The following is a 71,109-nucleotide window of genomic DNA, read 5'->3' on the forward strand; positions in this document are numbered from 1 at the left end:
AAAACAACAGAAAATGTATCGTCCCACAATTCTGGGAAGGCCGCACTCCACCCAAAGCCCGTAGGGGAGAATCTCCTTTCCTGCTTCAAGCTTCCCAAGTTTTCCAGCTTTCCTGGGTATTCCTTGGCTTGTCAACACAAAATCCAGTCCCTTCCTCCTCTGCCTTCACAAGGCCTTCTCTCCAGTCTGTGTGTCTGTCTGCTCTAAGGCATCGGTCATGCTGGATTAGGTTCTGCCCTATTCCAGTTTGACCTCATTTTACATCCTCAAAGCTCGTGTTTACAAATACAGCCACATTTGGACAGGGGGTAGGCCTTGAACACATCTTTCAGGGAACACAGTTCAGCCCAGAACACCTCCTTTTCCTTTTTTTCTCCCATCAGCACTCACTGAACCCTAATTTCTCTCTAGTCTGTGAACTCTCATCTTCTCCTGGTGTTAGATGCCACACTGATTCAACTGTATTGCAAGGCTCTAGTTATAATTATACATACTTCCATTACTAATATATTTTGAACCGGTCTTAGACATGCACGAAATGCTATTTTTGCTTTCTTCTTTTAGGGAAATAAAATATGGTAGATATTTCTATTTTACAACAATTTCCAAGTGTTTACTTTTATAACTGTGGGCAAAATGAGTAGAAAAGGCAGGTCATTGCTCCCTCTGAAGCAACTAGGAATAATTTGCAAAAACCAAGCTTTGAGCTGGCAAAATACAGTGGAATTTAGAGGAGTCTTAAATCCTCAATCTTTCCCCAACAGGGTAGAGGAGGAGGGAAGGCTGAGCTAGAAATACAGTGAAAATTCATCCAATCTTCTGGTATTTAGGAGAAAGCAGGATCCTCCTAAAGATCTCAGGACAGGACCCACCCTGTGACACTTGAACCAGAAGTGGACAGAATCTAACAAAAACTGCCACATGCCCTGACTCAGCTGGACTCCTAAATGAAATGTGATCAGCGTCTCACTCTCTGTTAACAGAGGGAAGGGCAACTTGGGAAAATATTGCTAACCCTAGTCTGCATTTTTCTTAATAACAATGTCCAGCATAAAATCAAAACTTACAAGACATAGGAGGGGGGCAGGAATATGTGACAATAGTTAAGAGGAAAAAAACCATAGAAGAAAGTTTATATAATATTCAGATATTAGAGTGTGCAGACAAGGACTTTAAAATAGTAATTATAAATAGATTGAAATAATAAAAGATGGTCAAAATGAATGAAAAGTTGAGAATATTCATGGAGAATTAGAATCTATGGAAACAATCAAATGAATCTTTTAGATCTGAAAAATACAATAACTGAACTAAAGAACTCACCAGACATAGCAAGAGATAGGAACTTGCAAAAAAAATGTACAAATAGATATGGAAAGGGAAAAGCATAGAGGCAAGTGAAACACAAACTTAATTGGACCGCCAAAAAGGTATGGGGTGAGAGAATGAGATGGAGGCATATTTGAAGAGATAATTTGATAAAATTGGTGAAATACATCAACCCACAGATCTAAGAAGTTCAGCAAACTGCAAACTAGATTAATACAAAGAAAACAAATACCAAGGCCATCACAATCAAACTGCTGAAAACAAAAGAAAATGAGTGTATCTTGAAAACAGGCAGATTAAAGCAGACACATAACATTCAATAAATCTTTTAAACAAGAATCTCCCCTGAAACTCTGCTTCTAGAGAACCCAACCAAAGATACTCAGTAAATTTGAACCAATATGTGATGTGGTGTGCTTGATCAGTTATATAGTTTACAAAAGGAAGAGTCCAAAAGAGTTTCTCAAAAACCTTAAGGGTGAATGCAAATCTAATCAATTCTTATTTGAAGTATTAAAATAAGATGGACATGTCCTCAGACCAGCTCAATAGTTTTGGCATGTCAAGAATGAGCAAACACATAACACAGACAAGGAAAGCAAAATGAAAACCTCAAATGGAGCTGGAATTACTCTGTCATATGAGAAACATAAATTTGATAAATATAGATTTCAGTTAAATATATCATTAGGCAAATTGATAATTAAGCCAATTAGTTTTAGGTAATTTGACACTCAGCAAATTGGTTCCAAGCCATCTGGCTTCCTCCCAGCAGGAGGTGATCAGAGAGCCAGGGAAAGGCGTTACAGAAGACGAAAGTAGGGGGTGCTGATCTGTGGGTTCTGAAGGCCCTGCCAGTGCAGGGAGAGAGGAGCGAGGGCAGGCTCCAGTGGCCTTGTTGGGTGGCTGAGGCATCTGTAGACCGTGCAGTAACGCAGTGTAGGAAAGTCTGGAGAAGCGAGGCTGAGACAGCAGGGGCTTCTGCCTCCTTGCAGCGCCACACCCCGGGGCCCGCCTGGAGGAGCCCCAACATGGCAGATTTTCTGAACAGCAAAATCACACAGGTCCAGGCTGGAGGAGGGCAGACCACATTCACCGTGGCCCCCGCCCACTGAGGCTGCCTGTCGGAGCCCAAAGCCCGTCTTCTCCCAGGGCAGCAAAATGGGGGTGCCATCTCCTTCCGTCCTGCTCACTCGCATTTTTGTTTGAGTCTTTGGACCATCGAGACAAGTCCCACTTCCCTTCTCTTCGTCCCCATCAGTAGCTGCCCGTACCTGTTGCCTTCCTAAAGGAAACCTGGGACCCTTTCACCAGCCAGCTCCCAGCTCCAGTCCTGGCAAACGTGCCTAAGGAAGGACAGACTGGCCAAGGGTGACCCTTAAAAAGGGAAAGGAAAACCTAATTGAAATGTACAAAACTCAGCATCTTGTGTATCTCTCACAGCACACTGGCAAGCCATTTTCAACTGTGTTTTCTAAAATAAAAACCATCGTTTGGAATGGCTCTCAACTGCCAATTTAATGTAAAATGAACACTGACAACTTGTCTGGTGAGGTAGACTTGGTTGTGTTGACTCCAGTGGCTGCTGCTCCTGCTTTCGTCCCTTTCCGACACCCTCCTCCCGAACATGACACTTCTCTGAACTTTGCTCTCCTGTCTACTAAGAGCGTTGGAAGTTGAATGACGTGGATTTAATTTACCAGTTTTAATTTGCTTGTCAGTTTTACGCTACCCTGTCAGTAAGAAAAAAACACGATGTTACTAAAATAAAAGTCACTGAAACTACTGTCTGCCTGAATCAGATAATAAATTAAAGCCTTTGGGTTTTGCGATCCAGTCAACTCATCCGTGCAGAGCTGTGAGTGTTTGTCTGCTGGTGCCCCGGGAGAAGCAGGGAGCACATCCCGGGCTGCTCTGAGCCAGGCCCCTGATCTCAGCTATCCACAAACCCGAGCGAGAGCCGCCTGCTTTATTTGGGGGTGTTGGTGAGGAGGCCGCTGTTCACCGCAGCCAAGTGAGAGCAGCGAGAAGCCGCAGTGGATAAACAGAGATGGTCCCCTGGTCTCCTGGGTGCCCTCAGTCCTGCTGCTTCCCACTCGAATCAGTCGGGGGCCGTCTGCAAAGGGCCATGGGTGCCTCACACCTCATCTGGTGGGATGAGGAGCTTCCCATGGGCCTCTGGTGGGCCATGGGAATTCTAACTCTTTTGAGTGTGCAAACACCATCCGTGGACATCGTGTAAGTAACCGGCACGTGTCCTGCGGAAGCACACGCTGGTCCCCAGGCTGCCTCCACTCAGCCAGGCCCAGAAATACGGTCCGGGGAAACGAGCCCCAAGCCGGCCCGGGTGGTGACAGAATCAGAAACTGAACCGAGGGAAGCCAGCTGGCGGCGGGCGGCTCCTGGTGATGCCCGGAGGAGCCGGGTCCCAGGCTCAGACCCAGGGAGGAGGTGGAATGGGGGCTTCTGGGAGCCTCCGGCCAGAGGGGCAGCAGGGTGCTGGCTCTTCTGTGCACATCGTGCGAGAAGCTGCTCACCCAGAAGCAGGCCCTGCGGGGCCGGGCCAGGTTGGTGCTCGGCATGCTGCGCTCGTCACTGAAGGAATGCGTTCCTCTCTGTGGCAAACTCAGAAATCTGAGAAAGTGCACTGAAGAGAGCCATCCTCTCCTCTCCCGAGCAAAGTGGAGCTGAGGATGCTGAGGCCGGCTCCAGGGACAGAGGCCTGATTCCAACCGGCCACTCTTAGCTCTGCACCCCGGGCCTCTCCAGGTCTCTGTCCCCTGTGGTCTGTCTGGATCTGTCCAGGTCTCTGTCCCCTGTGACCCATCTGTCCAGCCCTCTTCATGTCTCTGTACCCCATGGTCCATGTGTTTAGGTCTGTCCCTCCGTGGTCCATAGTCCGGGTCTCTCTGTGTCTCTGCCCCCTTGGACTGTCTGTCCGTGTCTCTCCTGGTCTCTGTTCCGCGTGGCCCACCCCTTCCAAGCACTTGTGCAGCAGTCATGCTGTCCCCGAACACTGGGGTGCAGACCCCTCCTCTCCAAGCACTGGGTTAGCAACTCTCTCCCTGAAAATGGGGAGCACAGCCCACCCCCTCCAACCAATGGGGCCGACGGTCTGTCCCTCCAAGTGTGGCGGACCTGCCCTTTCCACATGTGGGTGGCCCACTCCCTCGGCCCAAGGAGAGCTCTTCTGTCCAGACCTTGGCTTCCCCGGCTCTGCCCTAGGAGCCATTCCTCCTTCAGGTCCTTCCTCCTCTGTCCCTTTCAGTCCAGGCTGGAGTTGTTCTGCTCATACTCACTTCTTGAAAACCTTGTTGGTTTTGCGTGCAGTTCAACTGGGTCTGATTCATCAGATAGTAGAACTTTCCGCAGATCCTTTCTGGATAACTCTGTTTCCAATACCAACTTCGATTGAAATGGCTGAGGGGGTCCCTGCTCAGGGCTGCCCAAACCAACCCTCACGGGGAGCCCTGTCCTCTGGGGTTCAGGGCGGGGAAGGGTCCCTGGTTGAGCCTCTTCTGGCCCTTGGCTCAGTGCGCACCACCTGGATAGGCTGAGAATTTTCCAAATCACCAATTGCTGGTTTCTTTGTGCTTAACAATTCAATTCTCAGTTCACCCCTTTCATCTCTTATTTCACTGTGAGCTGCAAGGAGAAGCCAGGCTACACCTTCCATACTTAGCTTGGACATTTCCTCAGCTAAATATCCAAGCTAATTGCTCTCAAGTTCTGCCTTCCATCCGACATCAGAACTCTGTTTCACCAAGTTCTCTGCCGTTTATAACAAGGCTCGCCTTCCCTCCAGTTTAAAATGACACATTCACTGTTTCCTTCCAAGGCCTCACCAGAAGCATCTTAGCATCCGCATTTCCACCAACAGTCTCTTCAGAGCAACCCAGGCTTTTTTCTGTGAAGCACCTCACAATTCTTCCAGCTCTATCCTTTACCCAATTCCAGAGCCATTTCCACATTTTTAGGCATTTGTCATGGCAGCACCCCACTCTCGGTACCAAAAACTGCCTTAGTTTCCCAGCTACTAAAACAAGTATCATACAATAGATTGCCTTAACAGTGGCAATTTATCAGCTCACACTATGAGGCCAGGAGAAGTCCAAAATCAAGATGTCATCAAGGCGATGCTTTCTCCCCAAAGACCGTGGCGTTCTGGGGCTGGCTGCTGGCGATCCTGGGTCCTGGGCTTTTCTGTCTCATGGGCGTGCATGGGCAGCATCTTCTCCTTTCTCTTCTGGGTTCCGTTGATGTCTTACTTCTTTCTTCTCATGACTTTCTCTCTTTGGCCTTTTATATAATCCAGTCAGAGGGTTAAGACTCATCCTGATTCAGCTGACTCCACCTTAACTAAAAGTAACACCTTCTAAAGGTCCTATTTGCCTTGGTTCACACCACAGGGATGGGTTAGGGTTAAGAACCCATTGTTCTGGGCCCACAGCTCCATCACGGCACACGTGCAGCATTTCTGGGCAACTTAGAAACAGCACTGGGCAGCGACACCATGAGGACTCCTTGGGCAGTGCTCCTTCATGGCCACACCTGCCATGTGAGAGCCGGGCTGGCGGGAGACGCTGGCCGGGCGCTGTTAGGATTTTAGCTTTGCTTATGTAATTACATGATTCCTTTTCTATAACTATGCTCCAACATTTTTTTCTCCAGAAAATTCTCCATTTTCATTTTACTTAAGATGAGTATTCAATACCTGCAGTAAAGATAACTTTTAAGGATCAAATCAGACCTTGTGTCATCAGACGTAAGGAGCTCAGGCCTTGGCAAACACCACATCTTTGGCACACAGCTGGCAGCCTCGCTGTAGCAAGACCTTAAGTTGGCAGACCTCACCCTCAAGAGCGATGCGATGTAGGAGAGGAAAAGGCAGGGGAAAACAAGTAATCGCTGCTTTAGGAAAGAAAACACCAAGGTAATTGTATGTCACTCAGGGAAGCTGATGACTAAAACCAAAACAAAACACGGGTTCAGCAATGACACAGCTACCTCAAAATTTCATCAGCTCTCCACCCAAGACAAATAAGGCAAAAACTGGGTCCTGTCAGAAGGAAGCTGGATCAGGTGAGCCTATCTATTAGGAGGCTTAAGCCAAGAAGTATCACACAAAAAAAAAAAAAAAAAAAAAAAACTCTAACATCATGGCCTAAATAATAATGAGAGTGTGTCAGTTAGCGACTGCCATGTAACAAACCATCCCAAAATCTAGTCGCTTAAAAGAGCCACAATGAAGTATTTCTCAGGGATCTACGTGTTTGCTGCGTGCACCTTCTGCTGATCTTCCTCGGACTCACGTCAATGGCTGCATGCAGCTGCTGGTGGGTCAAGAATGGTGTCTTTCACCCTCGGGAGGCTGCACCCGACTTCCTCTCGTGGCAGCCTTCCCTGAGGGGAATAGCAGAAGCCGCGAGCTCCCGAAGGCCGAGACTTGGAGGCCGTGCAGCGCTGCTTCCGCGGCCTCTGGGGTCAGAGCACGTCACGGCAAGAGCTGCACAGAACGTGCACCATGTTTAGTCCACACAGAAACTTAGCCTCTCACAAACCAGGGCATCCGGAGGTGAGCACCCGGCAGCTGGTTCAGGAGCTCAGGGAAGCCAGCAAAGATCCAGGTCCTTTCCTTCATTTTGCTCTGCATCCTCCACATGGGTTTCGGCCTCAGATGGTAGAAAGATGACGGCAGCAGCTCTGGGCATCACGTCAGATGCAGAAGCTTCCGGAGTATAAGGAAGGATGGCCTCCCCTTGCCACCATCTCCCGGGAGCGAGGGAAGTTACCCTAACCCCGATGGTAGGCTCCCCTCGTAGCTCACTGGTCAGAGCTGGGCCACATACCCGTTCCCAGCAGCCCCCCGCCTGGGGAAATGGGGTTGCTTCACTGCAGCGGGGGGAGACGAGCTTCCCCTGACACTCACAAACACAGCGGGGGGCTGCTGGGAAGGCGGGTCGGGGACGGGCAGCTCCGGGGAGGGTGGCCGACCGTGTCCCCTCGGAGAACCCCGGCTGGAAGCTCAGGGTTAGACTGTTTGCTTTTCAGGGAGGAGACAAAGTCCACGGGGATCCTGAGAATTCAGTGGGCGTTGCGGAGTCCCACATAAACGCTGCACGTACATGAGAGCGAAAGGTTCTACTTCTGCTTCACACTTCCCCCGTTTAGCTGCGAGAGTTGTAAAGCTTAATTTAATTTGACAGCCCCCGCCATCCCCAGCCCAGAGGAGGGCCCCGAGCCGTGCCTGCCTCCCGGGGTTCCCGTGGCTGCAGCCGGGCGCATTGTCTCCCGAGTCACGTTTACACAATCGAGCAGGAAGTATGTGCAGTGCAGAGGCCGATGTTCCTTTGGCTCACACTGTGGTGCGTTGGAGATTTATCATCAAAGTGGTTGCAGTTATGGGTCTGAGACATACAGCTCAGTCACCACAGGAAGTTACCTTTCTGCTAGCAAGAAAGTAGATTTCAATGATGGTGCCAACAAGATTTAATTTCAGACTTTGGGGGTCAGTCAACCTGGGGATGTGTTGCAGCAAGGTTCATGTGCAAGCACCACTATAGCTGCACACCAGCCGGGGTGAGATCCCGCTCTCAGGTGCCCCAGGGCAGATGCCACCCACCACGGTGCCCTGGGAACTCGCCCCCAGTCAGCCCAGGCTCAGCTCTGAGGGCCAGCGGCCCCTGGGGACAGTCGACCACATCCACTGTTGGCGAATCTTGGTCTCCGCGTCCCCTCAGCACACCAGCTGCAGTGCCCAGAAGGTCTCCGGGCACCCTGGCCTCCCGGTGTCTCCAGGGCCCTCCCCGTGGCCCCCACAGAGCCAGACTCTTCCGGGGAGTAGACGGGGTCCTTGGGAGTGGACCAGCCCGGGAGCCTTCCCGCGTGCACTTGAGCAGCCCCCACTTTTGGAGGCCCTTGAGGGGTCAGAGGGAGGAGTCGCGGGCAGCATGGCAGGAGCGCGGCCGGACGCAACCCTGGGGACTGGGCTGGTCTCGGTGTGTGCCCTCGTCGCACAGAACTGCAGGACGCCTCACCAGGAGCCCTGAGTGTCCCTGTGCCCGGCGGACGGACCCCACAGTCACGCCTCTGAGGCCAGGAGGGGCCTGTGAAGGGGGGACGCACGTGACTGCCGGGTGCGGGTGTGCGGTTACGGGGCCCAGAGAGCTGGGCTTCGCTCTCCCCCTTCTTCACCCCCCCACTCCATCTTTCCCTCTCTCCCTCCTCTCCCTCGCTCCCCCCCCCCACACACACACACTCGATGCGGCCCCTCTGCCTGCTCTTCCTCTCATATCTCAACAGTTAGGGGCCGAGGGGAGCCGTGGAGGAGGCAGGGTCTCCTTGGCAGGCGCCGGCTCTGGGTCCGGTGCCCCCAGCTGCCGCCATGTGCTTTTCACCGTGAAGTCCTTGGAGCTCGCCCTTCTTACAGGTGGGGGGGTCTGGGCCCCAGGGTGGGCACTCGCTCCTCAGGTCTCAGAGGGGACGGCCGAGCCGATTGGAAGCTGTCGCCACTGCCTCGCGTCTGCATCCACCTCACTCATGCCCCGGGGAGCCCTGGCCAGACGCCCCGGATGGACGCTGGGGACGGAGGTGTGAGGGGCTGTCTCCGGGCTGTGAGGGCCTCAGGGAGGGGACCCTTCACTCGAGGAGCAAGGTGGGCTAGTGGGGCCCCCATGCACCTTGTCTGGCCTCATCCTGCTGATTCCACATCAGTGATGGGGTGCAGCCCTAGGGCGGGCTCGCAGGGGCTCCGCTGACCCCCGGGTGGTCACCTCCAAGGCTCTCGCTCTGACGTGTGTCCCCCCCCACCCCACGGATCCGTGTGAACCCTGCAGGGTGTGAATTTAATGTGGCTCCTCACCATTAGGTCCGAAATAACTGCACGGATGCCGCAGGCGAGCAGGAGAGCAGGTGACGGGGTCCTGAGGGGGCAACCTCAGCCTGGCAGGCAGTGCCTTCTAATTACAGCCGCCAACTGGGAGCCAGTGGAGGGAAGGGGGGCTCGGCAGCTGCCCCCCAATCCTGGAAAGAGTCACTTAAAGCAGAAGGGAAGTCCGTCAAGTCAAGCTCCGCGGCCAGCAAAGCCCCACCTGCAGGAGGCGGGAGGGAGGGAAGGACATGTCCAGAGCCTGTGCCAAGGACACCCCGTCGGCCAGTGGGCCCAGCCCTCCCCCACCTCCTCAGCCGTCTGCTCCGTGGCAGGCCGAGAGCCAGCACCTTCGTGCCCAGGCCAGGAAGCTCCCGGCACGGTGGAGACGACAGACATGCAGAACAGTGACCTCACGTCGGCCCACCTGGGGGCAGGATGGGGAAGGCAGGCGCTATGGGCACCAAAAGGGCTTCTGGGAGGAGCAGAGACTGAGCCAGGTCCCGGAGGATGGGGAGCAGGTGGTCACCCAAGGAGGCCGCGGGAAGGGTGTGTGCAAATGGGCCGTGGCACCGAGCCGTGCAGCCACGAGACCGTGACCCGGCGGGCTGCCCCTTCTGTCTGGGTCCTGTTCTCTGTAGTGCTCAGGACAGCACTGCTGCCTGCTCTTCCTCTCGTCCCTTCCTCGGTCCCCCTCATCACGACCCCAGGCTCCAGCTGCTCCTCTCCGAGACCTCTAAATGTCAGCACACGCAGCCCTCAGCTCTGCTCTTGCTCTAGACGATCCCCACACGTGTACCAGACTTCCAGAGGCTCACAGCGTCCTTGGTGACGCGTCCACCTCATACATGAAGGGCTTCTCCAGTTTAGCTGCACATGACCCCTCCTGCCCCATGGCCCGTCTGCTCCTGCCCGAGCCCGTCTCATGGGACAGCTCCGCCGTGTGCACCATGCTCCGGCCACACGTCGCTTCTCTCCTTCCCTCACACTCCACTTCCACACTCATTCCTTCTTGGTCCTTTGACACTTGCTTTTCACTTTGCTGGGAACTTCCCCCCCATCCTCCTTCCCATCCTGCAGGGATCTGCCTCAGTCTCCTCCTCAGAGACGCCTCCCCTGACTCCTCAGCCAAAGCAGCGTTCTCCCGACTCACGAGCCGTTGCACAACTTCCTATGGCACCCGTATCTGTTAGCTATCGCTGCATAACAAACAGCTCTAAAACCAAGCAGCTTAGCACAATGACTTGGAGCTCCGAGGCTTGACAAGCTAAGCTGGGATAAGCAGGTGGCTCCTCTGCCCCTGGCCAGACTCTCTCTGGCTGTGCTGACCCCGGCTGGCCTCTCGCATCTCCAGGGGCTCCCATGGACACCTGGGCAGACACAGCACATGGCAGAGGCAGGACGTGAGCTCCCGAGGCCTCCTGGGCCTGAGCTCCGAGTCCACCATGGCCCCGATGTCCTCTTGGCCAAAGTGACCAACAGAGCAGCCTGATCCAGGGCGTGGATGCAGAGATGGCAACACCTACTTCACAGACAGCTCTCCACCAGCACTGGGACCTCTTGGTGTGACTGTTCCCCGTCATCTCCCTGTGTCCTCTCCTTAGAATGTAAGGTCCCAAGGCCCAGAGCTCAAGCTCTGTCTTCTCCTGTGCCCTCGGCGCAAAGCAGATGCCACAGTGTTTATGAGCCATAGCGTCGGACTGACAGCCCCGAGGATACAGCGACGCTGCCGGGCCTGGTCAGCGGAAAGGTCCTCGCCAGCGGTCTAAGGACAGAGCTGCATGAATCCACCGGAAAGGATGAGGAGACAAGGCAGCCCCTTCCTCACAGGGTCCTGAATGTGGACGGGGCAGAAGGGGGGCCCTCGGCCTGAAGCTGCAGCTGCAGAGAGGCCTCGGGGGGGACAGGCCGGCACCACGGGCTGTGTCAGCTCTGGTCAGCTCTAAGCTTCGCCGCGTAACACCCACGCCCCCCGGCCGTTACAGAGGACCAGGCCAACAAGCTGCAGAGCATTTGTGCCCAGTTGATGTGGTTTGAAGTTCTTGTTAGTAATGTGAACAGTTGCAAGGTTGTGATAAAATTGTGAATCATTTAAAAAGAAAGGAAGAGGTTGCACAGTAAGCTGGGGGGCTGGGGAAGTCTTTCCGTTCCTACCCCAGCTGTCTGCTCCTGGGGTTCATTTTATTCTCCCCTGGTTGAAATCCCGGAGAGAACGGGCTGTCGCTCCACATCTCAGAACGTCCAACCACACTGGCCAGACAGAGTCACAGCCATGAGCCTCTCCTTGGTGAAACCAGCACTGAGCAGGGAACCATCCCCAGAAACAGAGTGGGGGAGGCACCAACCCCACGCCCAGGGGAGGCCAGAGGCTGTGAGAAGCAAGTGGGTTCGGTGGGCTGCAGAGCCCCAGCTGGCTGCCCAGGAGTGGGGGCCGGGCAGTGCCCTCTCCTACCCACCCGGCTGCACGGGGCACATTTAACCAGCCTTCCCGAAGGCCACGGGCTTTGGAGGCACAAGGCGTGTTTGCAATGCTCTGCTACTCACAATGCTTCACAGAATTTAGCTTATGTTGAAAAGATAAAGCCTTCGTTTTTACCTTGTTAAGGGGCAAGTCTCGGCTCCTGCTTGCCCACGGCAAGGCCAGGGCCTGGCCTTTTCCACCTGAGCAGGCAGCAGAGCAGGCACCTTCACACTCGGAGAACTCACCGGATCCTGCAACTGCTGCCTCCTGGCAGCCCTGCTGACCCCCGAGCCAGCCGAGCCGGGGCAGGGGGCCGCCTCCCCAAGGAAGGCACAGCACAGTTAGTTGGTGGAACTGGCTCCCCGTGACACCACAGACCCCCAGAGAGTGGCAGGTGAATGAAAGCCACCGGGGAGAGGAGGAGGAGCGCAGGGCTCCACGTCCACACATGACCCTGGGGTCACAGCTGGCCCTGATGGGGCGACGGCATCTGTGAAATGCAGCACGCATCTCCTGCCTCTGTTTGGTTAGTTCTCTGCTGAAGAACCAGTTTGTGCAGAATTCATGGTGCACTAAGCCGGGTGAGAGAAAGGGGCTGGGAACAGCTGCCTCGGTTTTGACACACAGATTTGGCCCCAGGGCCCTGGAAGTTGCCACAGAGAAGCAGCTCCGCTCGGCAGCCCCTCCAGGAGCACACCCCCCAGTGCCCCTGGCAGCCAGTGTGGGTGCAAACAGCAGGAAGATGTCGAGGAGGTGCTCAGACCCCAGCAGGGTGGCCGGGACAGGAGAGCGGCCCGCCACCCACCCACCCACCACCCGCAGGCCGCCCGGGCGCAGGGAGGACGGACAGCGCTGCCGCGACACCTGGGGCTGGAGCTGCAGCCCGGGGAGAAGGGACGATGGCTCCAAGACAGAGCAGCGTGGGGCCTGCCTCAGGGTCGCCCGTGTCCCCGGCCACCGTTCTCTCTCACGGTGACTTGGACGCAGGGGCTGCCCTCGGGAAATGTCTTCATTGGTAAAAGGGCTGTGGGCAGGAACTCAGTGCAGGCGAGCATTGCCAGAGGCCACGACACGTCAGTGGATTGACAGAGGGACAGTGACCGACAGCCTGGCAGGGATGTTCCGCTCCCCATGACACCCAGGGGCCCCCAAGGACCTCCCGTTAATGGGGGCCGGGGAGGACCCTCCCTGACATAGGGGACACGCAGCTCTTCTTTCCAGCGCAGGGAGGCTGGGACACAGGGGTGACCCGGGACGGAGAGGAGGGTCCTGGCAACCACGGCCATTGTGCCACAGGCTGTGCCCCCAGCAGCCCCCAGCACCCCGTCCTGATTCCACATCTGTGGAAATCGACAGGAAGGAGCAGATCCCAGGGATGAGATTCCAGCCACAACCAAGGCTCTGTGTCCGCCCTTGCCGCTGGGTCAGGCCGGGTGGGCGAGGAACTGCCGCGGGCAGCATTTGGGGGAGCGCGCCCCACGGCTCATCGCCCCGGGTAGCCTCCGCAAGTCCTGGCCCAGGTGTCAGCAGGAAAAGGGGTCCTGCCTGGCTCAGCAGGGACCCTCCAGGGCCCCGGCTGCAGGTGCTTCTGATCCGGAACCATCCACAGTGTTCTGTGAGGCCGTGGGTCTCGCTGCAAGCTGGCTGCTGCCCGGGAGTCCTCACCCGGCCGGCCTGGGCCCGGCACAGGGCTCTGCAGCCCCTCGGGGCTTCCTCCGTCCACCCGGCCCCACGTCCGAGGGTCCCCGAGCGTCCCAGCCCTGCCTCGTGCAGGGAGAGTGACTGCAGAGGACACTCCGCCCGCAGACACAGCCTCTCTGAGGAAGGAGGGCACAGCGCACAGAGCCCCAGGCTGGACGGGCCTGGACGGGTGGACCGAGAGGGATGGGGGGTGGCAGGGCCTTGGCAGTGGGCACAAGGGTCCCAGAGGGTGGACAGAGGCTGCACAGGCTAAGGAGAGGCCCTGGGTGGGGAAGCAGCAGGACGACGACCTCGGGGACAGCAAGGAGGGGTGGGACGTGGCAGGGACTCCGAGGGCTGAGTGCAGAGGGCGCAGGCACCCAGGAAGCCTGGGGGTGGGCTGCGGTGGGCTTTGGTCAGTGGGCAGGACGGCAGTCAGGAGGGTGGAGAGGGGCCTGCAGCCCCGGACAGGGCAGCGGTGGGTGGGCAGGCAGGGACGGTGGACATAGAGGTTTTCCGGGGAAGGCACGGGAGCATCTGTAGCTCCAGGAGGACCCGGGAGGAGCCGAATCCCAGCATCACCTGGAAACGGAGGCAGGGAAGGTGCAGGGAGGGGTGCCACGAACCCCAGAAGGTAGCAGTGCTCCTTTGCAGGAAGAGGAGGCCTGGGGGTGAGCTGGTGGCAGGAGGGGCTGAGAAGATCTGAACCTCCCAGAATTGCCCTGCCCAGGTGCTGCCGCCTTCTCCAGGGCAGCCAAGCCCGGCCTGGTGCTGACCGGACAGCGCCCGCCCCGTCCACCCTCCATCCATCCCCACAGCGTGAAAAGAGCGAGCACAGCCAGCAGGTCCCTGGGCAGAGGGGCGCACGGGCGACAGGGCCACGTGCCCGGCAGCGGAGGCAGCTCACCGAGGCCTGGGGCCCGGCCCTGGGGACACTCAGCATCCTGAAGCATCGCGGCGCGATTCTTGGTCTCATCTGTGTCCCTTTCCAGGCGGGTGGATGAGTCCAAACTCCAAACCGCACATGCAGCCGTCACCCTAAGAAGTCACTTAAACACACCTCTGTCCCACGGCAGCTCACCTAAAACCCACACACGGCCCTGCCGTCCACTCCCTCTCCCCTCCATCCAACCCCAAACCTGACACACCAGCTTTACACACGTCAAGCCTTTTCCTTGCTGCATGCACCACCCAGAACCTCAGGAGAACGTGGAAGACACGGGGGGAGCAGCAACCCGGGCTCTGCCCCAGCCTCAGGGGGGTGTGCTCAGCACGTCACTTGATCAGGGGGGTGGCCGGGGCCGTCCCCCATGTCCTTATTCGACTGAGAAAGCCCCCGCCTCTCCCCGCCTTCCGAGAGCTTTTATCACGAACAGGTGTCCAATTTCGTCAAATGCTTTTTCCGTGTCTATTGAGGTTAGCCTGTTCTTTTTTCTGTCTTTATTCTGCTGACCTGGCCAATGGCACTGACTGGTTTTGAGGTTGAAACAAGCGCGCGTTCCTGAGTGAAAGCCCTCTCAGTCATCGTTCAATGTTTCACGTATTGCTGGAATTGGATTTGATCCATTGCTATTTTTGTTAGTCATGTCGGCATCTGTGTTCATAAGAGATACTGTTCTGTAATTTGCTTTTCTTGTAAAGTCCCCATCAGGTTTTGGTATCGAGGTTATAATGGCCCCATACAATGAGTTGGCAAGTGTTCACTTCTTTATTTTGTGAAAGAGGGTTCAGGGGATATATGGCTCTGCCTTAAATATTTGATAGATTTTTGCCTGCAAAGCCACCTGGGACTGGATTTTTCTTTGTGGGTGATTTTTTTAAAAGTTATTACAAACTATTTCTTTCATTGCTATAGGGCTATTTAGAGTTACTATTGTTTTCTTGTTGCGGTTTTAGTTTTACGTGTTTTTGAAAAATCTGCCCATTTCATCTAAGTTGTAGAATTCATCAGGATGAAGCTGGTCACGATGTTCCTTTTAAGGTAGGGATACCATCCCTTAATTGTGGTATTGGAATTCTTCTGATTTTTTCCTTAACCAGTCTTACCTGGAATTTATACAATGCGTTAATCTTTTTAAAGAAATCTTTGACACTTAATTTCTTTTATTATGTGTCTGCTTTTTATTTTATTAATTTCTGTTCTTTATTATCTCCTTTTTTCTACTTTCTTTGGTTTAATTGCTCTCTTTTGCTAGCTCTTGCAATGGAAGCACAGGTCACTTATTTTGCATGCTGCTTTTCTTCTAACACAGGCATTTAAAGCTATTCATTTCCCTCCAGACACTGTTTCAGGGGCACATCATAAATACTGATTTGTTGTCTTTTCATTATCATTCAGTACAAAGTTTGTTCTAATTCCCCTTGATAATTCTACCTTCACCCACAGGTTATTTAGAAGTATGTTCATTAATTTGCAAATAGTTGTTGATTTCTTGATAGCTTATTATTGATAACTAATTCAGGGGCACCGTCCCTGGAAATGTGTTGAGATTCCTTTAATGGCCTTCCCCACAGAGTCTATAGTAGTCTGTATTCCATGAGCACTGGAAACCGTGTTTATTCCACATTCTCAACTCCAGAGAACTCATCAATCAAGTTGGTTGACAGTGTTGTTCAAATCTTTTACAGTTGATCCTCATTATTTGCAGATTCTGTATTTGCAAATTCACCTACTCACTAAAGTTGGATTTGTAATCCCAAAATCAATACTCACAGCACTTTCAGTCATTCACAGATGTGTGCAGAGCGGGAAAAAAAATTGAGTCACTTGATGTGCACATTCCCAGACAAGGTCAAACAAGACAATATTGTGCATTCCTTTGTCAGTTCTCATACCACAAGCAAGTGTCTTTTTGAGTATATTTAATGCCACATTTTTAAAATTTTTGTGTATCTGGGTATTTCGGTGTTAACAATGCCCCTCAAGCATGCTGCTGAAATGCTGTCTAATGTTCCTAAGCAAAGAAGGCTGTAATGTCCCTTATGCAGTAAACACATGTGATAGACACAAGCTTCATTAGGCATGTGCTGTGGTGTTGTTGGCCATGAATTCAATGTTAATGAATCAATAATATAGATTAAATAAGTTATCTTTAAACAGAAATGCATAGAACATGGTTGTGTTCTAACTGGTTGATGAAAATGTGATCAGAGATGTGCAGAAACCTAACCTTAGGAGCAATGGATGAATATTTTCTAATTCAGTGCTCACAGAGACTTTATAGTATATGACTACCATGAATAACAAGAAGTGATTGTGCATCCTTACTGTTTTTTTAATCCGCATGGTCTATTAACTACTGAAAGAGGGGTGTTAAAATCTTCAACTCTGATTGTGGATTTGTCTATTTTATAACTATCACGAATAACAACAACTGATTGTGTATTCTTACTGTTTTTTTTAATCTGCGTGGTCTATTAATTACTGAAAGAGGGGTGTTAAAATCAACTATGATTGTGGATTTGTCTATTTCTCCATTTAGTTCTGTCAATTTTTGCTTCATGTATTTTGAAGTTCTATTATTAGGTGCATATACCTATTTTGTCTTCTTGGTTAATTGACCAATTCATTATTAATGAAACATTAATCTTTAACTCTGGCAATACTCCATGTCCTAAGGTCTATTTTGTCTGGTATTATACAGTTGCTTCAGCTTTCTCATGCTGTGTGTGTTTTTGGCCATCCCTTTACCTTCAATTACCAATGTCTTTAGTGTAAAAGTACATCACCTGAGAACACTATATAGTCATCTTGCTTTGTTTTCCAACCTGGCAATCTTTGCCTTTTATATGTTTAGTTCATTTACATTTCGTGTAATTGTTGATACAGTTGAGTTTAAGTCTATCATTTAGTATTTGTTTTCTATTTGTTTTATCTGTACTTTTTTCTTTTTTTCTACTTGTCTTTTTGGGGTTAATCTGATACATTTAATATTCCATTTTATTTCCTCTATTGATATTTTAGTTAATCCTCTTTGCATTATTTGTAGTGGTTGCTTTAGAGAATTCTCTCCAATAAATCTTTCTGTGATAATTATGCTGTTCAATACAGTAGCCACTAGCCACTTATGGTTATTGAGCATTTGACATGTGACTAGAGCAACTGAGGAATGGAGTTTTAAATACCACTTAATATTAACTGATTTAAATATAAATAGCAACATGTGCCTTTGGACTAATGGCAGCCATATTACATAGCATAGTCTTAGAGATTACAACATGTATCTTTAACTTATCAGAATCTACCTTCATATAACTTTGTACTACTTCATAAACAATGTAAAAACCTTACAAAATTATAATTCCATCTACCCTTTCCATGTATTAGTACTCATTTGGCCATATATTTTTAACTCAACAAATATTGTAAATCCTACAAGCCATTTTGCTTTAAATAGCCACATTTCTGTTAGAGGGGTGTGTGTGTGCATGATAATTCCAAATAGGTTTTTTTTGTTGTTGTTGTTCTTCCTTTTTTTTTTTAATTAATTTTATTGAGATATATTCACATACCACGCAGTCATACACAACAAATCGTACATTCGATTGTTCACAGTACCATTACATAGTTGTACATTCATCACCAAAATCAATCCCTGGCACCTTCATTAGCACACACACAAAAATAACAAGAATAATAATTAAAGTGAAAAAGAGCAACTAAAGTAAAAAAGAACACTGGGCGCCCTTGTCTGTTTGTTTGTTTGTTTCCTTCCCCCACCTTTCCACTCATCCATCCACAAACTAGACAAAGGGGAGTGTGATCCCCATGGCCCCCCCTAATCCCACTGGCCCCCCTCATAAGCCACATTTTTATACAACTGTCTTTGAGATTCATGGGTTCTGGGTTGTAGTTTGATAGTTCCAGGTATCCACCACCAGCTACCCCAATTCATTAGAACCTAAAAAGGGTTGTCTATATTGTGCATAAGAGTGCCCACCAGAGTGACCTCTCGGCTCCTTTTGGAATCTCTCTGCCACTGACGTTTATTTCATTTCCTTTCACATCCCCCTTTTGGTCAAGAAGATGTTCTCCATCCCACGATGCCGGGTCTACATTCCTCCCCAGGAGCCACATTCCATGTTGCCAGGGAGATTCACTGCCCTGGGTGTCTGATCCCACGTAGTGGGGAGGGCAGTGATTTCACCTTTCAAGTTGGCTTAGCTAGAGAGAGAGGGCCACATCTGAGCAACAAAGAGGCATTCGGGAGGAGGCTCTTAGGCACAACCACAGGGAGGCCTAGACTCTCCTTTGCTGCAACCGTCTTCCCAAGGGTAAAACTTATGGTAGAGGGCTCAACCCACCAAACCACCAGTCCCCTATGTCTGTGGTCATGTTAGCAACCATGGAGGTGGGGTAGGCGAATACCCCTGCATTCTCCACAGGCTCCTCAAGGGGGCTCTGCATATTTTTTTCCTTTTTTTTAAAACTCTTTTTTTTTCTAAATCAACTGTATGAAAAATAAAAAAAAAAAAATTTAATAAAAAAAAATTTTAATAAAAAAAAAACATACAATAAAAGAACCTTTCAAAGAGACCATAACAAGGGAGTAAGAAGAAGACAACTAACCTAAGATAACTACTTTACTTCCAACGTGTTCTTACTCTACCCCAAGAAAGTAACCTAATATAGCAACATTTCTGTGAACTTGTTCCTACTATACCCATCAGAAATTAACAGACCATAGTCATTCCTGGGCATTCCCTGAACATTAAATTTACCCACGATAGCTTATCTGTTCTTCTTGGATTATTGTTCTCCCTTCCTTAATTGCTCTCTATCACTAGTTCCCCTACATTCTACATTATAAACCATTTGTTTTACATTTTTCAAAGTTCACATTAGTGGTAGCATATAATATTTCTCTTTTTGTGCCTGGCTTATTTCGCTCAGCATTACGTCTTCAAGGTTCATCCATGTTGTCATATGTTTCACGAGATCGTTCCTTCTTACTGCCGTGTAGTATTCCACCGTGTGTATATACCACATTTTATTTATCCACTCATCTGTTGAAGCCAAATAGGTTTTTATATATACATGTGTTTACCCTTTATTTTGCTCTTCATTCGCTCCTACACATTCAATATTCTGTATTGCATCATTTCTTCAACATGGAGAACTTCTACATGGTGCAAATTAGGAAGATCCAGGTGGCCAACATATGACTTAACAGAATTTCAAAGAAACCACAATAAGAAAAGGATCATTGGCTGTAACCAAAGATATCATAAGTGAAAGTTTTCTCTGACACTACAATTAAAGGGATTTACTCTGTTCTGGGTAAAATTAATAAAAGAGGACAATATCCAGACGTAAATCATTTATTCCTTTTATTCCAAGAATATAAATAATATTGTAATCACACAGAGAAGAATGAAATAAGATGTTACTCTCAGAAAAGAAAAATCTCACGGGCCTGAAATAATTTCTCTGTGTCATTTGACTATGGAGCTACAACTAATGAGTTTTGAGGGTTGTATTTGTAGCCTTTAAATTCTTAGCCCTCCCAATGGACTATTGTGAAGGAAATCCACAGACTATGAGGGTTCAGCAGATACTCCACTCACAAATCTTCTTAGAAGAATACACTCAAAGACATATTTCTATTGACTTTTATATCAAGCATTGGAGAAATCTCATGATAGGACAAGAGGTGGAATAAAGCAAATGTTTGCAAACACCAATATTAAAAGTAGGATTGGTTTACAGATTATTAAAACCTAGCAAGGCAAATGTCAAACAATTCTAAGAAAAGATAATGTTTAAACCGTAAATGTAAAATAAAGGGATATAAGCCTGAGCCCTGCCCAGGAGTTCAGAGATGACCGTGCTCTTTAGTGTCCTGTGAGAAACACCTGCTGAGCAGCCAGGACGCTCAGGGTCAATGAGAAGGACGCCTGGAAAGGGCTTGTGACCAGAGGGTGATCCTGGACTTAGAGCAACAAGGCTTCTGGGCCCTCACTCCCTGCCCACTCACTGCCAACGGTGTGTGCCGTGGCGGTCGCTGAGCCGGCAACTCGTGGAGCCGGGCACCGGGAGGAGATGGTGCCAAGCGGTCACCCCCGACAGTCAGTCATTGAACAGATGTGCGTGGGTAACCCCACATCAGGGGCTCCATCCCTGGGGACGCAGGGCCCTAGCTCCATGAGGAAGGTGATTTCAAAGCCAAGTGAAAAGCAATCAAACACACTTGGCCTCACTAGAGAGAGAAATTGGGTGAGGGAGGGACTGACAAGACAGGAGGGGTTGTGGTTTCCTGGGGCTGCTGCAACAAAGCATGAGAAAACTGATGGCCCAAAGCAGCGACATCATTCCTTCGCAGTTCTGGAGGCAGGAGTCCGGCGTCGGGGTGGGGAGGGCTGCGTGCCCTCGGGGACTCCAGGGGTGGCCCTGCCTGGCTTTTCTGTCTCCTGGTGGCTCCAGCTGTCTTGGAGCTTCTCAGCTTGTGGCTGCCTCTCTCCGGTCCCCACTCCGTCACCATGGGGTGCCCCATCTTCTTACAATGAACCCTGGTAATCAGGAGGCTCTCATCCGTGGTCCTCAACTTAAATGCGTCTTCAGGGATCCTTTTTCCAAGTAAGGGCAGGTTCACAGGTCCTGGGAGGATGTCATTTTGGGGATGGTGGGGTCATTCAGCCCCCCAAGGCTGGGGAGGATGGCTCTATTTCTGGAGCTTAGGGGAGGCCTCGTGGGGATGGTGGCCTGAGAGGCAGCGGCCATGGGGAAAGCAGGCGATCAGCAGGGCGAAGGCCCCGGGGCAGCGGTCAGCGAGGAAGGCCAGCTCGGCTGGACGTGGCGAGCCAGATGGAGGACAGTATCAGCGGCATCGGAGGAGGAGGCAGGATGGGGCGTTTCTAAAGGGGCAGGAGACATGAGCAGGGGGTGGGGTCTGCAAGGGAAATGCAGATATCAGGATGAAAGTGACACTTAGCATGGTTTGAAATTTCTTAATTTAGATATCAGCGAGTTTGGGAACAGAAAGATGTGCAGTTGCTGAAAATATATATCTTGATATTAATTCTCTAGTTATAACTTAAAGCAGGAGACATGAATTGAAAGGCTGTAACATTATTAGCTCCTGGGCTGACACTTTGATCCGTGACATTTTAGCCGGGAGCAGAATTTTATTGCCACATTATAAAGTCTTAAAACATAGTGTTTCTCATAGCTGTACTTGGCAGTAGCTACAAAATGTGTGCAAGCATAATTATGCTCTCAGAGACTCATGGTGAGGGTATTTTAAAGTCTAAAAGCAGTTATTTTCTATGTTGCCATTTCCATTTGTCTTTAAATAAATGTTTAAATGTTCATAAAGCCAGTTCACATGCAAATGCTCATGTTTTCAGCTGCAGCAAATACGCCCTCAGAAAGCAGGGTGCAGCAATGGGGGCTGGGTTGTTGCCGGGTGGTGCTCTCACCCATTGCTAAGCCTGAAATCTGCCTGCTATTAGCACCCAGGGGTGGTGTCGGTGGGCATTGCTGAGGCCAGGAAAGCCAGACTTGGGGTGATATGTCCATGGTGGGGGAGCGAGACATTAAGGACTGTGCTTGGACAAAGTGAGGGGAGCTAGAGCTCCCCACAGTGCCCAGTGTGACGGTTCGGTTCACGTGCCAACTTGGCCAGGTGACGGTGCCCAGGTTAGGCACTGGCTAACCGTTACTGCACGGACATTTTGTGGCTGGTTAATAAACCAGAAGGCTGGTTCATTAAATCATTAGTTAACTGATTGCATCTGTGGCTGATTACATCTCTGATCAACTAAGGGAGTGACTTCCGCATTGAGAGAATCCAATCAGTTGGGTTTAATCCAATCAGATGAAGACTTTTAAGGGAGAAGAGAGAACTTTCACTTCTTGAGCCAGCCTCTCCTGGGGAGTTCATAGAGGACCTTCACTGGAGTTGTCAGCTCATGACCTGCCCTACAGAATTTGGACCTGTGCATCCCCTCAGTTGCATGAGACACTTCTATAAATCTCATATTTACTGATATCTCCTGTTGGTTCTGTTTCCCTAGAGAATCCTAACACACCCAGTGAGAGCTGAAATTACTTTGGTCTGGTCACAAATGGCATTTAACCTTTCTTAGGTATTTCATCAAGGTGGATATTGAGAAACCATAATTGCTGGTGGTGTTGAGAGGCATTTATGTCTGCCCTCTGCATCCCAGACAGGTCTACAGACTCCTTAAGGAGATCTATTTCCTAGTTCCCATAATATAGGTTCCTGTCACCACTGGCATCATCACCATCGTCATCATCCTTATTGTTGTCATCACCATCAACACCATCTTCACCACCTTCAGCATCTTCACCATCATCACAACATCACCATTTTCATCATCACCATCACCATCACCTCAGCATCATCTCCATCTCGATTATCATCACCATCACCACCACCACCATTATCATCATCATTGCTATTATCTTCTTCATCATGCCCATCACCACCATCACCATCACCATCATCACCATCATCACCATCACCACCACCACCATAATCATCATCATTGCTATCATCTTCTTCATCATGCCCATCACCACCATCACCATCACCATCATCACCATTTTCATCATCACCATGATTTCCATCACCCTCATCATCATCTCCTTATTCACCACCATCTTCATCATCACCATGACAATAATAGCAATAGCAGCTCACCTAACTGGGGATCTTGCTAAGAAACTTCTCACATAAGGTGATTTGACCTAAACACAGGGCATGGTTATGATGGTGGAGAATGAGGTATCTGGCACCTAATAGGATCCATCATAAAAGCTTTTGAGAGTCAATCTTTCAAGGCTGGGACCCATGGAAGCTAAAATTATGAACAAAATCAAGTTTGCCTTTGGCAGGCTTCCTCCCTCATCTAAAACACTCCCCATTCCCTTGACTGCCCACCTATATATTCACCAAACACTGGCTGAGCAGTTGCTGAGTTCCAGGAATGTTGTAGACATGAGGGGCATCCAGTTTTCCCCAGTCCCTCTGCCCACCCAGCCAGGAGCTCCTGACACCAAGAGGCTTCAAGCTGGAGGTGGTCTTAAGACCCAACTCCCCCAACTCAGTGTGCCAAAGCTGAGAAGCAGGAGCCTGTAGGATGGGGGGATGAAAGCCACGTCTCCCAGGTTTAGATCCACCCACAGGACAACCAGCTCACCCCGTTGCAGGCGTCCTCACCCTGGTGCAGAGCCACACCCCTGCGGAGCTCCCACGGGGTCTCAGTAACCTTCCAAGGGCTTCTCCATCCGCGTCTCTTCAATTCCGTTCCACAGATGTACTGAGCCCTCCCGAGAGCAGAGAGCAAGCCAGGTTCTGTCAGAGATCGAGGGGAAAATGCAAAGTACAGTCCTGCTCTAAGGGGTTTTATGATTTGGTTGCTGAAACAAGACATCCCTGCATGAAAATTTAAACACCACAAGACAACAGCACAAAAGAAACCGTGGGGCGGGCCATGAGTTACTACCAACATTGATGGGGCTCTGCGGCATACCAGTTGCTTCCACGCGAGCTCCCGACCTGGCCAAGGAGCCACCATCTCGCTCCTTCTAACCCAGCAACTTCCCCTAGAGGCTCACCCCCACCCGGTGCCACCCTCACCACGCTGGCCACATGCAGCTCTCCCGACACTCAACACTCGGGACCCGCGGTCCCTCCCCTACACCCGGTGGCTTAGCCATCAGCACAGGAGCGGACTAATGCCAGCAGCCCCCCCCCCCCCCAGAGCACTGGGCAGCCACCAGGGTGCCCCACCCGTGGGCACCCTTAAATTAAATAATTTAAGAGTGAGGCACCGGGTGCTTGGGGCGGCAGCATGCAGGGGCCGCGGCTCCACCTCCCCTTTCCCTCGTGCCTTGTCCGTGGCTGGGAAGACCACCCGTTGGGAAGGAGAAAACGCACCAGAGGAAGGACGGGGCTGGAAGGGCCCCCAACCCACAGCAGACGTTCTGAGTGAGAAGACGGCATGCAGGTGTCCATCTACGGAGGCCCAGGGGCACTTGCACCCCGGTTCCCTCACTACCTCAGCCCTGGTGGGCTCCCTGGCTGGCAGGACCCCAGCAGCTGCTGCCCTGGGCAGGGTCCCCAAAGGAGTCCTGGGGGCAGGACGAAGCCCAGACAGACGAGCCCCTGGGCTGTACTCCAGGCTTCTAGGGCCATTTCTCTGTGCAGAGCCTCCCAGGTGGGACACGTCCAAGGAGACCCCACACCTTTACAGCCTCCCAAAGACACCTGTGTGAGAAGATGAGTCGGAGTCACCCATGACCCCTCCAACTCAGGCTGGGCGGCCGGACAGGTGCTACGTGCTCCGAGAGGGGCCTCATGGTCCCGTGGGGAAAACAGGAAAACCGACCCACAGAAAGATGCTGATGCACTGGTCCTCAAGGGGCTCCCTGTGTGGCCAAGGCCAGGTGGGGAAGCCCGTCTCCTTGCCGCCCCCAACACTGGCTGTGCTGAGACGTGTCTGGGAGAAGCCTCTGCACGGCCAGGCTGTGGGCGCCCAGGGCTGGGCCTTGCAGGGGGCAGGAGGGTGCACGAGGCTGGGGAGGGAGCCATGCGCTCCAGCCAGGACTTCCTGGGCCCATGGTCCTTCTGCAGCCAACAGTGGTGGTTTCCTCACGTGCCCCAGCCCCAGACTCCTACCTCCTGGTGCCTTCAGCCAAGGAGAAGGCAGAGCCACGAAGGACAGGAGGGAGGCCCAGCCAGCGTGGGGTCCAGCACCCGGCACCTGCAGACATCGGTGCAGCCGCCCTCGGGACACCTTCCCAGCGTCTGCATCCGCCCGGACGGGCCTTGGCCCAAACTGAGTTTTGAGCTTGAAATACACTTCGGCGTGGGGAGTGGGAAGAGTGAAACCGATCGTTGCTCCATTTGTCCGCTGCTTTCCCTGATCTAACCCAGCAGACACTTATCAGGCACCGGCTGTATGCCTGGCACCGCCCCCAGCACTGAGGCCCGGGGTGCAGGGCACAGGATGCTGCCCCAACAAGCCGATGCCCTGGAGGTGATGAGGTCAGGTCGGGTCTTCAGGTCATCTCAGCAGAGGAACGTGGGGGTTGGGGGGTCAGGGACCCCAGGAAGGCAGCAGTGGGGTGCCCAGCGCAGGCCTCGCCTCGCCGTACAGGGGTGCTGACGTGAGCAGGAAGCAGTCATCGTGCCCCCGGATTCACAGGCCACCAAACCACCCCCCAACTGCCAGAGGCCACCGGGAGCAGCTGAGCCGGTGTGGACGCAAACGGGAACAGTGCCAGGCAGTGGATGCACGTCTCCCTTAAATTTTATGGACTACATTCCCCTTTGATTTAAGCACTAAGAAATTATTTAAAGTTTCAATAAAAAAATAAAAAACCTCCTCAGGTCAAAAGCAGGGAATGACGGGCTAATAAATTGGAATTGCAAAAAGTGCTCTCGAGTTCCTCTACCGCGGGGAGCAAATGGCCTGGCGCAGCTGGAATTTGTTACAGTAAAATCCCCTCTGTGAGAGGCCGGAAGGCGCGTGGCTGACCCGTGAGGCCGCCACAGGGTTGTGGCCGCTGCCATGTGTCCGTGGCCTCCTGAGGAGCTGCCCGCTGTGCGGTGGGCCCTGTGGGGTGCGGCTGGTGGCCACGGCCGCCCCGGGCAGAGGCAGGAGGGTCAGCTCCGTGGGCCTCTCAGTGTCAAGAGAGGCCTCGCTCTGTGGCAGAGGCTCTCTGGCCTCTCTGTCCTGCAAGAACGAGCACAAGGATCTTGCCCAAATCCTGTTTCTTTCCCTTCGGTGCAAGCCCAGGCCCGTAGGCAGCACCCACCAGGCTCGCGTCCTTTAGAGCCACCTGCCAGCTGCCTACACTCGCTGGGCCCACCGAGTACTCGTGGGCACCAGGCAGATGGCCGAGATGCCCCCTAAACCCTGGAGCCAGGTGTTTGGGAAACATGTGGACAAATTAAGCAGGTTTTGCAGAAGTAAAAATGCAATTTGGCAGCTATGCGTTCTCAAACCTCAATGAGGGCGTTGTACCACCCACGTCCAGCGGGCAGCATGCCCAGGTGAGTGTTGCTGTGGGGGGTGACGCAGAGTCCCCGGGCCACACCGGGTGGGTGGAGAGGCCCGGCAGCACAGGTCCCCGCACCCACTCTGGGTCCAGCCCCAGGCTCGGGGGCCCTGAGAGCCGGGCGTGTTGTCCTGCTGCCCTGTGTCTGTTTACCAATCAGTAAACCCCAGGTAACCATCGCGTCCACTTCACAGAGCTGTTGCCTCCTAAGGCACAAGAAGCACTTAGACTTGCCCCCCAGGTAGCCCAGCATCTGCCAGGTCCTGTTATGGGGGATAAAAGAATTGGGGCCTGGCTCCGACTTCAACGGGCTAGCAATGGAATAAGAGCAAAGAAACTTAGGTTTGTTGGTGAGCCCTTTTATTTCATTTGCTTTTTTCTTAATTTGTTTTTGCAAGGAAGTTAGTGCACGTCTCCCTGGGGCTTGTCACTGGTGAGAATAGTAGACACCACCTGCCCCTGCAATCCCACGCGAGCCCATCTGCATCTGCCTTCCCCCCACTTCCCCTCCAGAAATCGGCTGGGACACCCCGAGGGGCTTCCAACCAGCCTCGTGCACATCAACGCCACAGTTACCAGACGCTCGGCCTCCACAGCGCAACGCAGTCCCTCGGCGCCACTGGCCATCACCAATATGAGGTTAGCTCAGGAAGATGTATTACAGTTTTAAAACAAATACTGAAATGTGTTTTAAAGTATATTTAAAGTTAATCATAATACCAACACTGATCTTTCCAGAGCTTATACCTTTCTCCAGAGATGCCTAAATCCAAGCAGAAGAGGAGTGATTCAGGCTGTAGGTAAGACTTGGCAGCACTTCCCTTTCTTCTTTATTTCAACTCAGTGAGACAACCCAACCCCGGTAGTGAGGGTGCTCAGAAAAGGCAGCAGGGGCTGCACAGACCCGCCAGGTTATTCCGCACGTTTGGATTTAACACACCCGGAAGTGACGGAGAATTCACCCACTAAGACCACATGCAAGTTCTGCTTCCACCCAGAATACGCCACCTGGAAGAACCTCACTCCCAACACGGCAATGACAAAAAGCCAGGGAAACTACAGAATCATAGCTTCGGGGTCCGCCAGAATACTGAGTTCTCAGGGCAACCAAGTAGCCCAGAATCCGAAAAGAGCCAGGCTCCTCCAGGGGCACAGGTACAAGTTGTCACCTGGCGGGAAGGGGCGGCCACCATAGCGACAGGTAAGGAGGAATCAGCTAAAAGTTTCCGTGTGTCATAGTGGCCAGGTGTGGCCCAAGTGGCAGTAGGGCGCCCTGGGAGCCCCAGGCCAAGGAGAGCTCACCTGCTCATGCTTGTACCTGCACCAGCTGAGCATGAGAAGGTGGTCAGGGCCCAAGAACAGACAGAGCCTCCCCAGGTGACGTGGCAAAAAGCTCCATCCCCAGCCTGCACCTTCTGTCATTTGGGGCAAAAGCCTTCAGCCATCAACAGGGAAGAGAAAGTTTTCACCTCCAGAGCGTAGGTGGGTCCCATCGCAGCTGGTGGGGAGGCAGCCCTCGGCTCAAGGTCACATATGAATAATTCAGACATGTCCTACCACTAGCGGAGGGGCTACATCCCTGCACAAAATCCACCTCAGGGAGAAGGCAGACCCTAGAAAGTCCTACCCCTGAGGCCAAGAACCAAGAGGCATGCCTAAGACTTCTGCTTGACAAGGGAACAGAAAACCACCCTGCTGTCCACCAGTCTGGCAAACGCTGAGCAGTGGGCGACGGCCATCTACTCTGGAGGAAGCGGCAAGCACAGAGAGAGGCCCCCACTTTGGTGATGATGTGTGCAAATCAGCTAAAGAGCAGGAACTCTGAAATAGTTGCCCAGGGACCCCAGTCCTCACCTAAGGACAAAGCCAGTGCAGCCCAAGGCTACAAGAATTTGAATCCCAGTGTGCACTGGAGGCAACAATCCAAAATCCACTTATGCTCTTGAGTACCTGGACTCTACGCCCAACACTAAAGACCTGACAGAGGACAAAGTGAGCCCATTTCCAGGCATAAACACTAGCTGTGGTCTTAACAGTCCTGCACAGGATGCCCAGCATGCAATCAAAAATGATGAGACACACAGTAAAGCAAATAGAATAACCCATTTTCAAGAGCCACACAGTCAATAGAACCAGACTTGGAGATGACCATCAGAAAAGGAACTTAAAATACTCATGGTGTTTAAGTTAATATGTTCAAGGATCTAGTGGAAAGGTGGGAAACATGCAGAAACTAGTGGGGAAATCCATTAGAGAGAAGGAAACTATAAGAAAGTAAAATGGAAATGGTAGAAACGAAAACACAATTTCAGCGATGAAGAAAAAGTTCCTTTGACTGTCTTATGAGTAGACTCAACACAACTCAGGAAGGAACCAGTGAACTTGAAGACAGGTCAATAAAAATTATGTAAACTGAAGCAAAGATATTTCTAAGTGTGGAAAAAAAGGACTGTGAGATATTATCAAACCAACTAACATATGTGTAATTGGAGACCTAGAGGGAAAAAGAGAAAGGGAAATGGAGAGAAGCAGTATTTTTGGAGAAAGGGACCAGGGATTGCCACAGATCTAAGAATCTCAGAGAACCACAAGAAGCATAGAAATGCACGCATACGCACATACATGCACACAAGAAGCAGGTGCAACACACGTGCCCACACATGCACACACATGCACACGCACAGTCCTACCTGGACATGCCATATTCAGACTATTGAAGACCAAAGAGTGGCTTTTTAAAATATAAACCAGATCAAGTCATAACCCTGTTGAAATTCCTCTCATAACTTCTTATCACATAAAAGAATCTTCAACCCTCAGCATGATTAACAAAACCCTACCTGAGCTGGCCCTGGCATCCTCGTTTCTCACCATCCTTCCCTTTGGGGTTCACAAGCCTGATGGTCAGCCTGTGATCCCTGATGTGCACAGGACACTCCCATCTCAGGGGATTTCCCTTGGAATTCCCTCAGATATCCACATGGATTTATCCCTCACTCCCTTCAGGCCTCTGCTTGTCAACTAGGCAGAGATGCCTTCCTTTACCCCTGTCTAAAACCAAAAGTTTGTCACAACTTATGCCCTTACCTTGCTCTATCAGCACCTGTTAGGTTATGCATTTATTCTTGTTGCCCATCTCCCCTCCTAGAACACAACACCCGGGGGGCAGGTCCTCTGCTGTCATGTTCTCTGTTGTGTCCCCAGTGTCTGGAAGGTCCAGGTGCATACACGGAGCTCAACACCTGGTTACGGAAGGTGGGTGAGGGTGGAGACCAAAGGAGCAGAACTCTGGACCCCCCAGCAAAATCAGTCAAATCAGCTCTGCCCTTGTCTTTTCACACTGGGCTCACAAGCAGTATTTTCTTTAATGAAGAGGTTCCATTGTAAATTTTTTTAAAAAGTTGGAAACCATGGATATGCTGCTCACCAAGCCTTACTGATTTAGGCTCCACGATGTTCCTCAAATGAGTCCTTCCCCCCGTTCGGACAGTGTTTGCTCTGCTGAGACTCAGGACTGCGTCCCTCATGGGCCTCACAGCTGCCTGGCTGGCTCCGGCCCCCCAGCTCCTCTCCCGGGCAATTCACGACCAGACGCGCCCCAGTGCCATCCTCCCAGCCAGTGCTCAGACCAAAACACAACCAAGGAAGAAGCTTCAACGGCTTCTCATCGTACATAATTTAATCTCAAAACTTTTTTTAAAATGTTTTGTATGTTTTGTTTTTAAATGTTTTCAAACTTACAGGACAGTTGCAAAAATAATACAAACCCCATACAGAGAACTCTAACATTCTCCCACCCACCCCAGATACCCAGATCCACCAATTTTAACATTTAGCCCCCTTTGCTGTATCATTCTCTGTCATCTGTCTATCCATCCAGCCAGCCAGCCAGCCAGCTAACTATCCATCCATCCATCCACCCACCCATCTATCTATCCATCCACATTTATATTTACCTATTTTCTTAACATTTGAGGACAAGTTGCACACATCACATTCCTTGAACGCGTAATTCCACATGCATTTCCTACAAACAAGGATATTAACTTATGTAATCTCAACTGCAGTTTTTACTTAATCACTTAATATCAAGAAATTTAACATTGATATAAAGCTTACATCCTACATCCCAATTTTTTTCATGTCCCAATAATGTCCTCTTGAGCCTTTTATCCTCCATTCTTACATCCCATCCAGTATTGTGTATTGCATTTAATTGTCATTAGTGTTTTGGTTTACTGTTTTTTCTTTTCCAATTGTGGATACATATATATAACAAGTCTTCCCATCCCAACCCCTCCCAACATAACGCTCCAGTGGGATTAATCACATTCACAATGTAGCTGTACCTCCACCACCATCCATCACCGGAACTTTCCTTCCACCAGGAACAGAAACCCCACAAGGTGTGGTGTCCGAGACCCTGAGGAAACTGATTCCTGGGAAAAAGGGACATTGGGGTCCTTGTAAATGGGGAAAGTCCCAGACAAGGTGCCAGAGCCGAGAGGATGAGGGAGGTCCCTGCGCATTGGCCTGGAGCTGTTCTCTAAACTCATCGTATGGATGGGCTCTGGAGGAGAGCATGTGCCCTCAGGAGCCACCAGACAGATGGCACCAGGCACACCTGCTCCCAGCACGTGCAGGAGGGTCACTCTGTCCCTCTGGAACCAGGACCTGGGTCTGCACTGGAGCGTGGGCTGGGGCCGTGCTGAGGGGAGGTGGGGGGCAGCCAGCGCCACAAGATCCTACCACTTTTAAGTGGCCTTTTCTTGATCCAGCACTTTCCCATTACTACAGTCCTTTCATTGTCTTCTGGAGCTTTGAAAAAGATGTTTCTGCCAATTCTTGCTGGTTGTTCAAAGTTTCTGTGGGAGGACAGAGCCCTGAGACATCTCACTCCACCACCTTGATTGGGAGGACTAATGTCCAAACTTTCTTATCACAGGCAGTGTGACCTTCTCCAATTTAAATCTCCAGATTTATCTTCCATTTCCCCTGATGCTGTCCTCTGCTCCCAGCTCAGTGCCCCACCCATTATTCTGCAAACACAGCAGGTGTAGCTGCAGCAGGTGTAGCTGCAGCTGGGAACGGCGGCTCTCCTCTTGGCTCTCTCTGCCTAAATCCACCTGAACTCCCAGGCCTCAGCCAGGTGTCACCTCCATGAAGCCTTTCCTGGCTCCCTCGGCCCTCAGGTGCATCCTGGTCTGACTCCGTGCTTCTTCATGGCTCAGCTTTTTAAGTTGAGCCTTTCCCAACAGATGGTAAACAATTTGAAGGAAGAAAATCCCTCCTTACTAATTTAGCACTTTTTATGTTCTTAATCTTCAGTGTCCTGTACACACTCCCTTTCCTTCTTTGGGCCTCGTGATGTTCAGGTCAGAAAGGACTCACGTGCTTGTCTCTAGATCGGGCTGGTCTGTGGAGCTCCCGGCCCACACGTCTAAATCTACCCACATGTGCATGGGAATCTCAAGGAACGACAAACTGTGGACGCCAACAAGTAAACTCACACCGCACCTGATTCTTGTCTGGTAGCCAGGAACAGAGACTAGCAATGAAGATGGGAAGACCTCACTGCTGGAGCAGGGCTGCAAGCTCATGAGCCGTCTCCTCACGTCCCTTCCGGCTGGTCACATCCGGCCTCCACGTCCGGACACCCCTGCTCCACACACACTTGTCCACTTCTGCGAGCTCCAGCCACGAACCCGCATGGGCTGCCCCAACACTTCCCTATTTCCTGCAGCTCCCTGCCCCCCTGGTTAATCTCAGATGGCCCCCATTGCCCTTTGCCAGGACAGAAGCACAGTCCATGACCCACAGAGCAAGCCCAGGTGCCCTCCTCCGCAGAGCCCCGAACCGTCAGGCGAGCTGGGGTCCGCAGCCCTCCACATCAGAAGCCCCTGGCCTGCTTCCACCTGGCGCCCATCAGAGTGGTCCTGAGCTGCTCCAAGACCTCATCGACATTGCAGTGGACGATAACCGCAAAGGACCAAGAACTCTCAGAGCCCAGAAGAGATTCCCAATGCCCGTGAGCTCTTTGAACAGAGTGACTCTCAGCTCTTCTGACCTTTGCCCTTCTCTGGGGTTCTTCCCCAGTGGCACTGGCTGGATGTTGCAGACCTGTCTCCAGGGCACAGGCTCAGTGGGATTTTACTTAACAACGGCAGCTCCGCAGCCTCACCTGTCTGCACCCTCACCTGCACGTGGAGGTGTGCCAGGACCACCTGTTGACTGCTGAAAGCGCAACACTTGGAGCATGCCCCATCCTTTCCTGAGCAAGGTTCAGGGTGCCCGGCTGCTTCACCAAAGCTGGGTGGCGTCTTTGGGAAGGCGAGGGTGGGAGGAAAGGTGTGGAGACAGGGGCCAGCCCGCTCAGGGCTCCACCCTGCTCGACAAGGTCTGCGGAGGTGAGTGGGAGCAGCGGCCCCTGGGAGTCACAGCCTGGCACACCCTCGGCTCCACAGCTCACCCGACGTGGCCACCAGGGAGCTGAGCAAGGTGCTCCCGTCCCCTGAGCCCGGTTTCCTCCGAGTAATCTGTGCTGTGTCTGCATCTCGGTCTCACTGTGAAACACAGGAGAAGACAGTGGATGTGCACCATTAATGGGCAAAGGACTTGAATAAACATTATACTCTGAATATATATTCCATACATTGAAATATTCTAAGTTCTATATGTATTACAACATACACTCTATGTATCAAACATATATATCAAATATCATGACCAATAAGCACAAGAAAACTTGCTCCACAGCATCAGCCATTAGGGAAATGCAGATCAGAACCACATTCAGATGCCACGTCGTGCCCTAGGACGCTAGGATCAAACAAAACACATGGAAGGAAGTGTTGGCGAGGGTGCGGAGAAATTGGAGCCCTTGTCCACTGTGGTGGGAACGGAAGGCCGTGCAGCCACCGTGGCTCAACAAGTGAAACAAAACTACCAAAGGACCCGGCAGCTCCACTCCTAGGAATGTGCCCCCGAAGGACTGAAAGCAGGGACTCGGGCAGAGATCTGCACACCAGTGTTCATCGCAGGAGTATCCACAGACAGAAAGGGAAGGACCCCGATTTCATAGGAAAAGAGGGGTGACAGGCAAGTGAGCACAGTCAGGGGTAATTTCCAATGAGGACAAGTGCCAGAGACAACCGATGGGCTGCTGGGATGGCGAAGACAGGGAGGGAGCTTTAGGTGGGTGAGGACGGGCACCTGCCGCTGGGCTGGGAATGATGAGGAAGACCCGGGCCCTCCTGGGAGCCGTGAAGCAGGAGGTGAGCTGTGAGCAGCTGCCACCGCTGTGCAGAGAGTGGGGGACTGGGAGCCCCAGGGCCTGGAGGCAGCCGTCCCACCCTGCAGGGCTCATCCTGGGGGACAGGAGGGCAGGAAGAGCGGAGCAGGACCCAGCCTGGGAGAAGGGGAGAGGACGGAGCCTGCAGAGGCTGATTCTGCTGGCCTGTGCCCCACACCCCACAGACCTACGGCTCCGAGGCCCACGTTGGGGCTCCAGACAGTTTACAGAACACAAACGAAACATGGGAAGTCCACCGCAGGTGCCCCTCTGAAGCCAAGGTTTTAAGTAGCTCGAGACAGCAGCTCGGGGGCCAAGCCTGGGCCCAGCCGGACAGGCCAATGGGGAGTGATGGGTGGGCTGGGGGCCGGGGACACCTCCCCAGAGACTTGCTGCCATGTGCAGGCAACCAGGGGGCGGGGGCAGGGGCGGGGGCGGGGGCGGGGGCAGGGGCGGGGGCGGGGGCGGGGGCAGGGGCAGGGGCAGGGGCGGGGACCAGCCCAAACACCGACGACACGCCAGCCCCTGGCCACGCACCTGTCCCGGCGGCCTTCCTCGCGCCCATCAGACCCCCTGGACAGTTGCCCATCCTAGACCCCAGATCCCACTCTGCAGTTCTGGAAAGGGGGTTCCCCAGTGCCTCCACCTCTCCCCTAATTAAACGGATTTCTCCCCAATCCTTGTCCAAAAGGCTGACACACGAATTCCTATTCTTCGTGACCGCATGTTGAAATCTTTACATCACTGAACCCTGACGAGAAGAAGAGTCTCCCGCCAGTGGACAGGAAGCCCGGCGGGGACGGGCAATAAGCTGGGGGCTGTGGATGTGGAGGGCAGGGGTCCAGCTGCTGGGGCCGAGCTGGGGAGATGCACCAAGTCCTGGGGGCTCCCCAGGGCCAGGACAGAAGCCCGGGGCTCAGGGCCTCCACCCTCAGTCTGTGCCATCACAGGTCTGGGGGAGCTGCTTGGGCCAGCCGGAGAGCAACAAGGGCCCCTCACAGTGGGGAGCAGTCCTGGGGTGCAGCTCGGGCAGGTTTGTCTTGACCACCAGACCATCCAGGAGATCCTGTCGGGGCGGCTCCCTCTGGGTGATGGAGAAGTAGTTCACAGCCTTTTACTCACGGCAGGGGTCTCTGCTCCCCACCAGCCACCGCTCCCCCACCCTCCCAGACAACAGAGTCCAATGTTGGGTGCGGAGGTGCCCAGCTCCGAGGGGTGACGCTAAGTCGCAGCCAGCCCTGAGCCAGGGGTGGTGACCCCACTCCCCTTTGGGGGAGGCGTGGAGGAGCTCCACTGAAAGGAAAGCTCAGGAAAAGTTTCCTTTCCAACAAAGTGTCAGCCAAAAGCAGTTCTGCCACCCACCGTGGTCCAGCCTGCTGAGTCTCTGCCCTGCACGGCGCCGTTGTCAATGAGCCGTGAGTGACGCGTCTGTGACCCCTGCTGGGACCTCCTGACATCCGCGTGGAAACAGAACGTCCTGGTGGCACAAGTCACTGGAAGCCAAACTCCACCAATTACAGCTGAAAGCAGGCACTAATTTTCTGCAATTTCTCTTATTTTCCTTAATAGATCTTGTTGGATGGAAGTAATTTTAAGATGTTAATTTTGAAAGCCTAATAATAATGTTACTCCCAGTGAAAATGGGAAAAGAATATGAATAGGTAACAAAGTAAAGAAATACAGAAAAAAAATGAAGACACTCAGCCTTGCTATAATTAAAGAACTAAACAGAAAAAGTATTGCCGTTCTATGGAATCCATTTTTTTGGCCAAGGAAAGCATTTCCACGAACACGTACTCTTTTCAAAAGAGCTGCCACGCAAAGAACATCTGTAAACACACCAGGGACTGTTCTGGGGAGGGGCGTGGAGTTCTGGGGGTTTATCCCAACCTGGAAACACACAGTTCACGATGCACAACGAAAAGCGTCTCCTTCCCTTCCCCTGCAAGAGCAGGGAGAGATTTCCGCAGGCCCCGGAGCCGGGCACCATCCGGCCCGAACACCTCCAGCTCCAGCCCACAGGGCGCGTCCACCGACCAGGGCTGTCAGCCTGCCTGATGGCGTGTGGGGGGTGGCCGGAGAAACCCTCGGGCAGGGGGAGCCGGGGTCGCGGTACCAAGCGAAGTCCAAGGCAGCTGCCTGGGGTCTGCTCCAGCTGAGGCGCCGAGTCAGCCGTGCCCACCAGGAGCAGCGCATGCCCGACAACCGTGTACCCTGTGACGGCGTGACTGGTGATCACATGCCCAGTGATGGCGTGCCCGGCCACTGTGTGCCTGAGGACTATTTACCCAGCCACTGCGTGCCCGATGACCGTGTGCCCAGGCCCTGAGCTCAGGGCTGGTGATGGTGTACACACCTTCATCCTTAAATCTCCTGGGTCCCAGGACTGCTCGGAGCAGGCTCCTCAGTGCAGTTGGTCAGATGTAATTAAAATACCATTTACTGTAGAATGCCAAGACCCCTTTGGCATGTGAATAAGGGTTAAAGTTGGCAAAGGAAACAGGGTTGACCTGATGCGTGAACTAGACAAAGACTAATTGATTACAGGCTGCGTATCTGCCAGGCTCAGCCATCAAGGCCTTTCCACCCTGGGATAGGCCTGATCCTCTCTCATCCAGAGGGGGAAACTGAGGCAGATTGCCTGCACTCCCAGCAATGCAGGGGAAAGGTCTTCACGAAGCCCCTGCCCGCCTTGCCACCCCTCCCGGTCAGCAGTCCCCAAGCGATGCAGCCTCCCCCCAGGCCTCCCACCTCCGGGACCCTCTAGGTCCCACAGCCCCCCAGCCCCATCTCAAGGAATCCACCCCCCAACTGCAAAGCCAGAGGGGTCGCTCTGCCTGAGGCCTGGCCCTGCCTGCATTACCCGTCTCATCTCCTGCAGGACAAAGTCCACCTCCATGGCCAACAGCCAAGGCCCTGCGGGGCCAGCCCCAGCCCTCCTCTCCCGTCCAGAACTCTGTACCCCACACGTGCTCCCCTGAAGAAACAGGGCCCCCTGCTTCCCTCCAGCCCCTGCTGCCCACTCGCCCGGCCACCACTCCCCAGGAGGACCCTGTCCCCGGAGCTGGCCGCTGCCCGTCCCCACACGCCCCAGCACCCCGGCCGGCGGCCCCTGGAGACTCCATTGGGCTGACTCAGGAGAGCGTCCCCGAGCTGCAGCCACGTCGCGTCAGCCCAGGCGCCCCTGCCGTCGGGGCCGGAATGGGTGGGGAAGCACCCCAGCTCCTGACCTGTGAAGAGGGTTTTTGGTCACACCAGGCACAGGCACTGGAGCCCGGCGTTCCCCGGAGACACAGGGCTCCGACCCCCACAGCTGCTCCCTGACGCCCCGAGCGGGCGAGCCGACACCCCCCGGGCCCCGAGCTCCCGCGGAGCCCCGTCACGGTCCGGACAACACTTCCATACAATGACCGTTTCCCACCAAAGCTCGCTAAGTTAATGCTCTGACAGGGGTTTTAGCAGCCACCTCCCCAGTGTTCTCAGTGACGCGTCCACGCGGGCAGCACCACGAGGGACTCACGCCAAGTCCGCGACGTGCTCGGATGACCCTGGGCCGAGGCCGGCAGCCCGCAGGAGCTGGTGAAGCGGCGGGAGCCGTGTCTCTCAGAGCCTCCTCTGTCTGAGCTCTCGTTTCATTTCTAATGCAGTTTAAATCAGGATGACCAAGAGCCCCTGAGGGTTAACGAAGTGCTGGAAAAGCCCAGCACACACAAGTCATGGCCGAGCCTCCGAGCCTCTTTCCTGGAGCTGAAGCTCCGTCCCGTCACGTCTCACACACAAACGGCATTTATTCACTTTGCATCACTGTCTATGAGAAAGATAAACTTGGTTTGGTTGTTCAACGAGTATATTTTTTATCTATGAAAGTTGCTTTGATGCTTTGGGTTGAAGCGAAATGCATCATGCTTTTTCCCATTAAAATTAATGGAAACCTCTTATTTCATGTTTTTTTTGTTTGTTTGTTTTGTTTTTTACCTTAGGGGCAGGTGGTGGATGTAAAGGCACAGACAGTCTTGCCCTGCCCAGGTGGAGACAGAAGGTTACTGTAGCCAAGAGCTTGGAGGTGCCCCAGTGAGGGCTGAGCTCACACCTGGGCTGCAGCCTGCCTCGGTTTACCCAAGGATTGTGCTCAGGAAGTGCTGGAGCTGGGACAGTGCCCTTGGATGGAATCATGAGTCCAGGAGAGGAAGTGAGGGAGACATCTGCAGACCCCCAGAAGGCCTGCCCAGGAGGCTCTGACCTCGCCGTGGCCCAGCACGCGCAGCTCAGCTCTGCCCTGCCCCAGGCCGGCCCCATCCACCAGGAACCTGTTCTTCTGCAAACCTCGAGCTCCTGCAATCTCCAGTCTAAGAGGCTGAATCTGGGGAAACTGAGAAACAAGAATGCACCCCATCTCCTAGGGGCACCCCATCTCTACGGGGGCACTTTGTCTCTCCTGGGGTATCCCATGTCCCTAGGGACAGCTTATCATCCCTGGGGCACCCTGTCTGCCTTCAGGCACCCCTCTCCCCTGGGGCACTCCATCTCCCCTGGAACATTGTCTCCCTGGGACATTCCATCTCTCTGGGGCACCTTGTAGTCTGGAGGCCCTGGGGGTCTGTCAGGGCTGTTGGTTCAAGCAGATGGCAGGGTCCAGCCCAGAGCAGGGCACGTCCCCAGCCGTGAAGCCCCTCTGCACCCCTGCAGCAGCCCGAGTCTGAGGGAGGGTCCCCAACCCCATCCCTCTGGGGGAGACCTGAGCATCCTGGCTGCCAGCCCCTCACCCACCAGCCCAGGAGACTTCAGGGGCAGCCTGACCTCCAGGGTCCCCAGGCTTGTGACTACTGGGTGCCGAGATGAATGTGACATGCTGCGGAGCAGGCAGAAGGGGAGATGCGTGGGCACCCACGGTGGCATTTCCTAGAAGCGGCACTAGCCCCGGGGGAGCCGAAGCAGAAAGCCACCAAAGGAAAGCGCCTTGTGGCCACCTGCGGCACCTCAGGGCCTCGGGGTCACCACACTGGGGGCGGCTCCGAGCCCCTGGAGGGAAGAGCCGAGGGTCGTTCTGGCTCACCCGGTCCCGAGGCAGGAAGCAGCGCCGCGCAGACCCTGACGTGCATCGCGGGCCATACACTTGCTTTAGGGGCACATCGGCCAACAGCACAGCTCACAGGCATTTCCCTGTCCATCGGTTACGGGACGGCGCTTTAGGGGAGTGGACTCGGTGGCCCAAGACGGTGCTGGCTGCTGCGGGGGTGCGTCAAGAGGGAAGGAGGTGGGAGAAGAGACTCACAACCTGTGTGGAGACAGCCAAGGGAGGTTCCAAAAGCCAGAGAGAGGCAGTTGTACTCTGGCACAGTGGAAAGCCGTAGAAGCTTCCAGAACACAGAGGTGGGACAAGAGACGGCAGGGCCAAGACCTCCTCAGGGTCCGGTGTGGGGTCCAGGCTGCCGCAGTAGCCCGGGAGGGGACTTCTCTTGAAACTGCATGGGAATTGCACTGATGCAACTGAAAGTTGCATCCAAAAGGTTTCTTTAAAAACCACCCTCTTGGCTTCAGAAGAAGCTGATTGTTTTCTCAGAATTGACTCAAGGTGGGAAGGGACCAGAACACAAACATTTCAAAATCCTTTGTGCAGGTAAAGGAAAACAGCCCCTTCCGGAACTCAAAGGTGGGTCTCATCATGCACCTGTCGAAGGAAAACAAACCTGCAGTTGGCGGTGACTTTACCAGGAGGGTTGTTGCCACAGAGGGAGAGGCCCCGCGCCGGGCACGGAGGGCGTCTGACACAGAGCGGCGACCCCTGCAGCAGCTGGGACGAGAGGGCGCCGTCAGCAGAGAGCGGATCTGAGAAGCTTTGGGGCTGACGCAGCTGCTTTTCCGGGAGGCACTGAAATCTCGGGGTCCCGGGGAAGGAACGCAGCTTCACCATTCTGATCAACAAGCATTTGGCTCCGACTGGTCGGCGGGACAGACGGTTCAGCTGATCATTTACGAGGCAAAGAGTGAGGACTTGGGGTCTGCTCCCGGCCTCCTCTGGCAAACTAATAGAGGGGGGCTCCTGGCCGGGGGCTGTTCCCCAGAACGCAGTGGCCGGGACGCTGCTTCACCCTTGCTCGTTTCCGAGACCGACTCTCAAGTAAAATTAAACACTGTCAGAGCTGTACAGAGTGAATTGAGGGGAGACAGCTGCTGGGGGCTGGAATATTCCACGAGAGCAGAGGAAATGAGAGCCCAGCTTTACAGGGCAGCGCCTGGGGGAGGAGCTGCTCCGGAGAAACGCCGTCGCTGGCATCTGACCCCGGCAGTGCCCACCTGCTCTCTGCCCTGTGGGAGAGGATGGAGGAACCCGGAGCTGCAGGGAGCTGGGAGCCTGCGGAGCCCACGCCAGGCCTCAGGGCCTCTGTCCCCATGAGCGTGTGGCTGCACAGTCCGTGGAGACACTCAGAACCCACACCAGGCCCTTCTGCGGGGACTTCATCCGGAAACCCGGCAGGTGACCGGGAAAGCGCCTCCTCCCCAGGCCCTGGGGCCCGAGCCCGATGGGTGCCCCTGCCCAGCACAGGTGGGCATCGGCTCCGGGCCGTGGTGCCTGTCAGTTCTCACCCGCTCGTGCATCGGAAACATGCCCACGGCCCAGGAGTGAAGGGAGCCCCAGGCCCGGGAGAGTTATGAAAAATCCGAACTAATTTTCCATTAACGTTTCCTATTTTGGCATCTTAAAGAGAGTCGAAGTTGATTTCAGTTCAACATCCTGTGGGGAAATTAGTGCATTTTGCTAAAGTAGCTTAATAATTGCAGTGACATGAAGGTTAATTGCTTAATCTGGATTGGCACGGAGCAGCCCCCCGCGGTCCCGGTGCAATCTGTGCTGTAATTAGTGCCGGCACTCTCGCTGCGATGCAGAGCCCGGCAAGGTGATCACGGACGTTGCTGCGAGCGCGCTTTGTGCTCTGTGCAGGTTGCCGGACAGGGGTCCGAGGCACCTCACGAGGGGCCAGCCCTTCCTCCCTGCACCTGCTGCCTATGAAAGACCCCGGGAATGCAGTGTTCCAGCACATTCCATCTGCACCTGCAAGTCCCCTCAGCCCTGGGCAGCAGCTACCTGCAAAGAGCCTGGGGACACCTGGGGACAGGCCAGTAGTCCTCGGCTGCAGATGCGGTGACGCGAGCCAAGGTGTCCCTTTGCACCCAGCAGCCCATGCCTCAGATGCACCATCAAGTGTCGTCACAGGAAGGGCGTGACGGAGGGGGGCGGCCCACCCTGGGCACACAAAGACTGGCTCCCAGCCGGCAGCGGAGCTCCCTGGGGTGGGTGGTCTTGCAAGCCCCTGTGGGCCAGCAGCTCGGTCCCACGCTCCGAGGCAGAGATGCAAACACAGCTGAGCGGCTCAGACCCCGGGAAGGCAGCCCCGTGCCACATCGCAGGACGCCTGCAATGTCACCACCAGTGGGTGCACGTCACGTGCGTCCGACTCCGTCACTTCTCAGCAGCTGAACTGAACTTGCTCCTGAGCCCCACTAGGGACATCCCAACTGGCAGGAAAGGCGCAGGGTGTGGTGCGTTCACCACCAGGAAGCACCTAACAGTCCCAGAAAGGGGAACGGAGCCCTAAAGAGAAAAGCAAGTGAGTCCATAGTAAATGAGCAAATCACACTTCGCCCTCACCCGTTCCCCCACATCCGGCTTCAGAAACGACGCCCACGAAGCCCCCGCCACAGCCGCCCCCACCCCACGCTCCTCCCCCAGCACTAGCCCCAGCGCCGAGTCGCAGGTGAGTCATGAACGCGGGGTCAGAGGCTCGTTAGATGGCTCCCCACGGCCCGCTGCCCTCTGGTCACCAAGCAGGTGATCACCCTGCTGACGCGTGCGCTGCCTCACCTCCCGCTGTGCTCCGCCCCCACACTGCGCTGCACCTGCTCATCTCCGCTCCGCCGCCCCCAGGGCGCCGCTGGGCGCAGTTTCACGTGTGTCTCCGGGGCATAGAGGCGAGTTTCTCCAGTCGTGGATCTAGGCCACGGGGTGTTGCATCTTCAAGTTCTCTAGGTAACATCAGCCTGCCTCGCAATGCGGCAGCACCGATTTACAGCCCACGGCACCGTGTGCGCGTCTCCTGGCTGTGCTGTGTCACGTCGGTTGACAATCAACAGGGAGACGAGGGTCTCTTCAAATGTAGGCCACCCATATTGCTGACAGGGCAACGCAGGAATGAGACACGCACACAAAGCTAAGAGTTAAGGGAGCAGGGGGCCCGCTGCCTCCAGGGCGAGTGGACGCCAATGCATTTTTGCTCCAGCTATTTATTAGAGCAGATCACGTGCATATGCTAAAGATCCTCGGGCTCAGGAGAGCCCACCAGATACCTACGTTTACATCAGATGCATTCACATCAGGTGTGTACATCTTGTTTACATCAGGAACGTCAGGCACAAGACTTACATCAGGTGTACATCGTCATAGTCACAAGACTTACATCAGGTGTTTACATTCATCATCATAGTTACAAGTTAGTTACAAGTTACACATCTTTACAGGGCGGGCCTGCATGGCATTCTATGCAGGCCTGCAGCTCAGCATTCTCAGCCACCACCCTAGATATGCCTCAGGCAGCATGGAAAATTCAGTTTCCCACACACCCACGTTTCCTACTCTTTCAAACTCTCTGCATAGCATTTTCTAGCATTTAATATAAATGAGGTCATACTGTACCTAGTCTCTGTGGCTACATTCTTAAACTCCAAATTAATTTTTCTGGTTTTGAGGTTGTTGCCTATTGCACCATTACCTTCTTCACTTCTGTACAGTAATTCATACAAATATGCAAAATTGTCCTTATCTGCGGTCGCGGTTACTGCTTCTAGGGGGAGGGGCGGCCGGTAGCTGAGCCCTCAGCTCTCGGAGCTGCTTAAAGGGTACCGGCGGCGGGGGCTCTTTCCCGGAGGCGAGGGCGAGGCGGAGGACGTGGCCGGGGTCCTCGGCGGGAGGCGTGCAAGGTATGGAGGGCGGCGATAGGGACAAGACACTCTTCATCCAGTAGGAGTATGCGCCAAAGAGATTTATTCAGGGGTGATTACAGGTTATATAGGCTGGTAAGAGGGGCAGGGCTGGAAAGGAGGTGAAGTAGCCTAAAATGGCAATGCTGAAGGGAGAGGGGCTAGGATTGGTTCTGAGAGGATTCAGGAGCCGTAGCAGCGGGGCGGGGGTTGTTCTGGCCACGGTGCATGCGCGCTGGCGGTGGCAGGAGTGGCCTTGGCACCAGGGAGTGAGTGGGTAAGATAAGGAAGTGGGGAAAGGGCAGTTGGGAGAAAGGCGGTTTCCTCCGGCAAGCCTCCCCTGCCAGTGGCATTTTGGGTGAGGAAAAGGGAGCTGCCTTGACCTCGCTCCCCAGGCTCGGGGGGGCTGCAGAGGGCACTCACGCCCGTACCTACTACCCTCCCCAGGGGGTGATATCAGGTCCCCTGGCCCAGGCCTGGTAAGTCGAGGTACAAGCTCAGTCACCCGCACTTATCCACTCCAGCACTGGTGGACACCGGGCTGTTATCAGTCTGGGGCTATTGAAATGATGGCGTTATGGCTTTGGAGCCTCCTCACTGGGTACATGCATGGGATAGATGTGCTGGGTCGGACGTATGTATGAGCAGAGCTTTAGTGGACTTTGCCAACAGTTCCCCAGTCTGGCCGTATCTATTTACTCCTGTACCCGAAGAGAGTTCTAGATGCCACGAACACTCACCAACACTTGGGATTGTCAGTCTTTTCAATTTTTGGCAATTTGGCAGACCAGTGTAATTTTAATTTGTGTGCTCTGGAGAACTCCTGAGATCAAGAACTTTTTCCTGGGCTTATTGCCCATTTGGATGCCAACTTGTTTGCGGGGCCTTTTCGTGTCCTCTGCCCTTATTTCTGTTATTAGATAGACAGAGATTTTCTTATTGCTTGTTGGTTTCACATATTGCAAATAATCCTCTCCTGCTCTGTGACTTTGTTTGTCACCCTCTTGAAGATGTCCTTTTCTAGACAGAAGTTCCTAATTTTCATGAAGATCAATGAATCAATCTCTTTATTTCCTTGTCTGGTATTGCACTGGCTTGGATTCCAGGAGTGTGTTGGAGACCTGGTGAGAGACAGCGTCCTAGTCTTGTTTCCCGTCTTTAAGGGAAGATGTTAGTCTTTCACTGTTAGCTATGATGGCAACTGGAGGTTTTTAATGCTTTCTATCAGTTTAAGGAATCCCCTTTCTATCGTCATTTTGCTGAGTTTTTGTTTGTTTTTTAATCATGGGTGTTGAATTTTGTCAACTTTGAGTGTATGGGTTGAGATGATCGTATGTTTTCTGGCATGGTGAATTAGATCGTTGGTTTTTTTAACATTGAACTGGACCCTGAGTTCCCAGGGAAGCCCCCTGAGACGTGGTGATGTATCACCCTTTCTAAATTTCCCCCCAGATCCTCAGTCCTAGCTGGGAGATTTTCACACACACACACACACACACACACACACACACACACAGAACGCCTTCTTGACCAGGAGCAGCTGCACGCGGTCTGGTCCCCCCACTCGCCCATCACCCCCTCCCTCCACGCGTAGAGCTCAGCCCTGCCTTGTCCTCCGCATCCAGCTCCTCTGGGTAGGCCACACTGGTTCTGACATTCTAAGAAACATTTTCCTAGAGTCAAAAAGAATTCCTCTCCTCTCTCAGATGCGTGGCTGTGGCAAATCAAAGCCATCTTGGTTTTTAGGCCATTGTCCCGGCTTCGACACACACACTTGGTGCCGAGCATCAGTGCCGACTCCAGGGCTGGCTCTGCCCCCTCCTTCCCGGGGACGGCCCTAGAAGTGGCCGCGTGCCGCCCGGAGGGGCTGGGGCAGGGGAGGACCAGGAAGGGACAACGCTCGAGGACCGTCCGGGTGCACATGGTTCCACCTGCCTGACGGTGAGGGCTGCTGACCACCCCAAAGCCACCTTCAGGACCAGGCCTTTCCCCTTGCTCCCTCATTAATTCACTCATTCATTCAGCAAATGCCTACAGAGTGCACCTGACAAAGCCCGGCAGTGAGCACGAGGCAGGGGCTTGGCTCCGGAGCTGCCCCCAGGCTCCCCCCTGGTGGATGTAACCTCATTCAGGCAACGTCCACTTTTGCCTGGATTCAAGCACAAATCCTGTGTGAACACATTCCACGGAGCATCCTGTGTCTGGAAAAGCCAGAGAAAGGAGGCGGTAGGACGCTGCCGGCCTGCAGACCCACCGCCGCCTGGGAATCGGCAGCAGCGCTCTCTATAATGGAGATGGACACGCGGCCGTGGGGTCCCTGGAGCTTCTCCGGGCTGTATCCATGGCAACAGGGAAGAGCACACGGGGTACCACCCACAGCAAATGGAGCGCTAATTTATGAAAGTCACCACTGTCTCTCAGAGGTCTAGGGGTTTCTGGAGTCCCTAAAGCCTGCTCTTGCCTTAGTGCCCAGAGAAATTAAGAACGTTTAGAGACGGCCTTCACCACTCTCCTTTCCCATGCAGGGCAAAGCCAGTGAGAAGCTAAAATAAAATCAAGTGGGAGTCTGTAGCCTCAGATATCGAGAGTTGAGCTGCTTTCTCTGCCAGCTCCTCGGCCTCGCACTTTTCCTGCAATGCCGAGATAAAGCGGCCGGGAGCGGCTCTTTCCCAGGCGATGTTGAGAAGAGATCTTCATTTCCGATTAGGAAAGCAATTGGTCTTTCTGTCTTCATTTAAGAATAAGCAATATGCCAGGCTGTGTATAAACCCACGGCCATCCCTCTGCCTAGATATACACCCACAAACCCTCAGACACACGGCTCACCACCTGCAGGATGCAAATTCTCCAGTGAAGACGTAAATGGGGAGAAAGCTGTCTCCAGCCAGGGAGTGGCGAGCCAGGCGGGGCCTCGGCCTGCTGGGCAGTTTGCTTCACTTGGTGCCACATTTTCCTCAGGCCCTGGTGCCCTGGCAGCTGCGAGAAGGGAGTGAGAGCAACTCAGGGGCTGCTGGCACAGAGCACTGCACAGGCTGGGGCCTGTACCTGGGACGCCTGGAACGCTGGGGCATCTGGAAACCGAAACCGGCTTTCAACCTGCTCACTGCACGAGACCAGCTCGAGAGCTCGCTCCCCCATCACTCACCACCTAACTCCCCGCTCCAGCAAATGAAAGTGGGAGAACATTTACACGTTTCCTTCTCCCCCTTGCTTTGACTGCCCAGCTGGAGCCCACATCCATCTCCAATCCTGGAATACAGTGATCTCCCTCCACGGAGAAGGACAGACCAACTTCCAAAACCAAAGACTGAGGACTTCAGGCAGAAAGTGTCATGAGGTATTAGTGGAAAACTATCAGAAGTCTCAAACTTAGGGAATAATCATCTCAGGAAGGTAAAACATACTTGACAATTTTTTAAACATAGTGAAGAAAATGGCATATATTGAATGATGCAAAAAAAGTTGCTATTTTAGAAGTTAAGCAAAATAAACAAAATTGTCTTAGATTTCAAAAGAAGAGATAAAGCAACAAAGAAGGTGAATTCAGAGAATAGAGGTACGAGCAACCAGGAGACAAAATGTCCAGAAGGGGAGGCTGAGCAGAGGCTGAAACAGGGGCCCCGGCTCTCCGCACATCCTTAAAGTCAGAGAGGGGCCCAGTAGCTCCTGGTGTCAGCCCCACACGGAGGAAGAAGCACGAAGGCTAACGAGCACGTGTCCTCTTTCTCAAGGATGATTCTCCATCTTCAGGCAACTGTTGCTGGCAAGGAGAAGTCTGCTGTCAGTCTAATTGTTCAAGTTTTAGAATTGATCTTTTTTGAAGCAAATGCATCAAATGCAATATTTGAGAATAATTTGGGGTTGATACTCCACGTAAGTTAAATAAATTCCTTCTATTCAGAGAGAGAAAAGTGTGTATGTGTAAGTGTATGTTTGTGCATATACATGTATATATGTACATGTGCATGTGATGTAGATACATATACACACATATACATCTATAATTACTTATGAACACAAAAACCAGCTGTGACAAAAGACAATTCTGTATCGTCAATAATTAGAATTTATGCTGACAATCTGATATTAGTAAATTAAAGGGAAAATATTATTTCAATGATGCCTTTTATTGATACTGTTTACACTTGATGTAAATGTAATATTAGCATCATAAAATTCAGATTTTTATCTTTCTCTATCCACTAAAATAGGTTTTTCTTGGACTTGAATCCCACAGCTTTGATTTGAGCTGAGTTTCTGGGCTCCCTAGTGCTGACAAGTCCTTCCTTTTCCCGTGAACATGACCTTGTGCTCCTCGTCAACTGAGATGGTTTCTTTTTATTCCAATGGCAATAGGTTTTATTTGCAGTATTTCTAATTGGTTCTTTTTCATTTCAACCAGATGGACAGAGATTTTTACAGCCCTTTTCCACATGGTTCTACTAACTTTATTTTTCTTGGAGTGAAGGCATCTCCTGAGGATTGAGTTCATGGTTTTCTTTTGTGTGTCATTTTCCCTAATGCACTTTGGAGTGGTTTGCAGAGGCATCATGAGTGGAGCTTGGGGGTGCCTTCTCTTCCTCTCCCCCTTCGCCCCTCCTGACTCGTGTTTTGGGGTTGCTGCCGGCTGTGTCCCCAGAGAGCCGAGGACCCCAGATTAACACCTGCCTTCCGGGCCATGTCAGGGCCGCTGCAGTTTGTGGGAATGGGGGGTGTTGACCCTGGCCCTGTCCGTGAGCCTGACCTTCTCTCCCGCCCTCGGTGAGCAGACTCGGGGAGCAAAGCCCCAGGCCAGGGTCTGCCTCTCCTCTCTCTGGCTGTTACTGCAAACAGCAAGCTGCTTGGACCCCTCTTCTGGGGAGCACTTGTTAGGCCCTTCCCTCCCGGAACGCCAAGTCCTGGCAGCTCGCACCCACCTCCAGATTCGGGGCACCAGCCCCCCAACTTCAGCCTGCACTGCCCTCCAGTATGAGTTCTGCTTTGGTCCACAAAGACATCTATCTTGCTTTCGTGTGTTGCTTGTTGCTGATTTTTGCAGCATTCTTATACTTCTTATTTTCACTTTTTGCACATTATTAGCCCTGCTGTGTGTTTGGAGCAGAGGATGCACTCAAAGCAAGCATGGCTTGCAGCACCGTCTTGAACACAGGCTGGTTTATAATTGAAGATAACAAAAGGTAAATTATCAGTAATGTTTCAAAGTGACAAATAGCACAAAAGGCAAGTGACTCTTGAGGACTATAATGAAAGATAGAGAAGAAACAGGAAACGTAAAACAGAAAGCACAGAAAAGGGTGATAAAGCCAAAACCCAGCATTTCTGTAATCGCAGTAGTCCTAAAGGGGGTGAAGTCGCCCACTTAGAGAGGAAATGAGCAGGTGGAGGAAAAACTGACAGACCAAGGGGCCCGGCTCCGTGCCGCAGAGTCAGAGACCAGAGGCCGACTCGCTGCACCTGCTCAGGCCACCTGTGGGCCAGCCCATCCGCAAGGCCTTGTCCTCCGCGCCTCGGTCCCCTACATAAACCAGGAGGAGCAGCCATTATCCTCACGTATAGTTTTACACTTTCACCATCTCAGGAACCACCCAGATCCCACGAGTTCACGGGCCCCAGTGCCTGGACCAGGCTGGGCCACATGTGTCGTCGATACTGCTATTCTCAGGGTGCCGGTTTGAATGTATTGTGTCCCCCAAATGCCATTATCTTTGATGCGATCTTGTGTGGGCAGACCTATCAGTGTTGATTAGACTGTAATTCTTTGAGTGTTTCCATGGAGATGCGCCCCACCCAACTGTGGGTGATGACTCTGATTGGATAATTTCCATGGAGGTGTGGCTCCGCCCATTCAGGGTGGATCTAAATTAAATCACTGGAGCCATACAAATGAGCTGACAAACAGAAGGAACTCAGTGCAGCTGAGAGTGACATTTTGAAGAGGAGCTACAGCCAAAAGGGACACTTTGAAGAATGCACTGGAACTGAGAGAGGAGCTTCAGCTTACAGAGACATTTTGGATACGGCCTTTGAAAGCAGACTTTTGCTCCACAGAGCTAAGACAAACACCCCAAGAGCAACTGAGAGTGACGTTTTGGAGAGAAGCTGAAGCCTAGAGAGGAACGTCCTGGGAGAAAGCCATTTTGCAACCAGAACTCCGGAGCAGATACCAGCCACGTGCCTTCCCAGCTAACAGAGGTTTTCTGGACACCATTGGCCATCCTCCAGTGAAGGTACCCAGTTGTTGGTGACTTACCTTGGACACTTGTGGCCTTAAGACTGTAACTGTGTAACCAAATAAACCCCCTTTCATAAAAGCCAATCCATTTCTGGTGTTTTGCATTCTGGCAGCATTAGCAGACGAGAACACTCAGCAACAGGATCAATCACTCCAGCTGCCCCGGAGACGGCAGAGATGAGCGACAAGTGTGGCTGGAGGTGAGTGCACAGCTGCAATGCGGGGACTGGGAACGCTGCCGCAAGGGCGGCCGGCCACCTCGCCACGGAGGATGCGGCAGCGAGGAGAAACTCAGTGACATCAGCCCAGGGCTCGACACGGAGCCAGGGGCAGCCACGATGGGCCCCGGGGCCCCAGGACAGAGCAAGGAGACGGAGCAGAATGAGGCAGAGGGAAACCACTCTGGGGGAGCAGATGTGCCCCAGCAGGCTGAGCAGGCAGAAGGCAGACAGGGGAAAGCATCAGATGAGTGCACTGTCCATGGCCACCGGATGGAACGTTATGCTAATAAACAGCAAGGACAGCGCACTGCCTCTGAAATAGCCCTGGGACACTTAGAAACATTGATCCCCCCCCCCCCCATGACATGAGAAAACATCAGCAAACACCTGCAGATTTGAAATCGAGCAGGCAGCTTCTGAACACAATTTAGTAGCGTGAAGTTAAACTGCCCAGAGCTTCTCTTTTAAGACTTTTATTATGTAATGAGGCTAATTCAAGTGTTTCCTAAAGTGGGTTCCCTGGAGCACCCCAAATCTGCCAGGGATGAGAAAGGTAAGATGGCCTGAGAGTTATCCCTATTTGGGGTCAGACCAAGCGGAATTGAAATTCTGACTCTGAAGTTTCTGCTAACAAGTGTCTCATCTGGAAATGGGGTGGCAAGGGTGTCAGCCTTGCAGAGTGATGCAAACCAAATGCAATCGTGTGCGTGCACCGGTACCTGGCCGTGTTCATGGTTATGACTTTTTCCTCATCCCAGAACATTGCAATTTTTGGGCTTGTTTGTTTTCACTTAAACGTATAACTGAGCTTTGTCGTCATCCATTCTTAACCCACCTGGCTGTGGAGGAAACCAGGCTAATGGTTTGTATCTAATAGGAAAGGAGAGCCAGGTGTCCACCCCCCTGCCGCGATCACCCAGAGCCAACACCTGCTGGAAACTCGGGCACAGAAGCTGGGTTTGGATTTCTGCTCATGTCTCCGAGGGGGAAGCCTGTTGGGGGGCTGTATTCCAGGGTCCGTGGGCTCTGGGCCCCTGAGTGGCTGGGATGGCTGTGACCCCGTGGTGCTGGCGCTGGGCAAATGGGCTGCTGAGGGGGGTCCTCAGCTGCCTCCCACCTGCCCGCTCACACTCAGCTGCACGACTGCCATCCTCGGGCCCTTGCATCCTCAGGGGACGCATCTTGGCTTATTTAAGGTAAACACTGTATCGAATCGTCTCCTCCAAGCCAGCTCCTTGCACCCTGCGGTTAAAGTGCAGTTTCCCTCCAGCACCCCAGGACCCCCGCAGTGTCCTTCCCCAAAAGGGGCCACGCCAGCCACACCTCCAGCTCCCTGCCACTCCCTCCCCCTCCTCACGGGTGCCTCAGGCCAACGCAGCCTCCTGCGCAGCCGGGGGGACCCCAGCCTCTGCCGGAGCCAGATGAGAGCAGAGTCCGGGGGTGGGGGGCTCCGGCTCTGAGCTCCCCCCACCCGGTGCACACGTCACTCCTGCTCCCGGACGCTTGGCGGACCTGACGTGTGTCCCACACCTGCCTCCAGGAGGTGGGCACGTCAGGGGCACAGGGAATGCCCGGGGGGCAGAGACCCTCAGAGCACAGGTGAGAAAGCAAAAAACAACAGCACCTGCCCCACATGGACGGGAGTCCTGACAACAGGAAGAGAACTGTGAGAGATTTAGGATAAAATTTAAGAAAGTATCTTAATAACATTATATTAAGGAAATGTTTCTTGAAGATACATGCACAGCCTATAAAGCAAAATACTGATATGAATTTAACATTAAACTTTTAAATTCCCATATAAAGTGGACACCATAAACAAAGTGAGAAGGCAAGACACAGGCTGGGAGAAGTGCAACTCCAACCTTTATGCACTTTGTTTGGGAACAACCAACACATGGAAGGAGGGTTTCTGTCAGGGCCTGGGACAGTCGGGGGTCCCCCACCCGCAGAGGCTCAGGCCCCAGGGGCCAGCGGCCATGGAGCGGAGCTGAGAAGCAGCGGGGCCTGCAGCTCTGTGGGGAGCCCGGGACCCCGAGCGGCAGGCTGAGCAGGGCGTCCTCCCCAGGCTCGCTGTCCTCCCCGGCCACCCCCCTGCGTGGATGCCGTCTACTCACCCGGGCCGAGCCGGCCAGGCCCAGGGCCCTTTCCCCACAGCAGGATGGAGGCCCCAGCACCCCAAGAAGAGGCACCCGGGGGCCAAGGGAAACCATCCAAAGAGAATAGTTATTTCCAAAGGAAAAAGCAAACCAGATTACAAGTTCCCTCCAGAGCAGGGCTCGGGAGCAGACAACCACGATTTCAATTAATCAGAGCAGATTCTAGTGAAGCAGAAAGAATGAGAGACTATAAATGGAGACCCAAAAGGAAATATTGGGTAAGAAAAATGTTTCACGGACATGAAGAAGAAACTGCTCGGGTTCATAGGAGAGCGGACAGACAGCCGAGGGACAGGCAGGCAAATCAGAAGGTCGGTTGAGAACCTCCTGGAAGCAGTAAAAGAAAATAGAAACACTGGGAGCAATAAAGACAGAAACAGGGGTGACCACATCTGGAAAACAGGAGTTCTGGAAAGAGGCAGGATAAAAAACAGACGGGAAGTGACGTCTAGAGATGTAATAGGATGACCCTCGGGATTCAGGGGGGATGGAAAATCTGACCCTGGGACCTGCAGGCTCTAAGGAGGACACTGGGGACAGCATCTAAAACTCAGGCTGAGACTGAGCGCCCTGAGCAGGCGAAGGTGTTCTGATCACAAACCGACTCCCAGACAGTGGCCCCTCTCCAGAGGACGGCGAGGACAGTGGCGGGAGCGAGTGGGGGCCGTGGGAATTTCAGGGTTTTTCCTAGGATGAGAGAGGAAGCCAAGAGTCAGGACGCTGCACTTGTCACATCTGGTGGCGGGTGTACACATGTCCGTTATGATATTTTCTGTTTCTACAAGGGACAAGGCTTCGAGTGCGGACAAGAAGCTCCACCAAGCTCCTCCCTGATAAACCCCTGATCCCGGGAGTCCAGGGAGCGTCAGGGGGCTCGGGAGCAACCAGGCCCTGGCCGAGGACTTGAGGGTGCAGAGGTGGGGGTGGGAGCATCTGGGCAGGCCCAGCACAGAGGCAGCTGGGTGGGCCGTGGCCGGCAGCAGGAGGACTGCCGGGTTGAGGGGCGCAGGTGTGGGTGGGCAGGGCCGGGCAGGTGAGGGGGGATGATGGGGTCACCCCTCTGCTAACAGCACAGCCTGGCCGGGGCTCGGCCCTCCAGGTCCAGGGCGGCAGCTCAGGCAGTGCCTGCCCGTGGTCAGTGGAGACCCGCAGTGCCCTTCCTGGAGGGGTGGGGTGGACACAGGAGGGGGGACAGCCCAGGCCACGTGCCAGAAACAGCAAGTGAGCATCTGTCAGCTGTCGGCTCTGTAAGTCGTACTCTCAGCACCCACGGTGCGCCCGGCCTGGGACCAGGCACAGGGGCGCAGGGAACTCAGAACCCTCTGCACTCCCCAACCCCACACGGCCCTCCGTTATCCACCCATCCACCCATTCATCTGTCTGTCCATTCATCTATCTATCCATCCATCCATCCACCCACCCATCCATCTGTTCATGTCTGTCCATTAATTTGTCCATCAGTCCACCTACCCATTCATCCGTCTATCCATTCATCCATCTGTCCATCTATCCATCCATCTATCCATTCGCTCACCAATCCATCCACCACCCCACTCCCACCCATCTATCCACCCATCCACGCACCCATCCATCTATCTATCCATCTTTCCATCCATCCATCCATCCGTCTTTCCATTCATCCACCCACCCACCCACCCATCTATCCACCCATCCACACACCCATCCATGCACTCATTCATTAATTTTTCAAGGTTGACATTTGCTAAGGTCTTGCGTGTACCCGGCACTGAAAGAACACGGATGGAGGTAACATTCTTTCTCCATCTTAATTACCTGTTCCTGCAAGGACCCTTCTTTCTGCAACATTCCCTTCTTTCCACCCGCTCATTGGCACCAGCATACAACTGTGCTGTGAAACCTGCTGGCCTTTAAGGACCCACCCTGACCGCACCTGCCCCCCGCTACAGCTCCTTTTCCGTGCCCTTCGCCTTGAGCTGGAGCCCCTTCCCCTCCCTCCCCTCCCCTCTCTGTGCCCCACCCCTGAGCTGCTCCGGCCCACCCAGCCCTGCAACGTCTCTGACCTGCCAGGCCCTCCGCCCGCCCCTCCTTGGGCCGGCCTCTCCTCGGGGCCCCGCGTCAGCTGCCCCTCTAGCCCCCCGGAGCTTCTCAACTGGTTTCCCCACAGCCCCCACCACTTGGCGATGGCGCCACCTCATTTATTCGGGGTTTCCTTGTCGTTCTCTTCCCACAGCGCGTGACCTCTGAGCGGGCAGGCCCCGTGCTGGTCCGCTCGACGCTGATGGGACCCGGCACTGCCAGGTTCTCAGGGCACTTTTGCTAAGTGAAGAGCAGGGGGTGGGCCGACATCAGAAGGACCCACTCCCCGCTCCTGGAGATGGGGTCGGAGCCCAGAGGACATGAGGTGGGCAGGGCAGGACGGGCGCTGTCGGGTGTGCATGAGCCCGAGCAGGATAGCACCGCAGGAGGGACGGAGGTGGGAAAGGCCCCGAGCAGGCAGGGGATGGGGCGGGCGGCCCAGAGTGTGGCGGAAGAGGCTGCAGGAAACAGGAGGCGGCCCCACTCCTGGAGGCCCATGAAGAGGCCCCAACCCCTTCATCAGAGGCGCCCCCATCCCCATCACCCAGGGCCTGGAGCACCTGCTCTCCTGGTGCAGCAGCAGCCCAGAGCCTCCTTCTCGGCTCACAGCCTTGAGGCGTCCCTGTGCTCGGCGGGGAGCCTTCTGGAGCCCCCCACATCGACAGAGGGAGGAGACTGCCTGCCGGGACCCAGGAGCCCAGGCCCACAAGTCACGACTTCAGGGCAGAGACAGGGCACGGGGAGAAGGGAGAGCCCCACGGGCAGCTCTGGGGTCACCAGCCACATCTGAGACTCAGGGTGCCCCTGTGGGAGTGGGCGGCCCCTCCACACACCCCCTCCCACAGGCAGCAGGACCCCAGATGCAGGATACGGAACATTCTAAAAACCCTCCCTTCTGGGTCAAGCAGCATTTCCCAACGGGATGAGGAAGCCAGAGCTGGGACCAGCGCGGGGAAGGCCAGAAGGTGCCCAGAAGCCCCCACGCGGAGTGACGGAGCAATGGGGTGGGGGGGGGCTGACGCCAGAGGCTTCACGGGCACGCGCCGCCCGTCCCCTGCCTGCGAGGAGCCAGGTCTCTCCCCGCTCCTGCTGAGTGAGCCCCTGCGCCCCCTCCTCACAGCGGGGTCCCTTCCTCCCCTGCCCCTGCCCCCCAGTCGCATGAGCCGACTCCTTATGATGAGTGCACACGGGTCTCCCATTGGCTGCCCCTCTGCAGACCCCAACTCAGCACTGACACCCAAGCAGAGCAGGAGCCACCGCAAGCCCCTGCTGGTGCTCACTTCCCTGACCCCCCAGAGTCCTGGGAAACAGGTGGCGTCTCCCCTTTCCACAGAGGGGGCTGTGAGACCCTGAGACCCACAGATCCCAAAGCCAGATGTCCCCAGCCCCCAGCCCCTTCAGCCAGACGGTGAAGCGGGGGCCTCTCGAGCAGGAAGGTGATGACAACCAGGGGTCTTGGCTGCTGAGACGCAGCGTGTCCCACGGGGGTAAGTTAGCGAACAGCACCCACTGAAAGAGGGAAGGCAATCATTCTTCCTAAGAAGCATAATTAATCGCACACCAAAATAGGAAGCACCTAGAGTTTTGAATAAATGCAGAGACACAGTTATAAAAGCAAAATATTATCATTTGTCTAACATAATTATTTTCTCAGAAACAGTCGGTGATTAACAAGGCACTATAAATAGGCTCCTGCACATCCAGCTCCATCTCTGCAGCCTAATTAACGTGCCAGGGGACCGCCCTGGGGTGGGTGAAGACAAGGAAAATATATATTTCATGGAATCCAAGTTATTTGTCATAACCTCCAAGAAGAAAAAGTAAAATATGAAGAATGCTGCAGTCATTTAGGTGCTTTATTGCAGGGCTGCAATCAGACAAATCAGCTCTTCCAGCTCTGCCTGGGTGGCCGGACGTCACCGGGCGGGTCCTGGGGGCCGGGTGGGCTCCTGCTCCGCTGTCCGGGAGCCTCCCTCCCCCGGGCGGCACCTCCTCATCCCCGGGGCCAGAAAACAGGCCGAGCATTTCCAGCCCAGTAAACCCAAATGCCCCCTTCCAGGGTGGCTCCTCACTCGTTTCCATTTATGTCGCGTTGACTGGCACATTGAGCCCGACTGGGTGGGGCTTCGTTAACCCCACTTCACAGGTGAGAAAACCGAGGCAGCAGGTGCACGTGTAGCTGCTCGGAGAGAGGCAGCTTGGAGCCGCTCTCCAGGTGACACGGCCTTGGCGCAGACACACGCAGACGACAGGCCAGGTGGAGACCAAGGTTGTCTGAGGTCATGAAAAGAAGGTGGGTTTTAGGATGTGTCTGGGGCTAATGGCTGGGTGTGTGCGTGTTTGCACGCACGGCTGTGGGTGTGGGCTGTGTGGGGCGCGAGGGGCGTGTGTGCGCTGAGGCTGGGTGGACGGCGCTGGGTCGGGCGTGGGAAGACACGTGTGCTCCACCCTTTGTGCGCCACGATTCAAGAGCCCGGGCCAAAGTCCATCATCTTAAGCACCTTCCGCTCACACCTGTCGGCCGGGGGCCACCCACTCTGCTGAGCCACACGGCCAGGTGCTGGGACACACGGGCGACCCAGGCCTTGCCTCCGTGAACCTTACCAACTTGAAGGGAGGCAGCTAAAAATGCAACAGGAGGTGGGTGTCATCAGGGCGAGATGTGTCAAAGCCTGGCATCCTGGTAGAAGGGGGAACCCGAGATGGGGGTGAAGGGAAAGATGGAGACGCCTCTTAGGTGCGGAGCCGGCAAGCTCGGCATCAACTGGGTGTGGTGGAGGGGACAGGCCGGTAAGAATCCGGAAGAGCCCTGGGACTGGCGGCAGGGGAGGAATAAAAGGGCACAGCAGCTGAAGCTAAACCTCGGTGGGAGCAGGGGCTGCCGGCCGGGGTCTGCGTGAGCTGGGAGGCCCCGGTGCAGCCCCCTCCTTGGGTGAACAGGGACCTCCAGGCCTGCCGTGTGCCCTTGGAGCTCGTCCTGCTGCTGCCCTGGCCATCGGGGGCTCCAGGAGGGGGTGCCCACACCTCAGCGTCCTGCCATACACTGAGTGACTCGGTGGCCTGGCCCAGCCCCTTCTCAGCAAGCCCCAGGAACCCAGCCAGCAGCAGGGATGGCCCCTTCCCATCCAAGGGACACACCTGTGGGACAGGTTTCCAGTGGCCGTGGGGATGGAGTGGGTGGGAGCTTGTGTCCGGGATCTCGAGACTGAGGCCGGGTCAGGTGCCTGGGGACAGGCTCCATGGCTCTGGGGCTGGGGCCACCCTTCCCGTGGTGCAGGGTGTGGGAGACCCCGTGCCCACTGCTCATCCACGGCCCCCACTGGCCTACAGGTGTCCGTGGACACACCAGGGTGGGACAGGAGCCCAGGAACCAGGCCAGGGGACCCTCTCCCAAGAGGCGGTACAGCTGCTCTCTGCAGCCCCCCATGTGCCCTCTGCAGCCCCCCACAGCCCATCTGTTCCTGCTGATGGGGTTCATCGGGGGCTTCCAGGCCACTCAGAGCCTGGCAGCGTCCTCCCCACCCACCCCGGGATCCCTGCCACCCTCTGCTCAGACCCTGAGTCCATCCCCAAGCCTCAGACCGACCCTCCCCTGCTTGACGTTTGGGGTGCTCGCTCCCGCTCCCCCTCAGCCCCCCACTCCAGCCCTCTCTGGGCACCACGCCTCGGGGGCCCACCAGGCCAGGCCCAGCAGCCCTCACTCACCTCGACATCGGGGCCATTTGTCCTCCCCCATTAGGGACAAATCACAGGAGGTGGAAACTGGATTCTGCCCAGAAACCGAGGACAAGTCTCCAGCAGGCCACGGCTGGGCCACCGGGGCTTGACCGAGGCAAGCAGATGAAGGGGGCCCAGAGGACAGGCCTTCCTCCCCGGGGCGGGGGCCGCCGGCGGGGGCTGGTGGAAGTCGCAGCCGGTCCACCGACCCCCAGGGGCTGCATGGACGGCGCCTTCCGCTCCCTGGGACCCATCGACGGGAAGAGGCACAAGCAACCAACAGCCCAGGCTGGGGAGCCAGGTTGTTCTGGGGAGACGGGATGGCTCCAGATGGGGTGACCCTGGCCGAGCTCTTCCTCCAAATCCTCTGGAACCCGTCGCCTTCCTCGAATTGTGGGGGAGAAATGAGCGTCTTGTCCAGAACCTTCAGACCGCACAGCTGCAGACCTGCTTCCTGTCTCGTTTTGCGGCTTTGCCCACCCCTCCCACCCCCTGCCACCCTCTCCCACCCCCGGGCAAAGCAGGATTTGAAAAAAAAGGTGAAAAACCAAATCTTGTTGTCTTTTTTTAATTAACGTCTCCTGCCAGCCCTGGGGTGAGGGGGAGCCTGCCGGTTGGCTCGTGCTCCAGCTCTTCCTGGAGGTGGCAAGTGGCCTTCATGAAAGGAGACGGACCCATAACCGCCAGCCTGTGACGTGTCCCGCCTCGGGGCCGGGGATGACGGGAAGGGGGCAGCTGGCACGGGAGTCGCCCGGGTGGGGGCCTGCTCCCGACAGCCACTGGGCCCTGCAGGGGCGTCCAGACTCGTGTGGCCTCCCCCTTGGGGAGTTTTCAGAGTGGTTTCTGACGGTTTTACGTTGTTTGAGTATGAAATTCAAGAAGGAGACTCTCCAAGAGACACCGGTTAGAAGACAAGCTGCCATGTTACAAGAGCAGGTTGGGGCAGCTGGTGTACAGCAGCTGAAGAAACAAACGAAAGAAGGGGTGAATGAATGAGGGAATGAGGGAATGAGGGAATGGATGAGGGGATGAGGGGATGAGCGATTGAATGAATGAAGGAATGAGTGAGCGAATGAGGGAATGAGACATTGAATGAGGGAATGTGTGAGGGAATAAGCGATTGAATGAATGAATGATGGAACGAGTGAATATGTGAGTGAATGAGAGAATGAGTGAATGGATGAGTGAATGAGGGAATGAGTGACTGAATGAGTGACGGAATGAGTGAGGGAACGAGAGACTGAATGAATGAATGAGGGAAGGAGGGAACGAGCGAGTGGGTGAGTGCCTCAGCACGGAAGAACTGAGCCCTGCCCTCGTCACGCCACTGCCCCAGTCCCGCCGGCTCTGCCAGCCCCGGCCCAGCGCCGTGTCGGCCGAGAGCAGGAGCGCTAGTCCCGGGCGGAGGGAGCCCTTTGCCGATCCAGCCTCGCCCTGAAGAGGCCGCAGCCCCGTCCCCGACGGCTCTTTCTCCGGGAAGGGGGAGAAGTTTCCTCGCTGTCTTTGGGCAGCCAAGGGTAGGGGATCTTCCTGGAACACACCACACCGGAGCACACGGAGGGCAGGCGTCTGAGACTGGAGGACAGACGGGAGGACAGACGGGCCCACTGGACACTGGACGGTAAGAGACCATCCGGCCCAGAGAGGCAGGGAGGCTCTCGGAGGACGCCGAGGTGGAGGACACCGGGTGGATGGCCGGGTCCTGCACAAACCCGTCTCCCTACGTCCCTGCGGCAAACACGCCGCTCCGTCCGTGTAACTTGCTGCGTCCGGAGACCCACGCACATCAGAGCAAGCAGGGGAGGCCCAGCTCGGGGCAGCCCAGGGCCCCACAGCCCCCCGTGGGCACCTGGACATTTCCAGACGTGAGGCCTCTGCACAGGGGTCTCGGGACACAGGCCCGCCCTCCTCTTCTCCCTCCTCCCCTTCTCTCCTTTTCCCTCCCTCCCTCCCTCCCTTCCTTTAATTTGTGCCTTTTCCATTCTTTCCTCAGCTTTAACCGAGTGTTTTTCTGGGTCTGCCCCTCACTGTGCTCACACTTCCCGGCCGGCTCTCACAGCCCAGGTGCAGGGAGCACCCCGGATAAGCACCCCGCAGGGCTGGCTTGGCCCACACTTGCTGTGAGGAAACGGCCTCTTGGTCCCCGGGTGGCTCTTTACCAGGCAGAGGCCCCGTGTGTCCCGGGGTCCTCTTGGCTTTCCCGGCTGCTGTGTCTCCTGAGCTGGGTGTGAAATCCCAGAGGTGAGGAGCTAAAGCCAATGGGCTTTGCCCAGCGCTGGGTGTGGAGGCAGAAGCTGAAAATTTTTCTCCCCCCACCTCCTATCTCAGTCCTCTGAAAACTCTCCATTTTATTTCTCCTGAAAACATGGCACGTACGTTCCCACACAGTCGGCCCAAAGACTCCATCATGACCTCAGGTCACCTGTGGCTTTGGTTTCCTCCTGATGGTCACGTTGTCATTTACGGTGCAAAGGTTGGATGATCACAAGCACCAAAACCACCCTTACAACGGAGGAGGAAGGCCACGCGGGACCCCGGGACCCCTGGGGTCTGGGTTCCAACAGGACAGAGGAGGGGCCACCTCACATCCTCACAGAGCAGTGGGGCATCCGTTCACAGGTGAGGGACCCGTCACAGGTGAGGACCCCATTCACAGGTGAGGACCCCGTTTACAGGTGAGGGACCCTTCATAGGTGAGGACCCCGTTCACAAGCAAGAGCCCCATTCACAGGTGAGGACCCCATTCACAGGTAAGAGCCCCATTCACAGGTGAGGACCCCGTTCACAGGTGAGGGACCCATCACAGGTGAGGGACCTGTCACAGGTGAGGGACCCATCACAGGTGAGGGACCTGTCACAGGTGAGGGCCCCATTCACAGGTGAGGGACATGCCACAGGTGAGGACCCTGTTCACAGGTGAGGGACCTATTACAGGTGAGAGCCCCGTTCACAGGTGAGGGACCCGTCACAGGTGAGGACCCCATTCACAGGTGAGAGACCCGTCACAGGTGAGGGCCCTGTTCTCAGGTGAGGGACCTGTCACAGGTGAGGGCCCCATTCTCGGATGAGGGTCTGTTCCTAAACCGAGATGGAACCTGAGGCTGGGAACCAAGCCCTCTGACCAGCATAAGAGCGTTTCTGCCAGGAATCATAGCCGACAAGTAGGACACAGAGCCGATGACGAGCAGGTATCCGGTCGCCACACCAGTCTAATCCTCGTGGGATCTCTGGGCCCAAGTATAGTTGCTACGGGTAGTAAATCACAGGGTTTTTCCATTTCAAAACCACAATAAACCATCAGAACCAAGCTAACCAAAAGACAAGTTTGGAATCCGGAATTGGTGGGGCCTCGGGGACAACCGCACAGCCATCCCAACCCGGCCAGAAGTAGAGCCAGGACAGGGGTCAGCCCGAGCGTGACACCGGCCGCGGGACGTCAGCCCTGGGTCCCAGGGTCTCGACACGCAGACGTTAATTCCACCCTTGGCCGTGGTGGGACAAGCAGGGCTCCTGCTGCCGGACCCCCACTGCCTGCCAGCCGCAGGGCCCTGAAGCTCCTACGTGTCGGCGTCAGGCCCAGAGACAGAGGGGGGGCTCCAGGGCCATGCAGGGGTTCCGTGGGCCAAGGGTGGGGGCTTGCGTGGCTTCTGCCCCCTTTCGCTGCCAGGGAGCAGGGAGACACAGTCCCTCGGCACACCCAGGAGAGCGGCCAGCTTGGTAGGGTGGGTAGCCAGGCCTGAGGAGGAGAGGACTCTGGGTTTTACAGACGCTCTCTCACCAAGAGGTGACCAACACTGGTGGGTGACCCCAGAGACAGGACTCGCTGCCTGGCCTGGTTTATCACCCACCAGTAGCCGAGCTCACCAAGTCCCCACAGGAAGGGCCGAAAGCCGGGTCTAGGCCACGACTCACCCATCCACTCTCTCTCTTCTCAGGAAAACACTCCAGACACTTCGAAGCAAACAGGAGGCCCGGCATGCAAGGCTCTGATGGGGGTGGGTGCTGCGAGGGTTCTGGAAGAAGTAGCAGTCGGGGACAAAGAGCATCCCAGGACACCTGCTGCCACCAGCCCTGGCAGCCATAAAATGGGGTGCAGAGCGCCCTGCCAGCCCAGCACCTGCTGCTAGACCTGCCCTCCACCCTGCGTCTGGCTCAGACATGTGGATGCTCGTGGCCAGCAGAAGTGAGCTATGGGACAGCCCCTGGCTCCTGGGCACATGGAGGAGGGACAGAGCCGTGGGCGTCACCTCCCGGCGTCCACAGCAGGTAGGGCTGCCCACCACCCAGACCCCGAGCCCTGGGGAGCACAGGAGGGCACATGGGGGAGAGTCCTGGGGAGCCCTGGGGAGCAGGGGGAGGCCCGGGGAGCCCTGGGGAGCCCTGGGGAGCAGGGGGAGGCCCGGGGAGCCCTGGGTGGGACGCATCCACCAGCCACCCGAGGGGAATCAATGACACCCCCACTCCACCAAGGAAGCCTGGGAAGGAGAGAAAGGAGGAGGAGAACACGCGTTTGCCAACACCCCTGTTTACAGGAAGGCCCCTCATTCCGTATTCTGCCAAGTTAGGAAAAACTGTTAATGAGTGATTTTTTTACACTAAGGATAGACCACACACTTTCCGAACCCCGAGCATCATAAAGACAGAGAGCACAGCACACACCGCAATAGGGAGGAAACAGAGGGCGTTATGAGGAAAGACCAGAGAGGTTTTTTTAAATGAATCAGATTTAAGAGCAATTATTTACCAATTATTTTTAAAATAGTGTAAAGAAATGTGTCAGAACTCTACAATAAATAGTTTTATTAGGATTCTCATAGTTCAGCTCCCCTAAAGTGAACTCAAAAGCCACACTGAGGCAAAATGGAAGAAGAACACAAAGAAAGGATAAGAAATTTCAGAGAATTCAAACAACAATTGCAAAGGAAAAATCAAACATGAGAATTCAAAGCACAGATTTTTGAACAAGAAAAGTAAAGTGTTTCAGACTGGGGAAAAGCATAAATATTGCAATAAATCTATAGCTTCCCTAAACCACTTTACAAAAATAAGAATATATAAAAAGACACCAAGCAGAAAGTGTAGAAAAATGATAGGAGCACAATATATGCTAGAGTTTACCGTCCTTCCCACTCTGTGAGAACGTACGCAGAAAAATTAAACTAGGAAATAGGATACACAAACACCAATATTTGTTATATCCTTAACATGAAGCATCCCTGTAAGTTGAGAAGATGCTTTCACAGAACATCGCCAAAAAAAGGGGCTTGGAGTAAGCAACGAAGCATCTCACCAAACTCTAAAACGAAGTCCTAGGGGCTGCCTTAAATGAAGTTGGAACGTCATGAGTGAGGACAAACTACTAAACGATAGAAAACTCCTGGAAGCTACCAAAACCTGCCCACACAACTCCTAGGTGGGAGAAGAAGCAAAAAATTATCATTAGAAACAGTTTAAAAATGAAGGACGAAGTAAGAGCAACGGAAGAGCAAAGCGCCTGGCAAGCAGAGCCTCAGCCAGGTGTGGGGTCAAGGGCGACAGGTGACGCTGCCTGTGTGGCCCTGAGGGGAGGGAGGAGAGCCTCAGCTCTGGGGTCTCCTCCCCGAATCCACAGCCCGGTCTAGGCAGGAGGAAGACACCGGCCCCGGAGCTGAGCTGGGTCTTCCTCATCAAAGCGGAAATAGAAACACACTTAGAACCGCCTGCTCCTCAGATCTCCACACATGAAACCTTGAGGTCCGTGCCCAAAGTACAATTACAAGGGAAATCTACAGCCTTAAATCTTGGAAAGAAGCAACTTGAAAATCAGTCACCTGTGTGTCCAATCTAGGAAAGTAAACTAACAGGGAACAGATTAAACTCAGAAAATAAAAGAAATGAAATTACAAAATTGAAAATAGAAATTAATGAAACAGATATGCACATTCAAGAGATTCAACACCCTTGGTTAATTGTCTGAAAAGACTTTATAAATAATCATACCTAAATAGTAGTAGGAGTAAATAAGATGCAAACCTGCAGATGCATTAAAATTTAAAATGAATACATGAATATGATAAAAATATGTCAAAGAAGAGCACTTAGATTAAATGGAAAAACTCCTTGAAAAACTGTAACTTACCAAAGCTGAGTCAAGGGGGAAAAAATAGAAAATAGAGGGAGTAGTCATAAAACTTTAAAGAAATTGAGGCAATAATCCAAAATACTCCCACAAGAAAACGCAAAGCCCAGCTGTTTTTAGAGGTGAGCGTCAAACATGTTCTTCAAAGAAGAGACAAAGAGGGACCCTCCCAACTCTTTCTACAAGAGCAACACAAAAACCAAAGAACATATGAATAATGGTCAACTTCACTGCTCCCTGAATTAATGCCTAGATTTATTTTATTGTCAAAATGCTTTCTCCAAGGCGGCATCCGCGAGGGGACTGCTGGCCGGGGCCACGACGGGTGGTGAGGCCGAAGGAGGAGGACTTCTGCCCCGCTCATCACCCAAACGGGGCATTTAAAACCGGCCGGCGTGGAGCGCAGCCCACCTGGACCCCGGGGACGGCTGCAGGTGTCGGCCTCCGAGCCCTGAAACCGCCCGCACGGCCTGGCTCGCCCCTTCTCCCCCCAGGCCCCACTCACCCAGCGAGTGCAAAGTGGGAGGCACTTGGGGGTCTCCTCCTTCCCCATGTGGGAAAGGATCAGGGCCACGGAGAATTGCCACTTGTGTCTTAATAGACGACCTCCCGCTTCCACCTAAAGGCCCCTCCAAACAGGTATGAGGGCTCACGGAACTCTAACCTTAAAAAACAAAACTAAAGCTCCCCTTGGGCCCTGCGGTCCGACTGATGAACACATCCTCGGAAGTCCCGGCTTTGAGGGGAGTGCCCCCCCGGAGCGGCACCTGCCCCCGCCACCCACCTGGGGGCTCGGCTGTCTCTGCTCCCCGACGCCTGTGAGCCGGCCACACGGGCGGCCTCTGCAAAACTAGCTCACTCGCCACACCCAGGACGAATCCACCCAAAGCACAGCTGTGCTGACGGCAGCCGGCACCACCTGGGAGGTTAATGAGTTTGGGATGCCGCAGAAACCTCTCGAAGGTTGGCAGCTCCGAAGGGGCGTTACTTGTGTGGCGCTGCCCTCCTTGTCCCGCACGCCGTGACTGCAGATCCTGAGCTGGAATCCCACCACCACATGTCCGATGCGGAGCCGGCTCCACAAAGGAAAGCAGGAGAAGGAAGTCGGGTGAAGCCAAGAGAGGCCTTCGCGGGGATCCTGGGGGCTGGGGGAGAAACGGGGCCTCTGGAGGTGGAGGCTGCGTGGAGACGAACGCAGCTGGGGGGCGGCTTCCCATCCTGCGGCAAAGCCGTGCGCAGAGCACAGCAGCGGTCGGGCCGCGGGTTTCCCCCGGGGCCGGCTCCTCAGCAACCCTGCAGGTCTGTTCCCTTTGGAGAAGGGACAGCGAGTCCACACACTTTGCAAACTGGGTCGTTTTAACCTGGAATGAATCGTGGATGTGAGATGACCGGACAGCAGTGGTGCCCACCGGGCATAACCCACCCACCGGAACTTCCCATCCGTGGCCAATGGTGGGACCCAGTCTGGGGGCTCATGTATGGAGACAAATCCAGAGAAGGAAGTATCAGGATGAAAGTCCTTGCACCAGTGAAGGAGAAGATGACAGAAGTCTACGGAGCCCGTGTCTTTTTATCAGACTCAGTAACACCCCATCAATCATTTTTTCTTGCAGTTCCACAGGTTAGAAATTTCCCAAGTAACCTCTGCAGACTAGAACACAGCCGGGAGGTTTATTTCAGCTGGTCTTGGGTCCAAGCTGCTTCGCCTATAGGTCCTTGGGCTTGTTGGAAAAGTCCCAGGTGTGTCGAGAGGCTGGTTCTGCCAGGGCCACTGGTCCACTGTCCTGTTCCTCGGTCTCCTGGGCGCGTAAGGTGCTCCTAGGGGAGCCTGCTCCTCTCTGTCGGCACCGCCACGAGGATAATGACAAACAGCCGAAAGACCAGCAAACACACGGACCTACACCATCCCCAGCTTAAAGCCGAAAGTGTCCATCCCTGCAACCCTGGGTCGCTCGAGCTACTGCGTTTAAAACCTGGCAGCACATCGGAGGAGCTTGCCTTACACTTCATGTCTCGGTCCGAGGCAGGGGATGCCCCTGGCCGCCGCAAGACCCCCCTGGACGTGTGTCTGAGGGAGAGTGTCTCATTCAGGAGAACGTTTCCACCCCTAAGTGTTGAGTGAACCAGCTTCCGACACACCAGGGCAGCCTTGTTGAAGAGAAATGTGCTTTGAAATGTAAACACACTTTAATTTCTTAAGAGCCCGTGGGGACCTGGCCCACAAATGTTGATATTTCTGTGCTGCGTGTGCTTTGGCTAAGACATTCTCTCCACTACAGTCCCCGCTGGCATCTCAGAGGTTTGCCAGAGAAAAACACTTCCAACAAGGCAGAAACTTCTGGGAGGAAATTAAAGCCCAAAGCACATCCCAGACGGCGCATCCGTAATCTATTTCAATCACTCTCGCCTTGGGCAGGCGATGGGACACCAAGGGCTCCCTGAGACAACTCTCCAAAGACGCGCTGGCTCTTTACGGGGTTGTAAAAGCTCATCTGCCCGGCTAACGCACCCGCTCTACTTTCACAAATGCACCGCGGAGACCTCGGGAGGAAATCCACAGAAACCCTGAAGAGTGGGGCCCCCGGGCTTCCGGCCGCGGAGGGAGGAGGTGGGGTTTGGAGGCAGGGACATGTTGGATCAGAGAGAATCCGGTTAGGCCCTCTGCCCTGCGCCCACCCTTACCCCGCTCCGCATGCAGCTCCAGGTTGGCTTTCTCACCAACGTCCCCCCTCAGCCGCCCGCTGCCCCCACGGGGAGCCTGGCTCTCCACAAGCCCACCTGCCCAGCCCCGTCTGCACCCTCCAGGCCCCTCTGCTCGGGGCTGCCCAGCCAGGCCCGTCCTTCCATCTTCCCCGGAAGGTTCTCTCGCAGGGACCCAGGACTGACAGCCAGGACAATGCTGAACGCAATGATAAAGAAGCGTCCTCGCTGCCCACCAAGACAGACCCCGCTCGACGGGTCAGCTGAGAGAGCCCACGGTGTCAGAGGCCGGGGGTCCACAGCATGGTCTTGGCAGGGGGCCGGCTGCTCCCGGGGCCGTCATCTCCCCCTGCCGGCAGCCCCCGTGTCCCTGGGTTTTCCCATCACACAGCGATGTCCTCTCCTTTGTCCTCTGGCTCCCACGTCTCCCCGTGGCCCTCTCTCCCCTATGTCTGACTTCCTTCTGCTTCTGCAGGAATCCGGAATCCGGGTAAGGGCCGTCCTTGTCAGCTGGGCAGCACCTCACCTGAAGTAACACCCTCAGGCCCTGTTCACAGGGGTCAGCCCTCGGGGATGCGGGTGGAGACGGGAACGCCCCTGAAGTGGGCTCATCCAAGCCGCCTGTCAGTGGGGATGATCCCCACAAACGGAGCGCCCCACACATCCTCCCGTCACTGCAGGGCCGCGGAGATCCAAGGGTGCTGGGGGTAAGGGGGCCGAGTGCCCGGGCCCCGGCTTGGCCCAACGGTCAGCGCGGCCTCGGAGGGGACTTTCCCACATGTGGGTGGACACAGCAGAGGATGCAGCAAGCGTCCGTCCTTCCGCTCGACGAGGCCGAGGCGTTTGGGTTTTGTCCCCGCTGGAACAGGCGCCCGAGCGCAGAGGTGTGTGGTGGGCGCCGCAGTGAAGACTCAGCCCTTCAGACGGAGCCCCGGGGACGGCTCCGCGAGCGGCTGGGGCTGAGCCATGGGCTCGCCGCCCTCCACGGAGATCCACGCGGAGTGTCGCGGCTTCACCCCGGACGCATCAGACTCACAGGCTGGGGGGGCCGCCCTGCCAGGGGGTGCACTGACCAGTCAGAAGCACTGGGGGCTCCCGGGAGTCAGGATGAGCGGAGACTCCCAGGGGGTGGGAACGCGGAGGGAGGGGTGGGAACGCGGAGGCGGGTGGAGGGGCCACGCAGGGCTGTGACAAGGTGATGACTGGGGGGTCGTCAGAGCTGTGGGAGGCTCTACAAGTTGCCGGGAGGCAGGTGGGCTAGACAGGCTTCATTTTAAAAGGGCCTCTGGCCACACAGTGGACATTGGACTGGAGGAGGCAGGGGTGGAGCTGGGGGACAGATGGAGGGAGGCAGGGTCCCCAGATGGAGGTGCTGCGGCTGGGACCAGAGTGGCGAGAGCTGAGCTGAGCCACCAGGGGTCAAAGCAGCCGATGGAGACGACAAGCCTCAGAGAAAGCATCAGTCACACTTTCCTCGCTCCCTGAGAGGGCAGAAGTGGGGGTTTAACCCAGAGAACGCGCCGCTCCCCCAGGCCCACTTCCCCCGTGGAACGGCACCGCCGGGCGCGGGTCGGATGGATCAGCGCAGACGTGGGGCCGTGTCTCTGCCGAGGGAGCCCTGCAGGAAGGCTCCTGTGGTTTCAGGGCCCGATGGCTGGGGAGGGAGGGGTCCCGGGGTGGAACAGCACTGGGTCCTGATCAGAGGGGAGGAAAGTGTCCCCGGGGTCTCCCTCCTCCCAGCAGGGGCGCCTGGGGCGGCCTGGGTCAGGGACAGGGCCGTGTGAGTGTGTCCGGCCGGGGCCTGAGCCCTTCCTTGCCTGCAGCTCCCCGCAGAGACCACGACGCACAGCTGTGCCCCAGGTCTGGAGGGACGGCAGCTCCCCTCCAGGTGACGCCTCGGGCCCTGCCTGGGGCAGCTGGAGGAGCCCACGTGGGACAGTGGCGGGAGCCGGACCCCCCCAGGGAGGCCAGCGGAGCTGCGCGATGCAGGCGTATCTGGAGGAGAGACGCAGGATTGGAACTGAGCAGCTCTGAGGGGTGAGGGGACAGGTCAGTGTCCTCAACCAAGGGGTAATGGTGCCCTGACAGGGTGTCACCTGTCCGCCCAGGTGCGGGACTCGGCAGGTCCCGAGGGAAGGGTGAGGCTGCTGACGACGTGGCTGCACAGCGAGCCATCCCGAGCTCTCAGACAGAAGGGAGAGGGGGCTGGGGGGTCCCTCCAGGCACCCAGGGGACAGAGTCCGGGGTCTTCCCTCATCACATCCTGCGACAGCATCCTGAGGACCGACAGGACGGCCTGACGCCAGGTGCAGGGGTCAGAGGACACCCCACGCCGTGCTGCAGGCCAAGGCCGGAGGAGCAGACGGGGCCTCCAGCCTCCTCGGAGTGGTGGCCGGGGACGTGCTGGCTCTGCCGGGCTCAAGCCCAGAGCCTGGAGCCCCTTTCCTGGCTCCGAGGGGCAGATGAGGATGGAAGTGATGGCCGCGGGCAGCAGCACAACTTCCCCCAGTTGTCCAGCACTGACCGGGGACACTGTGGCTAAGGCCCCCATTGCTGGCTGAGTGGGCAGAGGGGACGAAGCCTGGGAGGGCCTGTCTTGGTCAGTGGGCAGGCCTGGAAAGGGGGGGGCTCCCCTGAGGCCACAGAGGCCCCCCAGCCCTGGGCCTGTCCCCTCTCCTTCCCTGGACTGCCCTGCTGGACGGCTGTCTGTGGACAGCAGGCCGCAGGCCCTGGGGTCCTCCTGTCCTGAGCCCCTGGCCGTGGACTTCCAACCTGCCCGGAGGCCAGAGGGGATGTTTTAAGGCCTCACTCCTCTTCTGGAAACCCCCAAGGCCTGTCACACTCAGCACGAAAGCCGACAGCCGAGCGTGGCCCTCGGGCCCTGGGGCCTGGCCAGCTCCCCGACCAAGGCCCCTTTCTCCCCTCCTGCACTCACACCTGCTCCTGTGCCTCGCCCCCCACCCCCCTTTCCTAGACGCTCTCTTCCAGGACCCCCACGGCTGCCCCCCAGCTCCTTGCGTCTTCTCTGCAGTGAGGCCCCCCAGGCCATAACTTACAGGCTCTGACCCATCCACCTGATTTTGGACGTTCTCCTGGGGTCCAGCCCCTGGCTGTGCTGCAGAGCTCACTTCCTTGTAGAGACCCCCCTCCTCACTGCAGCAGTGGCCCCAGGAGGGCAGCGGTTTGTGTCCCTTCCTTTCACAGCAGAGTCCTCAGTATCTCAAGCTCAGAAAAATATCTGTTGGACAGATAAATAAAGGAATTAGCATAAATGGATGGCTCTTACCCAAAGAGCCAAGCTTTTGCAAATTAATATTGGGTCCAATACAAATAATAATTCAATGGTGAGTGCTGGTGGCAAATTGGTCCAAATAAAAGACAATATGTCTGAAAAGAGGAGAATTTTAAAGATGAAAATCCATGAGAAGGATGTGGCCTTACCAGGAATTAAAACTTATTATAAAATCCTAACAATCAAAATGGTGTGGCTTTGGAACATGCATAGGAAACAAAAAACAAAACAAAACAAAATAAAATAATAAGGCAGCAAACAGGAAGTCCACAAACCCACCCGAATACACAGATGAACATAAGAAAAATCAAGCATCTGATTCACTGGCAAGAGTTCAATCCTCAGGTTGCATGTTCGATTTTCCATCTGGGAGAAAACGAAGTAAAACTATTCATACTTTATTTAAAAAATGAACGACGGGTGGGTTGAAATGTGAAAATAACAAACTGACAGTACAATTAGACAATTTGAGACTGTCTGTATATGTATGTCTCACGCACAGAAGGAAAGCCAGAAGCCACAAAGGAAATGGGAAGGCAAGTGGTACCCTGGGAAAACTGAATGCACGTGGCAGATGAGTCACAGTCTAACAGGAAAATGAGCAGAAAGGCCAGCGTCAGAAATGAGGCCGCGGCGGATCAGCAACCCCGAGGGCTGCCAGCAGAAGACACGACGAGTCTCCGGTGCCGCGGAGACGCCACCCGACGGGACTGAACTGCCCTTTCCGTCGTCGTCGTTGTCAGAGCGCGACTGCCCCTGGGGTGGGGGACCCCGCGAGAGTCTCACCTGGGAGAGTCGCCTGCGCCGCTGGTGGGTGCCTAGGGTGGGCTCCTGCGGCCCCGCGGTGCCGGGTGCAGCCTCGTCCTTGCACGCGATGGCCATGGTCCGGGAGCCAGGCCCAGCCTGCGGAGGGGCCTCCTCGCTGCACGTGGCGCTGGGGGCAGCACGGGGGGCACAGCAGTGCGGGAGGAGCTGCAGGGTGCCCCAGGGGCTCGCCCCACTGTGGGTGGAGGGGCTGGGGCAGTGGGCAGGAGGCACCCACACTTCTCGAGCTCCGGGCAGTGTGCCTGGCCCCATGTTGTCCCCCTGCCTCGGTGCCTCATCCCAGACCCCAGACCCTGTGTGTAGGTCTGACCAGCCTCTGCGCGCATCCTGCACACAGGTAGCTCCTGAGACCCAGCCCACCTGGTCGCGGACGGGGCTGCCTCCTTCTCCGACTCTCGGACCCCTTGGTGGCAAGTCACCAACATCTGGCCATGAGTCCCAGAAAACCACCAGATCTCTTCATAACTAAAGCCACCTTTTTAAGGAAGCCTTCCAGTGCCCTGCAGGTGCCAGGCATCGGGCCGGGCACCAGACGGGGGGACCCGCTCGTTTCCTAAGGCCCAGCACGTCCCTGGAGGAGATCAGCAGGAAGGCCGGCACTGGGGAGCCACTGAGGGAGCCCCAGAGAAGCTCCTGGAAGACGACGAGGGGCATCGAGCCAGCCTGGGGGTGCAAGGTGCTCAGGGCAGGGGGACGACTGCCCCCGGCTGGAGCCCACTCAGCAGTTGCTGGCCGTGGACGTGGAGGGGGCAGTGCGTACCCAGCTCGGGGCAGAGAGAGGCCCGTGGGATTATTGTCCAAGATCCCTGCACATGTGCGAGCCGCTAGTGACACGAGGGCCGTGAGGGGCCACCGACCACAGCAGGTGCCTGGGCCCACGCAGCCTGTGCCCGCGAAACCCAGCCCCAGCTTGCTGCAGTTCATTCACCCACAGCCCTGTTTAATTTTAGAGTCCCCCACGCAAGTGATGCCACCTGCCCCACTAGCGCCCACTCACCCTGCCTGGCTCCAGGAGCAGGGGTGCTTTCATTACGTAGCATTCTGGGTGCCTGCTAGGCCCCGGGGCCCAGCCAGGACCCTACACTGGGCCTCACCCTCCTGATGTTTGGCAAGCGGTGCCGCTATGCATCGGAAGGCACCTGCAGAGCCGGCCGGA

General features: G+C 54.7%; 1 long non-coding RNA gene across 2 annotated transcripts; it reads right to left on the reverse strand.

Moving 5' to 3' along the window:
* Positions 1 to 19,705: 19,705 nt before the first annotated feature.
* LOC119543230 lies at positions 19,706 to 40,015 on the reverse strand. Of its 2 annotated transcripts, none has more exons than XR_005218540.1 (3): positions 39,346 to 40,015; positions 23,522 to 23,656; positions 19,706 to 21,226 (listed from the first exon to the last, which is right to left on the reverse strand). It is a non-coding gene; the product is annotated as an uncharacterized LOC119543230 (long non-coding RNA). The 2 variants fall into 2 exon arrangements; XR_005218541.1 differs by having other exon boundaries at positions 23,502 to 23,656.
* Positions 40,016 to 71,109: the final 31,094 nt, after the last annotated feature.

The sequence above is a fragment of the Choloepus didactylus genome, chromosome 8, assembly GCF_015220235.1.
Source record: "Choloepus didactylus isolate mChoDid1 chromosome 8, mChoDid1.pri, whole genome shotgun sequence".
NCBI lineage: Eukaryota > Metazoa > Chordata > Mammalia > Pilosa > Megalonychidae > Choloepus > Choloepus didactylus.